The sequence below is a fragment of the Zalophus californianus genome, chromosome 11 (genome assembly GCF_009762305.2).
Source record: "Zalophus californianus isolate mZalCal1 chromosome 11, mZalCal1.pri.v2, whole genome shotgun sequence".
NCBI classification, from domain to species: domain Eukaryota; kingdom Metazoa; phylum Chordata; class Mammalia; order Carnivora; family Otariidae; genus Zalophus; species Zalophus californianus.
Window position 1 is genome coordinate 104,787,957 of NC_045605.1, and position 72,089 is coordinate 104,860,045.

Genomic DNA, 72,089 nt, shown 5'->3' on the forward strand with positions numbered 1-72,089 from the left:
CCACTTACATTGATGGATAGATCATCTAAATGGAAAATCAACAAGGAAACAGTGGCTTTGAATGATACACTGGACCAGGTGGCTTTAACAGACATATTCAGAACATTCCATCCTAACACAGCAGAATACACATTCTTTTTCAAGCATATGGAACAAGTTTCAACAAATTCAAAAAAATTGAACTCATACCATGCATCTTTTCTGATCACAATGCTCTGAAATTAGAAATAAACCACAAGAAAAATCTGAAAAGAGCACAAATACATGGAAGTTAAATAACATGCTACTAAACAATGAATGGGTGGACCAAGAAATTGAAGAATAAATAAAAAATTACATGAGAACAAAAGTGAAAACACAGTGGCCCAAAATCTTTGGGATGCAGCAAAAGTGATTCTAATAGGGAGGTTTATAGCAATACAAGCCTACCTCAAGGAGCAAGAAAAACCTCAAATTGAAAACCTAACCTTACACCTAAAGGAGCTAGAAAAAGAACAAACAAAACCCAAACCCAGCAAAAGGAAAGAGATAATAAAGATCAGAGCAGAAATAAATGACATAGAAACTAACTCCCCCCCAAAAAAACAGTAGAACAGATCAAGGAAACCAGGAGCTGATTGTTTGAAAGATCAACAAAATTGATAAACCTCTAGCCAGACTCATCAAAAAGAGAGGACCCAAATAAACAAAATCACTAATGAAAGATGAGAAATAATCAACACCACAGAAATACAAACAATTGTAACAGAATATTATAAAAACCTATATGCCAACAAATTCAACAACTTAGAAGAAATGAATAAATTCCTAGAAGCATATTATCTACCAAAACTAAAGTAGGAAGAAATAGGAAATTTGAACAGACTGATTACCAGCAATAAAATTGAATCAGTAATCAAAAAACTCCTCAAAAAACAAAAGTCCAGGACCAGATGGCTTCACAGGTGAATTCTACCAAACATTTAAAGAAGACAATACCATTCTCAAACTGTTTCAAAAAATAGAAGAGGGAAGAAAACTTCCAAATTCATTCTATGAAGCCAGTATCACCTTGATACCAAAACCAGATAAAGCACCACAAAACAAAACAAAACAAAGAGAAAGAGAGAGAAATACAAGTCAATATCTCTGGTGAATATAGGTTTGGGTTTCAAGTTCAGATGGCAGAGTAGTAGGGGGATCCTATGCTTGCCTCATCCCTCAAACACAGCCAAATAAATATCAAATCATTCTGAACACCCCAAGAAATTGATATGAAGACTGAGAGAACAAACTGCTCAGCTAGAGGGAGAAAAATGGCCACATCAGAAGGTAGGAGCTCTGGAGAGTTGATTTGGGGGAGGAAAAAATTGTGGGTGCCGGGGAGGGGAGGGAGCCCTCATCATGGAGAGATGAGCGCAAGAGGGGAGAGAGAGAGAGAGCGCGCACATGCAGGGGATTGGACAAGAAAAACTCTTCCCCAAAACCATTGACTGGGAAAAGGAGAGGGGTTGACTACCACAAGTCTTTAGAAGCAGCAAGCTCAAAATCTGAAGTTTTAGAAGTTGCTAGGGTCCTGCCTGGCAGACCCAGCCATGCTCCAGTGAGGGAGGAGAGTGGAGACACGGGAGTGACAGTGCGCTCCTGAGGATGCCTTGGGTCGCTCGGGGAGAAACAGTTCCCCTTCTTGGAGTGCATTTGGGAGAGGTGGCACTGCCTCTCAGGGGACAAAGGAGAAGGCAGGTGCCCTGGAGGGGTGCCACACCCGGGCCCCAAATTTTGGAGTTTTGGAACCCAGCCCGGCATAAACCATAAAACACAGGAGAACTGTGCTGCCCGGTGGGCAGACAGCTCAGACACAGACAGGGTGAAGGCAGGGATCTGATGGAAGCTGGGGACACAAGAGGGGAGACTGCTCTTCTGTGAGGGTTTCCTGAACAGCAGCGAATGGGAACGCCCTGCTCCTGGGATGAGAGAGCAATCCTGCCCCTCCCCTCCCCCATCAACACAGATCAGATTTCAGTGAGCAGCACAGCGCCCTCAGTGAGGCCTTAGCTGCTTACACCAAGCACCGTGTCCTGCAGGTGCATCTTTACTAGGGCAAGTCAGCCAGAGAACCATTATAGCAGGCCCCTCCCCTAGAATACCAGCACAAAACCCCTGCACACACTAAGTTTACTGATCATAGAGTGCTGCTGCAAAGCTTCAGCTTTACGGGAAATAGGATCTAGCTTTTTTTAACAAGCAGATCAAAACACACCTAGTTAACACTTGCCATGCAGTTGACAAGGTCTAAACCCTCCTCACTACAGGCAAGAAGAAACTCTGAAGAGGACTGACTCAAGGGAAGGAGCAGGCAAAACACAACAGCAGAATGCAAACTCTGAAACACTTCCTCAAGCATCAGGCCTAAGACAGTATAGGACTTCTTAATACAGCCATTACTCTCAGGAGCGGGAATATAACGGGCTTTCCTAACACACACAGTGACCTAGACAAAATGACAAGATGGAGGAATTCACCCCAAAAGAAAGAAGAGGAAGAAATTACTGCCAGGGATTTAATCTGATGAATATAGATGTAAAAATTCTTAATAAAATATTAGCAAATCAAATTCAACAATACATTAAAAAATCATAAACCACAATCAAATGGGATTTATTCCCAGAACTCAAGGTGGCTCAATATTTGCAAAACAATCAACAGGATATGCGTATCAATAAAAGAAAGAATAAAAACCATATGACCATTTCAATAGATGCAGAAAAGGCATTTGATGAAGTACAACATCCATTCATATAAAAACCCTCTGCAAAGTAGATCTGGAGGGAACATACCTCAATATAATAAAGGTCTTACATGAAAAACCTACAGCCAATATCATACGCAATGGTGAAAAATGGGAGCCTTTCTCTTAAGGTCTGGAACAAGACAAGGATGTCCACACAGGTTAATTTTTCTTCAACATAGTCCTGGAAGTACTAGCCACAGCAATTAGACAACAAAAAGAAATAAAAGGTATCCAAATTGGTCAGGAGGACGTAAAATTTTCACTATTTGTGGATGATATGATACTATATATAGAAAACCCCAAAGACACTGCCAAAAAACTACTAGAACTGATAAATGAATTCAGTAAAGTCACAGGATACAAAATCAATGTATAGAAATCTGTTGCATTTCTATGCATTCCTCTGTTGCATTCCTACTAATAATGAAACAACAGAGAGTAAAATCAAGAAAACCATTGTATTTACAAATGCACCAAAAATAAAATTGAGGAATAAACTTAATAGACCTGTACTCTGAAAACTAAAAAACACTGATGAAAGAAATTCAAGATGACACAAAAAAATGGAAAGACATTCCATGTTCATGCATTGGAAGAACAAATATTAAAATGTCCATACTACTCAAAGCAATCTACAGGCATAATGCAATCCCTATCAAAATACCAATAGTATTCTTCACAGAACTAGAACAAACAATCCTAAAATTTGTATGGAACTACAAAAGGCCCTGGTTAGCCAAAACATTCTTGAAAAAGAAAAACAAAGCTGGACATCAAGTTTAATTACAAGTAATTAAAACAGTATGGTATTGGCATTAAAACTAGACACATACATCAAAAACTAATGATGTACCATATGTTGGCTAATTGAACCTAATAAAAAAATAAATAAAAATAAATAAATAAAAAACAAACAAAACAAATCAACAACAACAACAACAACAAACAGACACATAGATCAAAGGAATAGAATAGAAAACCCAGAAATAAACCCATGATTATATGATCAGCTAATCTTTGACAAAGGAAGCAAGTACAAGCAATGGGAAAATGACAGTCTCTTCAAAAAATGGTGTTGGGAAAACTAGACAGTTATGTGCAAAAGAATGAAACCAGACCATTTTCTTACACCATACACAAAAATAAAGTAAAAATGGATTAAAGACCTAAATGTGAGACCTGAAACCGTAAAAATCCTTGAAGAGGCAGTAATTTCTCTGGCATCAGTTGTAGCAACATTTTTCTAGATATATCTCCTGGGGTAGGGGAAATAACAGCAAAAATAAACTATTGGGATGACATAAAAATAAAAAGCTTCTGCACAGCAAAGGAAAAAATCGACAAAACTAAATGGCAACCTACTGCATGGGAGAAGATATTTGCAAATGACATATTGAGTAAAGGGTTAGTATCTAAAATACATAAGGAAATGATACAACTCAACAACCAGAACACCAAATAATCCAATCAAAGAGAGGGGCAGAAGACACGAATAGACATTTCTCCAAAGAAGACATTCAGATGGCCAACAGACACATGAAAGATGCTCAACATCGCTCATCATGAGCGAAACGCAAATCAAAACTACAATGAGATAGCGCCTCACACCTGTCAGAATGGCAAAAATCAATAACACAGGAAGAAATGAGTGTGGAAAAACAGGAACCCTCTTGCACCGTTGGTGGAATGCAAGTATATACCTTACAGCATTACAGATTGGTGGACTCTACTCCTTAGAATATCATTAATGATACAGGCTTACTCCCTTACAATAGAGTCTTTTCCAATATTATAAAGCTATAATTAGATTTCTTTTTATATTGGGCAGAAAATCAATTATCTGCAACTTTCCTTTATTGGGACCCAAATTCTGACATTTTTTCCCAAAGTTTCCATTCTTGGTTTCTTATGTCTAACATTCTTCTAGATATGGCTTCTCTTCCTGCAGAAGACATAAATAGACATTTCTCCAAAGAAGACATTCAGATGACCAACAGGCATAAAAAGATGCTCAACATCACTCATCATCAGAGAAATGCAAATCAAAACTACAGTGGGATATCACCTCACACCTGTCAGAATGGCTAAAATAAAAAAGAAGAAACAACAAATGTTGGTGAGGATGTGTAGAAAAAGGAACCCTCTTGCACTCTTAGTGGAAACACAAACTGGTTCAGCCACTCTGGAATCAGTATGGAGGTTCCTCAAAAAATTAAAAATAGAGGGGCACCTGGGTGGCTCAGTTAGTTAAATGTCTGACTCTCGATTTCCATCCAGGTCATGATCTCAGGGTCATGAAATCGAGCCCCTCATTGGACTTAAGATTCTATCTCCCTCTCCCTCTTCCCCTCCCCCTTCTGAAAAAATTAAAAATAGAACTATTTTATGATTCAGAATTGCACTGTTGAGTGTTTACCCAAAAAATACAAAAACACTAAGTCAAAGGGATACATGCTTCTTTATGTTTATTCCAGCATTATTTACAATAGCCAAACTATGGAAGCAGCCCAAGTGTCCATGGATAGATGAATGGATAAAGAGGCTATGATATAAGGGTGCCTGGGTAGCTCAGTTGGTGAAGCATCTGCCTTCAGCTCAGGTCATGGTCCCAGGGTCCTGGGACCAAGCCCCATGTCGAGCTCCCTGCTCAGTGGGGAGCCTGCTTCTCCCTCTCCTCCCTGCTCTTGCTCTCTCTTAATATCTCTGTCTCTCTCTCATTCTCAAATTTAAAAAATTGTTGAAAATTGTTGAAAAAGAGGCTGTGATATATATATATGGACTATTATTTAGCCATAAAAAGAATGAAATCTTGCCATTTGCAACAACATGAATGGAACTAGAGAGTATAATGCTAAATGAATTAAGTCAGACAGAGAAAGACAAATACCATATTATTTCACTTATTTGTGAAATTTAAGAAACAAAACAAATGAGCAAAGAAAAAAAAAAGAGAGAGAGAGAGAGAAACCAAGAAACAGACTCTTAACTATAGAGAACAAACGGATGGGTACCAGAGGGTAGGTAGGTGGGGGGATGGGTGAAATAAATGAAAAACAATTATTGATTCAATGACTCCTGTAGCTATTATATCTTTGGAGTTTAATTAAAAAAAAGAAGTTAAAAAAATGTAGCTGGCTAATGTATATGGAGCATCATAGGGTAAACTCCATCATAAATCTACAACAATTAGAACAATGTAGTATCTGCAACCATAAATCAGAAAAAATCCAGAAACAGATACCAATATATATGCACTTAATACATGATACTTTTTGTTGTGTTGTTATGGGGTAGAAACTGGTGTTAATTTTGATATAAGCTCATTTAAATATTTAGGGTTGAGTTGACAGCTTGTGTTTGTCTTGATATCATAAATCACTGGCAAATAGAAAGATTATGTGCCCTTCAGAAAAACATTTATTGAAATGATAAACATGGTGATCTTTCAGTGATGGAATTTTAAGTGATTATTACTTTTTCTTTATAGTTTTCCTTTTTCATAATTTAAATAATTACCATACATCGTTTTAGATATTATAAAAATATTATCAAAATTGAAGGGTAAATAATAGGATAAGCAATTTTCAAAATGCATATATATTTAATAAAATCACTAAATTAAAAATTATATTCCAAATGACATGGATGCTTATATGGAAAGCTGTTCAAATATAATAGTAATTTAAGACAAACCCACTTTGGCTATAAGCTTTCATTTTCATGACAGCAGATTTTTTTAAAATTTAATTTTATTTATTTGAGAGAGAGAGAGAGAGAATGAGCAGGAGTAGAGGGAGAAGGAGATGCAGACTCCCTGCTGAGCAGGGAGCCGGATGTGATACTCGATCCCAGGACTCTGGAATCCTTAACTGACTGAGCCACCCAGGCGCCCCTATGACAGCAGATTTTAAAGTGCTAATTATTCTCATTGTGGGTGAGGGTTTGCTACATTCATAAAGGTGAAAGCATGCTATAATAAAAAATTAAGCATGCATTATATTACAATCAGTATTACATTAAGAGTTTTATTCAATTTTTAGTTCAGCAAACACTTGTTAAGCATGTACAACGTACAAAGGACTTGGCTTATTCCTGTGGATACAGAGATTCGATGAGACAAAAAGCATAAAACCAGAAATATCAGGCAGTCCACAAATGCAGTTGGCATGTTAGGTGATGATGTTCTACAAGTGTGTGTGATTTTAACTCGGAGGCTCAGTTCTAAGTTGGCAGGATTCCAGGGTGATTTGGTGGGTATATACTTCAAAACCTCTCCATCTGAGGTATCAAGATTCTAGCAGCTCTATACAACTCCAAAATTATAGGCTGGAGAACAAACAAGGGGCACCAGTGATTTTCATGTTTTTGTTCAGAAAGATTCCTGCCTGGGTCTCCAGAAAAGCACCCTTTGTCCAGCTTCACTTTGCAGTTCTACAAATCTTCATATTTTCCAGTAGATTTTGAGATGAGATATTGTTGAATCACAGATCTGTACCTCTGAAACAAATAATACATTATATGTTTAAAAAAAGAAGAAGAAGAAGATAGCAGGAGGGGAAGAATGAAGGGGGAGAAATCGGAGGGGGAGACGAACCATGAGAGATTATGGACTCTGAAAAACAAACTGAGGGTTCTAGAGGGGAGGAGGATAGGGTGATGGGTTAGCCTGGTGATGGGTATTAAAGAGGGCACATTCTGCATGGAGCAGTGGGTGTTATATGCAAACAATGAATCATGGAACACTACATCAAAAATTAATGATGTAATGTATGGTGATTAACATAACATAATAATAAAAAATAAAAATAAAAAAATTGAGATGAACATATGGTTTTTCTTGCTTAGTCTCATTAAGTGGTGAATTACATACATATGTATATATTTAAAGATTTTATTTATTTTTTTGACAGAGAGAGAGAGAGACAGACAGTGAGAGAGGGAACACAAGCAGAGGGAGTGGGAGAGGGAGAAACAGGCTTCCCATTGAGCAGGGAGCCAGACACAGGGCTCCATCCCAGGACCCTGGGATCATGACCTGAGCCGAAGGCAGATGCTTAATGACTGAGCCACCCAGGTGCCCCTACATTTATATATTTTTAAATGTTAAGCTAACCACTAAGATATACCTACTTGGTCAGGATGTAGTAAACTTTAAAATAAAACTATTTTATTTGATTTGCTAAGATGTTAGTAAGAATTTTGCATCCATGTTAACGAGAGTTATTGGTCTGTACTTTACTCTTCTATCTTTATCTACTTTGGATATCAGAATAGTGCTGGCTACACAGAATGTTGGGGAACATTCTCTTCTTTTCTACTCCTGAAGGAGTTTGTGTACAAGTGGAATTAACCTTCTTTAAATATTTGGTAAAAGCTTTCAGTGAGGATACCTATAGTTTTCTTTGTAGGAGGATGTTAAACTATAAACTTATTTTATGTACTAGTTATAGGACTATTCAATTTATCTATTTCTTCTTGAGTGACTTTTTTCCTTACCATGGATCTTATTTTCTTATTTCTTTGTTTGCCTGGTAATTTTTGATTGGAAGCCAAGCACTCTGACTTTATCTTTCTGGGCACTGGATATTTTTGTATTCCTAAAAATATTATTGAGCTGTATGCGAGATACTTAAATTGCTTGAAAACACTGATCTTGTTGGGTCTTGCTTTTAAATGTCTTTAGGTGACACAAGAGGAGCATTTAGCTTTTTCCTCTACTGAATCAAAGCGTTCTGAGAATGCTATTAAAACCCTATTTGAATTATGAGGTATTTTTACTCTGGATGATAGGAGCAGGCATTATTCCCATGTTGGTATGAAATCCAGGGACTATAACCTCTAATCATCTAGGGTAGATTTTTCTCCATCCTTACATATTTTTCTCACACACACAAATACTCAACTTAGTACTTGTGAGGGGCCCTCTGCTGAATACTAAGAGGAGTCTCTGTAAGTCTCAGAATCAAAATAATTTCTAGCAAATCTATAGAACAATTTTGTTCAGGAAGACCCCCCGGCATATATAGAAAAATTTATGATATGATATTGGTGAAGTTAGAAAGAGTGAGGAAAGAAAGTATAGTTCTAGAAAAAATTATTTTGAAGTCTTTGAGGAAATAATATTATAGCTTTATATTACACCAGAATAAATTCTAATTAATTTAAGAGCTAAAATTTTAAAGAAGTGGTAAAAAAATACTGTATGAAAATACAAACATCAGATCTTCAGAAGGTGAAGGATTTTCATACCATAAATGCAATTTAAGTAATCAAAGATGTAAAGATAAATTGCTCACATTAACATTTAAATATTTCTGAAGAGAAAACATTTAATTAGAAATTAATTAGGAAGAATAAACGGGAAGACAAATACCATATGATTTCACTCATATGTGGAATTTAAGAAATAAAACAAATGAGCAAAGGGACATAAAAGGGGAGAAAGAGGCAAACTGAGAAACAGACTCTTTTCTTTTTAAAGATTTTATTTATTTATTTGAGAGAGAGAAAGAGCACAAGCAGTGGGGAGTGCCAGAGAGAGAGGGAGAAGCCAGCTCCTTTTGAGTAGAGAGCCTGTCATGAGGCTCGATCCCAGGACACTGGGATCATGACCTGAGCTGAAGGCAGACGCCTAACCGACTGAGCCACCCAGGCGCCCCAGACTCTTGATTACAGAGAAAAATGTGATGGTTGTCAGAGAGGAAGGGAGTCTGGGGAGTTGGGTGAAACAGGGGATGGAACATAAGAAGGATGCTTGTTGTGATGAGCACCTCGTGATATATGGAAATGTTGAATCACTATACTGTACACCTGGAACTAATATTACATTATATGTTAACTCACTGTAAATTAAATAAAAACTTTTTAAAAACTATAAAAAATACCAGTTTTTATTTATCTGTCATGGATATTTGGGTAATTTTTACATTCCTTGAAAAATTTCTCTTAATTGTATGACTTTTAAAAACACACACATTTTGTGAAATAAAATAGTGCAACAATTAAAAGCCAACAATTAATGAGAAAGCTATTTGTAACATCTATAAGAAACTATTACTAATATTCCAATATCATGAGCTCTTTCAAGGCAACAAGTATAACAAACACTGGATTAAAGAAAGTGCACAAGGAACATCGCTGAACAATTAGAGAAATGCAAGACACCAATAAATATGAAAATATGTTCAAATATGTTCAGAGGTATGGAGTAACTGTTTTAGACTCTGAAAAGTATATTCTATTAACATATTAGTATGCCTAGGGTGCCTGGGTGGCTCAGTCAGCTAGGTGTCTAACTCTTGATTCTGGCTCAGGTCATGATCTCAGGGTGGTGAGCTTGAGCCCCGCTTGGGCTCTGCACTGGGCGTGGAACCTGCTTGAGATTCTGTCTCTCCCTCTCCCCCCTCAAAAAAATTAATTAATTAAATTAATTAATTGAATCTTAAAGAAAACATATTAGTCTGCCTAATGATAATAGCACAAAAATGGTTAAGGGAAGAAATAGAGCTACAGCAGAGTGAAGTTTCTTTATCATAATGAAATCCAGGGAGTAGAAACAAAATTGTTTCTGGTAGGTTATGACATGTACTGTAAGCTCTAGAGAGACCTCTGAGCAACCACTGATAAAATGATAGTTAAAAACCCTTACATGAATTTAATGATGTCCTAGAAATATTCACTTGAAACAAAAGGTGATTTTGAAAGAGGATCAGAGGAACAAAATAGTGAGGAGGCATAAAGAAAAAGAAAAGCAAAATAATTCATGTGATTCCAACCATATCGATAACATTTACAATGCAATCAAAGTGGATAAAAACAATACCCAGCAGCATGCTGTCTTCAGAAAATATACTTTTGATTCAAAGATACAGATTAATGGGAAGTAACAGGATATAAAAAAAGACATACCATTCAAACAACGGCTACAAGACAGCTAGTATGGCTGTACAAATTTCACAAAAATAGACTTTAGGATAACAACAAAGGCAAGATGCCTGGGTAGCTCAGTCATTAAGCATCTGCCTTCGGCTCAGGTCATGATCCCAGGGTCCTGGGATCGAGCCCCGCATCAGGCTCCCTGCTCCGCAGGAAGCCTGCTTCTCCCTCTCCCACTCCCCCTGCTTGTGTTCCTTATCTCGCTCTCTCTCTCTCTCTTTGTCACATAAATAAATAAAATATTTTTGAAAAAAGATAATAACTAAGGCAAAAGAGGGACATTTTAGGATGGTAAGCAGGTCAATTTATTATAAAGATATAATTATTAATCCACATGAACCCTAAAAGACATGAAGAACCCTAAAACACATGAAGCAAAAATCCACAGAATCGAAGGCAGAAATAGAAAATGCAACAATAATAGTTGGAAGCTTCCATAACCCACTTTATATAACAAAAAAAACACTTAGGCTGAATATCAGCAAGGGCATAGAAGATTTAATCCCATAAACCCACCAGAACTAACAAATATAGAACACTTTCCCCGACACATCACAATATTCTTCTCATCAAAATGCTTCTCACATGAAGCATTCTCCCGAATAGATTACAGATTAGCCCATTAAAGAAGCCTTGAGACATAGTAAAGGATTGAAATAACACAAAGTATGTTTTCTGACCACAATGGAATTAAATTAGAAATCCACAAAATAAATTTTGAGAGACTTACCAGTATGTGGAGACTTTAGGAATGTGCTTCTCTCTAACTGTTAGCTACAGGAGAAATCACAGGGAAAACTGGAAAATTCTTTGAAATTAATGAAAATGAGAGTGCAGCATACCAAAATTTATGAGATGCACGAAAGCAGTGTTCAGAGAAAATACATGGCAATAAATAACTATGTTAAAGAAGAAAGAAATGCAAATCAGTAACTTAAATTTCAATCTTTGAAATTAAAAAAAAAGAAAACTAAACCCAAAGCGAGCAGACAGAAAGTGATAAACATTTTTATAAGAATAAAAAAGAGAGACACAAGAGAAAAGTGATAGAGAAAAATCAGTGGTCAGGAAGTAGAGTGAGCACGAATCTGAAACGCTGTGGAGAGAGAGTTGGACCAGTTTCCTTCCAGCTTGACGCCGAGCATCAGAAGCGTCCTGCAGACACCTGGGCATGTTTTCCCATGGTGGTCAATTTGCAATAGGATTACCAGTGAACACATTTCATTTACTTTGTGTTTTGTAGTAGTTTTTTTTTTAAGATTTTATTTATTTATTTGAGAGAGAGAGAGAGCTCACAGGAACAGGGGGAGGGGCAGAGGGAGAAGCAATTTCCCTGCTGAGCAGGGAGCCTGATGCGGGACTTGATCCCAGGACTCTGGGATCATGACCCGAGCTGAAGGCAGATGCTTCACCAACTGAGCCACCCAGGCACCCCTTGTAGTAATTCTTGAAAGGATTTTTATAAAAAGAAAAGTTGGGAAATTGATGGTGACATCAGAAAACAATGGAGAGATGCTAGAAATTATGGCAAATTCTCTCTCCTAATTGTAGTGTTAGAGCTTCTTCCTGGACATGCCCACAGACAGCCCCTTAAAGAAGGTTCTGTAAACCATCCCTTTCGGAGCCACATTCTCGTTCCTTTCAAGATTCCCGAAATCCTCGTCCTTATTGTAGCACCAGTTCAAAGTACCCAATCTTATCTGGAGCATACCTCAAAGGGCAGCGTGAGGAGGACGAGGCAGGGTGCAGAGAGAAAGAGCAACAAGACTTGGGGCCCATGCCTTTATTAGGGTGTGTGGGTGGCGTGCTTTGGGGTTCCGTGAGCTAGGGCTACATTGGTCAGTGCAGACCAAAAGAGTGGGGTTTTAGTAATAAGCCCCATGGGGGGTCTTATTGAAGGGGTGCATAAGGCATACAGGTGGTGGGAAGCAGGGGAGACCGTCGATGACAAGAGCTGTTGGAAGTCATGGCAGGAACTTGCATTTGCCTGGACCCTGGGGCTGTGATCTAGACATGCACTTGCATGGGGGCCTGGCGTCAGCTCCCTCAGGCAGCTTGGCCAAACACAATGAGTGACAGGGCAGCATCCAGCCCTGCCGACAGGGGCCACTGGATCCTGGAAATCTGTTGTGGATTTCATTTTCTAACGTGACTGGCATCCACTAGGTGAGAGGCCTCTTTTTTCTCTCTCTGAGAGCCACACAATTCCACTAGTGGGCCCTGGAGCTCTAATTTTAATCTCCTGGCAAATTTTCAATGAATTTATTTTAATTAACTAACCTTTATAACCTGAATAGTGAGGCAAAGCCATTAGCCTTTGCCTCATCTAGGCCAATAACATATATATAATCATAATCTCTAAGCAATTTGGGAGGGGTTTGTCCCCTTGGGCTCTCCATTATAAGAGGGTCATATTGCACAGTCTGCCCTCAATCAGGTCACCAGTGTGTGGTAGGTGGCAAGATGATCAAAAAATCAAAATGGTAAGATAAACATTCATCTGATGAGCATGTGAGTGATGTCTTCCCTGAGGTCAAAGGTGTAGGGGTTCCCTGGAAGTTCGAACATGGAGGCTTTGGAGGAGACTTGGTAGTTAGTGTAGGGTGTTTGGAGATTTTAGGGCCAGGAATCAGGCAGCATTAGAGACTGGGATAAAATTTCTGCCCATCTGGAGAACCACTTATTGTTTAAAAGCTTGAGGAGGGGCTCAGTCAGTTAAGTGTCTGACTGGCTCAGGTCCTGATCTCAGGGTCCTGGGATTGAGCCCGGCATTGGGCTCCCTGCTTAGCGGGGAGTCTGCTTCTCCCTCTCCCTTTGCCCTCCCCCTGCTCACACACTCTCTCTTTCAAATAAATAAATAAAATCTTTAAAAAAGCAAAAAACATAAAAGCTTGAGGAGCCTGTTTCTGAGTAGGCCATTGTTGTCTATGTCTGGCCGTGGGGGACGCTTAAAGTAGGTGGAAATTCCATGAGATCCCATGTTCTAGAGCCCATGATTGAACACTTGGGAGGTGAAATGGGCACCTTGATCTGAATCTGTAATGTCTGGTGGATCGAAGGGGATGAACACGTATCTGGTGAAGAAGGAAATCACCTGATAGGAGGCAGCATGCTGGAGAGAGCTGCCCGCAGGAGTCCAGGGAAGGTATCAGTGATGGTGGGTACATACCTGATAACTCCAGCAGGAGGCAGCAGTGGCCCAATGAAACACATTTTCATCCCCAGCAGGGTCTATCACCCTGGAGGCCAAGGCTCCACCTGGGAGACTTTCAGGGTTTTGTTTGGGAACAAAGGAGGCAATTATCTACCACAACTTTGGCTAGAGCCCAGGTGAAGGCTCCATACGGGCCATGTCTGCACACCCAGTCAGTGAGCGCTGTCACTCCCCGGTGGCCTGATGTAATATAGGTCCCCTCCACTAGTGGGTATGCCATCTCAGAAGGAATAGTTGTGTTTGCGGCAATGTCTGGTACTCTGGGAGGTCGTTCATGTGGGGTCTTGAAACATGCATGTCTTTGGATAGGGATCTGCCATGTAGTTATAATATGTTTCTGGTGTCTGCTTGCATGTGTTCATGTGTGTGCATGTGTGTGTGTGTGTGTGTGTGTGTGTGCAGATACGAATGACCATAATCAGCATGTGTGAGTTGGCTATTTGTCTCCGAATGAGGCACCCCAGATAGGCTTTCCCTGAATCATGAAACTGCCCTTTTGCCATTGTCTAGGCCAGACGATGAGCCCATTGGCTACCGCCCAGAAGTCAGAAAAAAGGAGTGTTCTTGGCAGTCTCATTTTTGTGGCCTGTGTGGAGCCAGGCACATCGCTACTGATTCTGCTAGTTGGACTGAGCCAGGAAAGCCTTCCCGACTAGAGATAGGCCACTAGCAGGATGAGATGTTACAGTGTCCCAGTGGGCTGCCTTGCATACAAGAAGGTTGCTGCTCTCAGTGAAAAACTCCAATTCCTTTTCCACTGTAAATTGTTGGTTCCAGTGGACTCCCCAGACCACTAGAGGGGCTGGCAGTGGGGAGGGTGCTAGCTGCGTCTCAGTGCCAGTGGGCAAGAGGCTCAGCACGGGGGAGGCTACATCATCCTATAATTTGGAAAGGCCCTTAACATGAGGTTTAGCACTTTCCTGAAGGGCCCAGTGAGGCCTCAGGGGCCGTGCCAAGGCTCTGCTGGGTTGAATCTCTGACCCAAAGCAGGATAGCCCTTGTGCATGAAGCAGTATGAACTTTGAGCACATTAATGCCTCTTTAAAAGGGCCCTGTAGGCTGCCAAGATTTGGTGCTCACGTGGTGCATACCAGGCTGCTGTCTAGGGAGGACAGTTGGTCCAGAACCCATGGGCAATCAGATGGAGCCATGTTTAGACAGCAACTCCACCAGGTATAATCAGGTGTCTCTAGTAACTCAACTCAAAAGTCTGAGCTCAGATGGACTATTGGCAGGGCCTGCTGTAAGGTCCTCCCTGAGGGAAAGAGGCTGATTTGCTTGCAACGGTGTCAATGGGCCTACGTAAAATGGATATGTGTGGAATGTGTTGCCCCCCAAAGGGCACACCTCACACGTGTTGTGCCTGCTGAAACAGGAGGCTTGATGGTGAGGGGTTGATGTGTTCCAGACAAAGTGGCTGTGTGGCCCTCAGCTGACCACACTCTGCACGGAAACCCAGCAGCAGTGGCCAGTCCTTGGATCGTACCCAGGGCAATGGCATGTCCTCTCTGCTATAAATGTTGTGTCACCAGATGTAACTCTTCCTGCATGGCGTTTTCAGAACACCTCCGTGGTAGAATGTCATCTATATGATGTTGAAGGTGGCAGTGGGTTAGTTTGAGTGGATTTGGATCTTGTCTGCAGAAGCTATGTGTGATGGGGGTGCTATTCAGATCCCCGTGGGCAGCTGAGTAAAGGTATACTGGGTCGCCTCAAAAGTGGAAGCAAATTGAGACTGTTAGTCTTTGGTAATTTGAACCCAATAAAACACGTTGACAACAGCTAGGACAGCAGAGAGAGGCCCTGAGCCTTTGCATATCATCTGTTAACTCTACAATACAGGGCATGGGGTCTTAATGGCAGGAGCCTGTGCATTTAAGTTTGGATAGTCAATCGTTAGTCTCTATTCATTGGTGGTCAGTTTTAACAGTGTCCAGGGCTTTTAAATCGTGAGGTGGTAGGCCTAATGACCCCAGGGTCAAGCATATCTCTAATGAAGGGCCAAAGGCCTTCTGTACTTTGCTTCAGCCAATATTTTGGTGTATTTAACATTTTCACTAGACCTGACAACTGGGCGGGTTCTCATTTGGAAGCTTCCAAGAGAAAGGCCAGGAATTTGAGTTTATTCCCAGATGTGTCACTGAGTGAGGGCCTTTGTACCTCTCATAGGAAAAAGAGGGCTAGTTGGGGCACCAACACTGGCAACTCTTCTAGAAATATGATGCCAGTAGACACGTCCAGATTAATATTCACCCCCTTTACAGTTTTACCTGCCATGCCTTGTAGACTGTAGGAAGTTTCCTTGGGGAATTGAGAAGGGTTATTTGGAATTATCATGACTTGAGCTCCTATGTCTAATGGAACCACCAGAGTTGTAAATGGGTGTTTGTTCCTAGGAGGTGGGACAAGCTCCAGGGAGCCACCGAGTCCCTAGGGGTAATGCTCTGGGAGACTGCTAAGTCACAGTTGGGGGAAGTTTTGGGCTCTGTAGTGAGGTAGGTGCTTGTTTTAGGGAGAGGAGTTTGCACCAGGGCTGTCCAGATATAAGATCATTAGAAACCCCAGTTGGCAGAGCTACCAGTGTAAACCAGCTGTTTAGAATCATCTTAAGTGTTGCTTCCTAATAGGGTTAGCATGGGGCTCTGGGACCAGGAAGTGGGAAGGGTATTCTACAAGGAGCGTCGCAAGGTCTGGAACCCAAGGGCTGGCACTGGGGTTGTGGGCTGCCTGTGTGTGCACTGTTAACTCTGGGAGTCTGTGTGAGTGTTTCCTTCATGGCAGACCACATATGTATATTCCCTCCAGGACTCCTGAATAGTATAGGAGGCCCCATGAAATAAAGGAGTCCAGACTTGTAATTGCAGTGGGGGAGGGGTCCCTGTAAGAAGAATTCTCTGGATTTAGGGTCGATTAGGGGCCTTTTTAGAATTTGGTATGAAATCCAGGTCATCTGGGTTGCTATGTTCAAAAAAATGAGAAACCCTTGACCATACCAATCTTATGGAGAAGGAGTTGGGCCTCATCTAGTGTCTTCCATTGGTTTGGAGACTTTGCAGTGATAGCCACGACAAAGGGGTGGGTGGTAACTTCCTTGGGTGTTTTAGATACCAGCACCAGGTGTTCAAGCCATTCATAGCTCGGGCCATTAGATCTTGTGCCATCATGCCCTGGAAGTGGGACCCCTGGTATCCTGTAGGCCTGAGGTGGGGACTGAGGTGTGACAGCAGCAAGGTATACGGCAACAGAGGGACTGCAGACCCAGTCTGCACTTGCTTTTGCGAGGAACCACGCCTTCCCCAACCGGGGTGTTCCTACTGTACTGGTCAGAACTCGGAGTCCTGGTGTAGCCCACCCACACAGCAGTCAGGGAATAGGGGTCTTCCCCTCCTCCTTCTAAGGGCACTGCCTGGCACCTTTATACAGCAGCCCACACTTGGACGCGGGTTGCTACTCACATGTCCCGGCTGTGAACTCATGCAACAGGACCTTGAGAAAAATCATAGTTAATTTACCTAATAGTAGGCTGTGCTCAGAGTTGTGAAATACACTCAAAGTCTATTCCCTGCTGGGGGATTCACCCTCTGTGGGTATTAGCAAGCAGAAGACACATCTATCACCAAACTCTGAACTGAGTTCAGGGCATTCTTCTCTTTCCTTTAAGGATAATGCATGTTCACAGCCAGATAGTTTTATTGACACATCCTGTAGAATCTGAGGAGTCTAACAGCATTCCTTCTTTTCTCCCTCTTTCTCGTGTCTCCAGTCCAGGCTTGCAGTGTTTCTGCTAGAATAAAACTCTCTTAAAATGTGTTGGCCTCCCAAGCAATCCGCAGGAGTCTGAACCATTAGACAACCCATCCTACCCAGATCTTTCCTTGTTAACCACATCTCCCCCCTGACTTCTGCAGCAATGGGGATTGATTTTATGGGTCACACCTGAAATCACTTTAGCAAGAGGTGGCACAGCCACACTCTTGATGTTCTTTCCAGAATATTCTTTCTCATTTTTTTGCAATATGTTTACGCTAAGAATTTTCCAAATATTCAAGTTCTGGTTACTATTTGCTTACTACTTCTTCTATGTATCTCTCTCCTCTTCCATCTTACTATAAGAAGCAAGGAGAAGCCAGGTCGCACCTTCAACACTTTGCTTAGAAACCTTCTCATTAAATATTCAAGTTCATCACTTCCTAGTTCTACTTTTCACAAAACACTAGAACACAATGCAACCAACTTCATTACTATTTTATAACAAGGGTTTTTTTCTCCTCCAATTTCCAGTAACATGGTCTGTCCATCTGAAACCTCACCAGAGCATCTTTAACAGTCATGTGTCTACCAATACTCTCTTCATGATGGTGTATGCCTTCTCTAAGATCAAAAAAACTTTCTCTAAAGCTCTCTCTTTTTTTCTTCCTGATATCTCAAAAGAATTGCCTTTAACATACATATTTCTGCCAACAGTCTCTTCAGGACAATCTAGGCATTTTCTAGCATGTACTTCAAAACCCTTCCAGCTTCTACCCATTACCAAGTTTTAAGGCCACCTACTTCTATGTTTTTAGGTATTTGTTACCAAGAGGTAGAACTCCATATTACAGTACCAAAATCTGTACCAATATCCAGGACAAAGAACAGTAGGGATAGAAGCTATACATAAATCCAACAACATGGGCTCCCACTGACTAAGTCTGAATTAGCTACTTCCACTGCTGAGTGAAAAATGCTGGGTCAGTAATATGTCAATGCTAGATCAACAGCACAATGACATTTCTCCAGGAGACCAACTAGAACAGGGATGCCAAACTGGTCATATCAGATCTCTTTCAAGACCAAAGGGCAGTGATTCATCTTGACTGGAATCAACCCAGACTCTGGCTAAGTATTTCTCTTTCTTGCCTTTACAACTCAGCTAAAATAACTGTTCAAAGGCACAGAGAAGCACTTGATTCACCAACATAAACTAATTCATACACTTCATCGAGCCAAAGAAGACATGTGGTGTAAAAAAAAGGCATGGCAGTGGTTTCATGACCACCAGATCTCCGATCTCCTGGTTGAAATTCACACTCTATCACATAGAAGCTGCCAGGATCATAGAGCAATGGGATGGCTTTGTTAAATTTAAAGTGCACTGAGGAGCCAGCTAGGAGTTGATAGTATGCAAAACCTGGAAATTATTTCCAAATTGAATTACGTACTCTAAATCAATGACCACTCTATGGTTTTTCATTCCTCATAGGTAGAACAAATAGTTCTGGGAACAAAATCGTGTAAGTTGAAATACCCTGTTTACCAAACTCCTAGTACTCCACTTGGGGATTTTGTTCCCTTTGTCCCTACAAATCAGGCTATGTATATGAGCATAGAAGTCTTGATATCCAGAACAGGAACATTTTCACCAGTAAACACAGGAAGAGCATCATATATTAAATTATGCCTACCTACCCCACTGTCACATCCATTTCGTGGGCTAAGAGGTCAGAAGTCAAGGAAAGGAGTCACCAACTGGACTGGATTAATAAACCCTCAACATCAGCAGGAGGTACAGCTGATCTTTCTAGTATGCCTACATATTCTTTTCCTCCAGAGTTGTTCCACTGGGGGGCACCTCATGGTACCTCCCTGTCCAACTTTGATGGTAAAGGGACATAGGAACTTGCCAGCCCCTTGAAAGAGCATGGTGTGTAGAAAGTCTGACCTTTCAAAGATTAGGCCACTGCTCCTGGTATGACTCATAGACCAGGACTATGAGGGGTACCTAGAATATGTTATAGCAGAGAGAGAGAGAGAGAGAGAGAGAATGAATAACACTCACAGACCTGAGATGAGCTGCATTTGTAAGTTTTCCCTGAAAGGAGTTATTTTGTGGTGATTGAATTTATTACATAAATCATATGCATTGACCCAGCACATGAGATGGACTGTGTGGGTAGTTATGTTACACCATTGAGATACCCCCAACCACTGGGAGTTTTGACAGATGGTGGCTCATGGCAGGATTTAGCCCTTGGAATTGCCCTTGGTCAAAGGAAGGTATATTGTTCAATGTTACACCCCAGGGACACTGCCTCTATCCGATAATCTGTCAATGTGGGGTTTCAATGGCTTATTCTGTGCCTCAGTTACTGACATTTGTGAAGAGTCAAGCTTGCCTTAAAAAGCACAAACTTCTAGCTATAAAATAAATAAGCAATAAATAAATAAAATAAACTTCCAGCTACAAAATAAACATTTTGTAACTATAACTGGTGGCAGCTGAACAGAATCTAATCTTTGGTTCACAAATTAATGTTGTCAAAGGAATGAATAAAGTGGAAAGTAACTTTGAATAAAGAACACAATTTCATTTTAAGTTATGTGGTGTGATCTATTATGACCATCCAGAATTTTTCTGGTTTTCTTTGCACAGAATGTTATGTATTCTGGCTAATTTTCTAAAAGCAAGCATTTAAATCTTACAAACTGAAGTTATATATCAATTTCTAGTGCACTATGATTTTTCTCAGTTATCTATTAAGATGACTTTGTCTGTTTACATGGTAGAGAAACTGGATTGTTTCTGTATAGAAGACTGTGAATGCCAATACAAGCATTTGGGAATTTATGTTGCAGGAGGTATTCTTAGAGGTAATAATGAATCATCTAATAATACAAACTTATGAACTACTTGACTTTTCAAATACATACAGCACTGATGTTAATCATCTCTAAAAAGCTAGTAGAAATATTTGGTCTAAGTAGGGCCATTAGGGTCAGATTTATTTTAATGCCACTGAGCAAACAATTGCATTTACTTTAAATAAATTGCAAAATTACCAAATATACTATTTGTATTGTTGAACATAATACATTATAGTTGTCAACTCTGAATTTCACACAGGCTAGTTTTTGTTTTTTGTTTTACTATGCTTTTGGAACTCAGTCTAACAAAATTAGAGAAAAAGACTTCAGGTTTCTGCTCTGACTTATAAAGGGTATGAAAGATGCCATTTGTATCCTCACAAAAAGATGGGCATTAAGGAGGGCACATAATGGAATGAGCACTTGGTGTTATATGCAACTGATGAATCACTGAACTCTACTTCTGAGAGTAATAATACACTATATGTTAATTAATTGAATAATAAAAAAAGAATCCATAAGCTTGAAGGCTGGTTAGTGGAAACTTTCCAAACTTAAATGCAAAGTGAAAAGAGAATTTTAAAATGTAACAGAATGGGTAAATGTGAGACAGCAGCAAACAGTATAATATTCTTGTAATGGGAATGTCAGGAGAGAAGAATGAGGGAAAAGACCAGTGGAAACTTGAAAGTAACCGTGGCTGAGCATCTTCCCAAATTAAGGACAAATGCCACATCAAAATCAGTGGAAAGGCCCTAAGGAGATTGATTTTTTCAAAAAGAGACATACGCATGCAGGCAGAAATTGTATCATTGTTGCCAGAGTTTGGGTACAGGTAATCAGGATTGCATGTTAATAGTCAATAGAACTGTTCCTTTTGGGAGGTGATGAAAATGTTCTAAAATGAAGTAATCATTATGGTTTCCAAGTTTTCCCACATATTAGACTTAGCAGAAAAAATACTCCAAAGCAATTATTAAATATGTTTGAGAACGAAGGACAGGCATGAGAACAATGACTTGTCTAAGAGGATATGTCAATAGAGAGAACGTGTGACTTGGGACGTACAGTTGCTGAAGTGCTAAACCCACCAAATGTCTCAATGGTGGATTTGAAATGGCAGCAAAACAGAATTCTCAAACGTGAGCTGGAGCAACAGGGGTTATGCCACACGAAGAGCAGAAAGAAAACACACTGGAAGATTCTCCAAGACAGTGTAACGGCCTTTGAGGAACAGAATGTAGCCTTTTCAGATTGGCTTCTTTGATTTAATAATTTACATTGATGGCTCATCCATATCTTTTCCTCTCTTGATAGATCATTTTTTTTTCTTTTCTTCTTTTTTAGGGTGATATCCCCTTGTCTGGATGGACCACAGTTTATTTAATCCCTTTGCCCGCTGAAGGATACCTCGATTGTGTCCAGATTTTGGCAGTGATGAAGAAAGCTGCTACGCACATCCATGTGCAGGGTTTTAAGTGGACATAAGTTTCCATCTTATTTGGGTAAATACCAAGAAGCATGACAGTTCCTGTATTTTCTCAATTCCTCCGTAGCCCATGGTAAATTTGCCTTGTGTAGGTTTTATAATGTCGGAGGGTCATTATTTCTGTTCCTCTGTCACCCACTGCAGGATAAGACCCTTAGAGACCTTGTCTTATCCACTGCTGTATTCCTAGCACAGAAAAGGTCCTCACAAATGTTATCTGAAGGAATCAGTAAGCCTGTGAAAGTCAGCCTCTTTAGGAGCTTACCATTGGCTTAGCCTCTGCCCTCTGTCACTACCCACTCTGCCCACATTTGGAGTTAACTTATTTTTATTGTGAATTCGTGGTCTGATTTTAAGTGAAGCAGAATGTCACTTTCCACAAGGGAAGGATTGCACCATACTGCACTTGCTTTCGTTTACTCAGAGTTATTTTCATTAACTCTTTTAATCAAAATTCAGTACTATACAAGCCAAGCACTAAACCTTCAGTACTTTTCACAGGAAAATAAAAAACGGTTCCCTTTTGAGTCTCACAAGTGATACATTCTGCAGAGAACTGGGATTCATGTAGCAGGTTTATTTTATGTTATTTACAGATGTGGGGATCAAAGTCCAGTGCCACTTCAGGGCACTGCTGACGAAAAGAATTTTCACAAAGTACACCTTTAAACAGTGCTGTTTGTCAACTGCTGGAAGCATCTCAGCAAAATACTTCTCTGGGACTTTAAAGAAAACAGCTACCTACCTGATCCCCAAACAATTTGGAGAATCAGCTTCCGTGGCCCTGGTAGAGGTGAAGGGGGGGCCACTGAGGAAAAAGTGGAGTCAGGATCAATACACGCTTGGTGTGACTTAATGAATGGAGACCTTTCTCCCTTTGAATTTTTCTAAATAAAGTCATTTTGCCTTCCACTGGCAATCACTTGTTCAGCATCGATGGCCTTTCAGGACCTCCTGGATCAAGTTGGAGGCCTAGGGAGATTCCAGATCCTTCAGACGGTTTTCCTTTGTCTCTCCAGCTTCATGATGTACCCTCATATTTTGTTGGAGAACTTCACAGCAGCAGTCCCTGGTCACCGCTGCTGGGTTCACATCCTCGACAATGACACTGTCTCTGCTAACGGCACTAGGATCCTCAGCCAAGATGCCCTCCTGAGAATCTCCATCCCACTGGACTCAAACATGAGGCCAGAGAAATGTCGTCGCTTCATCCATCCCCAGTGGCAGCTCCTTCACCTGAATGGGACCTTCCCCAACACGAGTGAGTCGGACGTAGAGCCCTGTAAGGATGGCTGGGTGTACGACCAAAGCTCCTTCCCTTCCACCATTGTGACTAAGGTAAGAGGTCCTATTTACCTCTTGTGAGTACACACTCTGGGGGTTTAGAGGCAGCACAAATAATGAACATGCTTCAAGCCTTTGATCACTGTACAGGTGGTGTTCATTCTTCATTATTTCAGCAAATATTCTTTATGTCTTTATTAAATGCCACTAATCTACATATTTAATGAGTCTAAGAACTAAAAAGTAGATGTGACCTTGCAATTATATGGCTTTTATTCTTAGGAAGACCAAAGTCGAAGCAAGTAATTTATGTAATGTGTTGAAAATGTTACGCTTGCGAATTTGAAACATCGAGATATTGATCAAAACCTCCAAGCACAGATTGTACCCCTGAGCAGCCATAGGAGATCTGTGGTAAAACTCTGCCATCAGTAAATGTTTAAAGCTTTTCAGATGATTGCATTCTGTGGCCAAGGTTGAGAATCACTTCATATGAAATAAAACAAGGCATTAATATAGCCAACAGGTTTAGATGAGTCTTCCTAGAGGAAGTTGTATTTAAGCTGATACTTGAATGATCAAGGTCAGCTAATGCAAAAAAAAAAAAAAAGGAAGCTGGAGAGGAAGAAGGGGGCCCGATATAAAGAAACTTGTGTCATTCAAACTGTTTCAATTAGGTTTCCACTGAGGGCTTATAAACAACTATGTCACACTCCTTTGCTGGTTTCCTTCTCTTCCAGTGGGACCTGATATGTGAATCTCAGTCACTGAAATCAATGGCCAAATTCTTATTCATGGGTGGAATGCTGGTGGGAGGCATGATATTTGGCCATTTATCAGACAGGTGAGTGTCTCTGGATCACTGGGGTATTTTGTTGAACCAACACATCATTCTTCCATTAAGACACACGTATTGTCAATTACACTGTCCCGGGCTCCCTTGGTCCCCAGGGATCTAGAAACTCATGGGGGATCACAGTCAGTATAGCAAGCTCTGTCAGCTGTGAGTGCCATGTACAGGGCACAGAAACAGCATCTCCATCAGACATGAGGACATTTTAGGACAGGGTTTAGAGAGGAGGTGACACAGCATGTGGTTTAGGAAGATGGAGAAAAGTTACCTATGGGAACAGAGAGGATGTTTCATGACATAAGATTTGGCCTATTTGAAGACACAGATATGTAAAACGGTGTTGCAGACTTTGGCCAGGGGGCCGTGTTCAGTCCCTCCTGGATGCTGTGAACTGAATGCTTATGGATTTCCAGAGCATGATCACCATGTCCCTGTTTCCCAAGTGTGATGGGTAGGCATTCCTACTAAACCTGTTGTGTCCATGGCCATGTGTCTTGATGGTGTATAGAGAACATTTTTCCAGTGACCTTGATTTTTGCTTTTGCAAAAACAGCGCTTTGAAGGTAAGTTTTAAACCATGTAATTAATCTAATGACAACTGCTGTCACCATTTGTGATGTTAGAAATTGGAGTATCCTGTGCTTGACAGTATCACTTCTGAATTAGACAGCCAGTTGCCAGCTCCAGGCATGTCTCTTCTGAGGGATATGGAGAATTCAGGTTCCCCTTACCACCTACCAGCACAACGTCATCAGGTATGTTAGCTCAAAACTGTGAACTCTGAAGGGATGACAGTAAATGTAGCTTATAAAAGTTTTCCAAGTCAGAGTGTCCATTTCTAACAGTTCCATAACACAGAACCACCCACTTACAGAAATAAAAATAAAACCATATCTCTGTGGCTGATTCATTTTTTGAAAAGAGTGCCAAGATCATTCAGTTGGTAAAATATAGCCCTTTCCACAAATGGCGCCATGACAACTGGATATCCACATGCAAAATAATAAAGTTGGATCCTTACCTAAAGCCATAATGAATATTAACAAAAATGGGTTAATGATTTAAATACAAGAGCTAAAACCATAAAACCTTTTTTTTTTTTAAAGATTTTACTTATTTATTTGACAGAGAGAGACACAGCCAGAGAGAGAACACAAGCAGGGGGAGTGGGAGAGGGAGAAGCAGGCTTCCTGCTGAGCAGGGAGCCCGATGTGGGGCTCAATCCCAGGACCCTGGGATCATGACCTGAGCCGAAGGCAGACACTTAATGACTGAGCCACCCAGGCACCCCGAAAACCATAAAACTCTTAAAAAAGAAAATGGGGGGTAAATCTATATGATTTTGGGTTTGGCAATGAATTCTTTGATATGTCACCTGAAGCATGAGTGATGACAAAATTGATAGACTGGTCTTCATCAAAAATTGAAAACTTTTGTGTCTCAAAACACATTATCAAGAGAGTGAAATGATAACCTATGTAATGGGAGAAAATATTTGTAAATTATATATAAGCCATAAAATAGAAAAATAGACCAATGGAATGGGTTTAATATTCAGCGTATATGAAGAACTCCCACTCTCAACAACAAAATACAAAAAACCCAATTTTTAAATGAACAAAGGACTTGAATATACATTTCTTTAAAAAAGATGTACAAATGGTGCATGAGCACAAGAATAAAACGTTCAACAGCATGATATTGAAAACAATGTAAGTCAAAGCCACAGTGAAATACACTTCATACCTACTAGAATGGCTATAATACAATAAAACAAGATGGGGGGCGCCTGGGTGGCTCAGTCAGTTAACCATCTGCCTTCAGCTCAGGTCATGATCCTGGGGTCCTGGGATCAAGCCCTGTGTCAGGCTCTCTGCTCAGTGGGGAGTCTGCTTCTCACTCTCCCTCTGTGCTCTCCCTTTCTCTGTCTCAAATAAATAAATAAAATCTTAAAACAGCAACAACAACAACAAACAAACAAAAAACAAAACAAAACAAAACCAAGATGGAAAATAACATGCATTCACAAGGTTGTAGAGAAATTGGAAGTCTGCTGACAGAAAGATTTTTAAGGAGGCTTTGGTGTGGCAAATAGAGGATCAAGGATCGAATCTGTATCTTCAGCCAGAGCAAATGGATACATGCTGATACCATTTAGTGAGATGAAGGAAAACAGGAAATGAAGCACATACAGAGGAGAAAGTAAAGACTTCTGTTTTGGGTGTAATAAACTGGAAGTGCCTATTAGTCATGCAGCAAGAGATTTCAAGTAGAGGAAAACAATGCTGACTATGAATCTGCTTGAAAACCATCTGTCCCAAATATAACCCCTAGCCAAGATTACACTCAGCTAATAAATACCCAAGCCGCCATCTTCCCATGACCCTCCCATTAAAGGGGAATATATGGCCAAGCAAGGAGATCCTAAAGTTTCATTTATTTATTTGAGAGGGGGGAAGGGGCAGAGGGAGAGGGAAAGAGAGAATCTCAAGCAGATTCCCCACTGAGTAAGGAGACTGCCACGGGGCTTGACCTCAAGAACCTGAGATCATGAGCTGAGCTAAAATCAAGAGTCAGACACTTAACCAACTGAGTGAGCCAGGCACCCCTAGAAACTACTTGTGTTTTTTATACATGCATGCTAAAAAAATTAGGAGTGATGTGTCACGTGGTCTGTAACTGCCATTCAGATGGTTCAGTAGAAAGGAGTTTGTGTGTGGGGGGGTGTGTTTGGGGTGTCTGTGCATGTGTGTTCACAAAGGCAAAGAGATAAAGCAAATATAGCAAAGTGCTATCTAGTGGTGAATCTGCTTAAGATTTATAGCAATGTTCGTTATAATATTCAATTAAACTTTCATATTTGACAATTTTCAAAATAAAGAGCTAAGAATAAGTCCACTCAAGTGGGAGCCACATACATCAGAAATATATGTTTTATTTACTTTTTATTTTTTAAATTTTTTATTGTTATGTTAATCACCATAGAAATATATGTTTTAAATAAAATTGGTAAAAGTGTATATGTAATTTTGTAACCTCTTTTTATGCATATGTTTACAGTTCTACATCACGTTTTCTTTTCCAATTAAAAAAAATATTTTTTAGACAGTCTTGGGGGGAGGGGCAGAGGAAGAGGGAGAAAAAGAATCTTAAGCGGACTCCACACCCAGCATAGAGCCTGACTTGGGGCTCAGTCTCACAACTCTGAGATCATGACCTGAGCCAAAACCAAGAGTGGGACACTTAACCAACTGAGCCACCCAGGAATCCCTCAAATATTTTTTTCAAATAAATTTGAGAAACCTATACCAAAAAAGAAAACATACAAAGCTTCTCTAGTTATCTTCATCAAATACAATCATTCAAACACTACTGTGTTAGCCATGGTAGCTAGTTACAGTAAGAACCCTAGAATCAAAATTGGGATTTTAATAAAATCATGATTCTACTGTCCTCACAGTGTGGTGTGGGTCATGTGGCCCCCATCCTCTGAGCAGTGGCTCAGGGAAACAGCATCTTCCATCGTGTGACTTTTTCATCTGCACGTTTTTTGTTTCTAGCCATGTTGTCAGAGAGACTGAGCAGGACCCATGTGGACCTTGTATGGATAGGCCTGGAAGTGGCCTTGGTCACTTCTGTCTGCAGCCCATGGTCAGAACACAGACATGTGACTCTAACTTAAATATAAGGCTGGGAAGAGTCATCTTCTTCTGAATCTGGAAAAAAAAAAAAAGCAATGGTGAACATATAGCCAAAGTGAACAATTAATAATTAATGAAACAATAATCTTTATATTTTGCCAGCACAAATTTCTCTTCCTTTGATATCAACCACAGACGGTTGAATTATACTCATTTCATGAGACAGTGTCCTCATTAGTTTGGCCATGAATTCCTTTCATGTATCTATGTATCTGTTTCATTTTTTCCTTATGCCCCAATCCCATTTCCTTCTTCCCAATAGGGGTCATTATAATGCATTAACTATATTTCTTTAAATTCATATGTGTTTTTTCAAAATAAATGACATTGCTTGGTTTACATATATTTTAATTCATATATGTATGTAAATGTGTTATGATCTCATTCTTTTTCTTTTGTACACCCAATGCTATGTTTTTTGAGGTATATATACATTCCTACATGTACTTCTAGTTCATTCTTCTATGACAATGCTCTTCATCCATTTTTCAGTGATGGACAACCAGATTGTTACCAAATGCCTGCCACTCTAAATATCACTACATTTTAAAGATTTTTATTTTGTTTATTTATTTGAGAGAGATCATGAGCAGGGGGAGAGGGAAAAGCAGACTCTCTGCTAAGCAGGGAGTCTGACGTGGGGCTCAATCCCAGGACCCTGGGATCATGACCTGAGCCAAAAGCAGACACTTAACTGACAGCCACCCAGGTGCCCCTAGATATCACTACCTGATATATCTTTAATACAGCTGCTTTTCATTTTGACTAACCAGACTTTCCAATAATTTGACAATAAGTGACAATGTCATTACATTATTTCATTAATCATAGCCTTTCTTTCCATAGATTTTATTCCATTTTAAATGGAAATACAAATGTATGTAATATAAATACTCAGAATATAAAAGATTTAACACTGCATTATAATGGAAATATTCTGCAAGCATAGCAAGGATTGCAGGATTTTTGTCCAATCCCTCTGTTTGTCCACTGCTGGTCATACAGAATCAGCACAGAATCATCCACATTGTCCAGAGAAAGGTCCTCTCTCCCAGAAAACTGTGAAACAGAATTCTCCTTCCTTTTTAAAAATATCTTCTCGCTGGTACCCCCCCCACCTGGGGGGGCTGGGTCCTGGGATTGAGCCCCATGTCAGGCTCCCTGCTCAGTGGGGACTCTGCTTCTCCCTTCACCTCTGCTTGCCACTCTCTCTCTCTCGTGCTCACTCTCTCTCTCTCAGATAAATAAATACACTCTTTTATTTTTATTTTTTTAAAGATTTTATTTATTTATTTATTTGACAGAGAGAGAGACAGCGAGAGAGGGAACACGAGCAGGGGGAGTGGGTGAGGGAGAAGCAGGCTTCCTGCTGAGCAGGGAGCCCAATGCGGGGCTCCATCCCAGGACCCTGGGATCATGACCTGAGCTGAAGGCAGACGCTTCACTGACTGAGCCACCCAGGTGCCCCATAAATAAAATCTTTTAAAAAATAAAATAAAAATACCTTCTCCTTCTCTGTTTCTTTATGCTCATCTCACCTCATCCTTTCCTCTGAGAACTCACTCTAAGTTCTCTGAGTTGTTCATTTATTATTTTAGGGAAACATGTTGTTCAAGGCCTATAAAGCCAGACATAGCAAAGAGGGTCTCTAATGCAACTCATCAGCAACTTTGCTGTATTGTTCCTTGGATATTCCTTTCATGTAGTTTATCCATGACCTGCGTGGTCCCAGAGTCCCAAGTACAGATTTAGATCTTGTCTTAGTCAGCTCAGGCTACCACAATGAAACACCAGAGACCAGGTGGCTTAAACAACAGAAATTTATTTTCTCAAGTTCCGGAAGCTGGAAAGTCCAAGATCTAGGTGCAGAGAGATTTGGGTCCTGGTGAGAGCTGTCTTCCTGACTTCAAGGCAGCTGCCTTCTTGCTATAGCCTCAAATGGCAGGAAGAGGAGAGGAATCTCTCTTCTTGTAAGGGCACTAACCCCATCATAAGGACCCTATTCTCATGACCTCATTGAAACCTAATTAGCTCCCTCAAAGCGCATCTCCAAATACCATTTCACTGGGTATTAGATCTTCAATATATGAATTGGGGTGGGGGCAGGGGACACAGTCCATAGCAGCTCCCTTGTGTTCTAGACACTGCACAGACTCCAGTGTGTTAAGTGCTTGTGTTAGTACAAGGGACATGTGTGATGTGTTAAAATTTCCAGTATTGCAACCGGTCTCATATGGCTTCAATCGGTCTCAAAGATCTAGTAACAGACTGGGGAAGAAGTTTTGTTATACTCAGCCTCTATTTACAAACAGGTGGGTTGCTTCTGGGAAGATCTCCTGTTGACTAGCTGTTGATTCTTTAAAGTTTCAAGGGCAAAGTTTCACTTACTAAAACCCGTGCTAAATTTCAAAGTGTACCTTCTTTTTTGTTAATTTTCCCATCTGGATGTTCTTATTCCCCCATCTAACTGGTTCCCGTTCCTCAGGTTTGGGAGGAAGTTAATTCTCAGGTGGTGCCTCCTGCAGCTGGCCATTGCTGACACTTGCGCAGGCTTTGCTCCCACCTTCGTCATTTACTGCATGCTACGCTTCCTGGCTGGCTGCTCTACCGGGAACATCATGATAAATACTATTATGCTGTGTAAGTAAACACTTTACATCTTTGACATTTTCCAGGCCTTGACTTTGACTTTGAGATTCCTACTTTGAAGTCAAAATCCTGTTCATGTTTTCTTTCAGTCGTAGAATGGACAGTGCCCCGATGCCAAGCCATGGGAATAACAGTGGCAGCCTGTACTGCTTGTGTAGGACAGATGATCCTGGCAGGACTGGCTTTTGCCATTCCAGACTGGCACACCCTTCAGCTGGTGGTTTCTGCACCGTTATTTGTCTCCTTTCTTTTCTCAAGGTAAAAGCTTTCTTTTTTCCTTTGTCTTAGAGGATCCTGGGATGCAAGATACATGGAATCAGGTCCTAAGAATTCTGTTTGTTTCTTAGTTAACAACTTGAGCACATGCTCTCCTAATAAGTGTCCTCTGTACGCTCCACGCAGCTGAACAGGTAGGGTTACCAGAAAATATCGAGGACACTCAGTTAAGTTTGAATTTCAGGTAAACAACAATTTTTTTTGTATAATATTCCAAATATTGCATGGAGCATAGCTACACTAAAAATTTTTTGTAGTTTATATGAAATTTCTATTTATCTGAGAGTTCTGTATTTTTGCTTACTAGCCTGATAGAATACAGGGTGTCTCATTCAAGTAAAATTTCAAAAAACAACAAATACTTCTCAGCGTAAGTAGGTCCAAAATACCACATGGGAGATGGTTATACTCAACAATTACTCATATTCACTGTTTATCTAAATTCAGATTTAACTAGACACTATTTTTATTTGCCAAACCTAAAAATACTCCCCAGAATAAGAGTGAGGGGGCAATATGACTCCTGCTCTCTGTTGCCAGTAGTGAAAATGTAACGCATGGAGAGGCCATCCTCCCAGTTTTTTAGTTACGGTACAAGAGAATGTAAGTTTGTGTTTTCTGGTACAACAGAACAAGAGGTAGGTATTAGATGGGAAGGGAGAGGCATTTCAGGACAAAGAGTGTGGACACACGAGAGACTTGGCTGCACCTCTGTCTTCTTTGATCAGGTGGCTGGTAGAGTCTGCTCGGTGGCTGGTTATCACCAACAAATTCGAGGAGGGCTTAAAGGCACTGAGAAAAGCTGCACACAGGAATGGAAGGAAGAATGTTGGAGAAGCCCTCACCATAGAGGTGAACAGGAATGGGAGTGTGTTATGGGATGTAGGGAACCGGTGACCTGACATAGGCACTGGTTGGTGTCCATAAAGTAAATAAAGGGTGGGGACACGGGTCTGGCTTCAGGTCTTCTTACCTCATTGTCCTGGTCTCAATGGCCATCCACATTGTCTGAGTTAATATAAAGAGAGAATATCCTGTTGCTGGGAACTGAACACAGATACTTTTACTCAACAGGAGCAGATAGCTCTTAGTGTTTACGATCGTAAAGATTGTGTATTTGTTAGAGAAAGTAACCCAAATGAAGCCATTTCTTTACATTCATATTCTGATGGCCTTTTTTGAGGATAGTAAGACCAGCAGAAGGGAGGCTTAGTGACCATGCAGACTAGAGCATGTTAAGTTGGTCATACACTCTTTCATTAACGGTATTTACCGCGTGCTTCCCTGGGCCCCTTCTGTTCTCTCCAGGAGATATGGCATTGGCCACGATAGTCCAGATCTCTGCTTTGTGGAGTTTACATTCTACCTATTACAAGTTCCAAGAACATGGATGAGTGGAAATGCCTCAGAGAAGTCTTTTTTTCCCCCACCCTGGGTCTGGAAGGCAGATATTGCTGTGGATCATTAAGTAAACCATTCATCATGTCATGAACATATACATTATTTATCAAAAAATTATAATGTGCTAGTCATGATGCTTGATCCTGAATAGCAGTAAGGGTCAGAATTCCATGTTTCAAGGAACTTTAGTATTAATAAGAGAAAAATCAAGACATATTAAAATTAACAAACATAACATAACATATTATGAAATCTAGCTTCTTAAATTTTTAACTGTATGATACAGTATTGTTAACTATAAGTACAATGATTTCTAAAACTTTTTCATCTTGCATGATTAAAACTTGATACCCGTTGAACAGCAATCTCCCATATTCCTTTTCCCTGGTCCCTGGTAACCACCATTCTATTTATTGTTTTATTATTTTAATATTTTATATATTTCATATAAGTGGAATTGTGAGGTATTTGTCCTTCTGTGACTGCCTTATTTCATTTAACAAAATGTCCTTGAGATTCATCTGTTATAGCATCTAGCAGGATTTCCTCTGTTTATGGATGAATCATATTCTGCGTATGTATATGCCACATTTTCTTTACCCATTCATCCACTGATGGACATTTAGTTTGTTTCCACGGTTTGGCTATTGTGAATAGTGCTGCAGTGAACATATGTGTGCAAATATCTCAAGATCCTGTTTAAATTCTTTGGAGCTTAACTTTAACTTTTCTGTTTGCAATGAAAAGGGGATGGAAAGATTCTCATAGAGACAAGGAAACATCATCTTCCCCTGTTTAATTGGAAAAGGAGAGGATTAGGGTCTAGACAGCCAAAGAGAAGCAACAAAACATCTCTGGAAATATGTTCAATGGCACATCTGAAGGATTTTTCTTAAGACAACTTTATGCAAGTGATGAATCACAAAATTCTACCCCTGAAACTAATAATACAATATATGTTAACTAACTTGAATTTAAATAAAATCTAAAAAAACCCAACTTTATTGAGGTATGATTAACAAAGAGCTGTACATATTTAATATATAAAAGTTGATGAATCTGATAAGTACACATCCACACATCAGTACCACAACCCATGCAATAAACATATCCATCATCTCCTAAAACTTTCTCCTGCCCTTTTTATTCATTATTTTTGTGATAACACTCAATAGAAGACCTACTAATAGCAAATTTTCAATATATAGTACAATATTGTAACTATAGACACTATGCTATACAGTGGATCCCTAGAACTGATTGACATCACATCAGTGAAACTTCATACTTTTGACAACTATGTCCCCATTTCCCACACACCCCAGCATCTGGCAAATACCATTCTGTTCTCTGTTTCTTTGTTTCAGATCTTATATCTTAGTCTTTAACACTTTGTGAGTTGATTTTTGTGTACATCGTAAGAGGTTTCCAGTTTCATTCTTTTACACGTCAATATCTAGTTTTCCACAGCACCGATCATGGAAGGCACTATCCTGTCCCCATTAATATGAATTCTTGGCACCACTGTCCAAGATCAAGTGACTGTGTTTGCTGAGTTTATTGTTATTCTGCTCCATTGGGCTGTATGTCTGTTTTTATACTAGTACCGTACTGTGGCTTTGTGTAATATATTTTGACATCAAAACATGTGATGCCTCCAGCTTTGTTTCTGTTCAAAAATTCTTTGATTGTTTAGGGCCTTCTGTGTTTCCATATGAATTTTAAGATTACTTTTTCTTTCTTTTTTTAATTCAATTAACCAATATGTAGTACATCATTAATTTCAGATGTAGTAGTCAATAATTTATCAGTGCTTGCTTTTTCTTTCTTTTTTTGAGGAATAGTTGACACACAACATTACATTAGTTTCAGGTATACAACACAGTGAATCAACAACTCTATACGTTATGCTATGCTCTCAAGTGTAGCTACCATCCCCATACAATGCTAGTACACCACCATTGACTATATTCCTCATGCTGTACTTTTCTAATTCATGACTTATTCATTCCATAACTGGAAGCCTATACCTCCCACTCCACTTCATACATTTTTCCTATCCCCCACCTCCCATCCCTCTGACAACCATCAGTTTATTTTCTGTATTTATTGGATCTATTTCTCCTTTTTGTTTTGCTTTTTAGATTACACATGTAAGTGAAAATGTACGGTATTTGTTTTTGTCTGACTTATTTCACTTAGCACAATATCCTCTAGGTCCATCCAGATTGTCACAAATGGCAAAATCTCATTCTATTTTTATGGCTGAGTAATATTCCATTATAAATATATGTCATATACATACATATATATTATACACATACCACATCTTCTTTATCCATTCATCTATCAGTGGACATTATGTTGCTTCTATATCATGGCTATTGTAAATAATGCTACAATAAACATAGGGGTGCATACATCTTTTTGAATTAGTGTTTTTGTTTTCTTTGGGTAAATATCTAGTAGTGGAATTAGTGGATCATATGGTATTTCTATTTTTAATTTTTTAAAGATTTTATTTATTTTAGAGAGAGAGCATGAGCACAAGTGGGGGGTGGGAGCAGAGGGAGAGGGAGGGAATCCTCAAGCAGACTCCCTGCTGAACATGGAGCCAAATGTGAGGTTTAATCCCAGGACCCTGAAATCATGACTTGAACTGAAATCAAGAGTCAGATGCTCAGGTGACTGAGCCACCCAGATGCCCCTCTATTTTTAATTTGTGAGGAAACTCCATGGTGTTTTCTGAACCAATTTACATTTCCACCAACAGTGTTATATCCTCTTATTGAACTTCTCCCTTTATCATTAGGTAATACCCTCTCTGTCTCTTGTTACAGTCTTAGTTTAAAGTCTGTTTTGTCTGATGTAAGTATTGCTACACCAGCTTTTTTTTTGCTTCCATTTGCATGGAATATCTTTTTCTATCCTTTCACTTTCAGTCTGTATGTTTCTTTAGGTCTGAAGTGAGTCTCTTGTAAGCAGCATATGGATAGGTCTTGTTATTTTTAATTCATTCTGTTACCCTATGTCTTTTGATTGGAGCATTTAGATCATTTACATTTAAAGTAATTATTGATATATATGTACTTATTACCATTTTGTTAATTGTTTTCTCGTTGTTTTGTAGTCCTTCTCTGTTCCTTTCCTCTTCTTTTGTTCTCTTTCCTTGTAATAGATGGCTTTCTTTAATGTTGTGCTTGGCCTTCTTTCTCTTTATTTTTTGTGTTATCTATTACAGGTTTATATGAGGTTCATATATAGCATCCTAAATATATAGTAGTCTATATCAAGTTGATGATTGCTTGAATTTGAATGCATTCTAAAAGAACTTCCTTTTTATTTCCCCTCTCCAGATTTTATGTATATATTGCACTATTTTACATCTAATTACTGTGTGAGCCCCCATAACTAATTCTTTACATATAATTATTTTATTACTTTTATCTTTTAATCTTCATACTAGCTTTGTAAGTGATTGCTCTACTACATTTACTGTATGTTTGCTTTTACTCATGAAATATTTTTTCTTCCAGAATTTTCTCATCTCTATGGCCTTTTCTTTTCCACCTAAAGAAGTCCCTTTAAGGGATGCCTGGGTGGCTCAGTTGGTTAAGCGTCTGCCTTCGGCTCAGGTCATGATCTGAGGGTCCTGGGATCGAGTCCCGCATCGGGCTCCTTGCTAAGCAGGGAGCCTGCTTCTCCCTCTGCTGCTCTTCCTGCTTGTACTCTCTCTTGCTATGTCAAATAAATAAATAAAATCTTAAAAGAAAAAAGTCCCTTTAACATTTCTCACACGGCCAGTTTAATGGTGATGAGCTTTTTTTTAAAAGACTGATTGATTGATTAATTGATTGATTTTAGAGAGAGAGTGCATGCACATGTGTGGGGAGGGGGCAGAAGGAGAGGGAGAGGGAATCTTAAGCAGACTCTGCGCTAAGCACAGAGCTTCACACAGGGCTCAATCTTACGACCCTGAGATCACGACCTGAGCTGAAACCAAGAGTCAGACTCTTAACTGACTGTGCCACCCAAGTACCCCTAGTGCGGATGAACTTTTAAAACTTTTGTCTGGGAAACTATCTTTTTTTCCCTTCTGAATGGTAATCTTGCTGAGTAGAGTATTCTTGGTTGTAGGGGTTGTTTTTCCTTTCAACACTTTGACTCTATCATGTCCCTCCTCTCTGGCCTGCAAAGTTTCTGCTGAAAAATCAGCTCTAGTCTTATGGGGTTTCCCTGGTATGTAACTAGTAGCTTCTCTCTTGCTGCTTTTATTTATTTATTTTTAAATGTATTTTATTTTATTTTGTTATGCTAGTCACCATACATTACATCATTAGTTTTTGATGTCGTGTTCCATGATTCATTGTTGGCATATAACACCCAGTGCTCCATGCAATACGTGCCCTCCTTAATACCCATCACCGGGCTAACCCATCCCTTCACCCCCCTCCCCTCTAAAACCCTTAGTTTGTTTCTCGGAGTCCATAGTCTCTCATGGTTCGTTTTCCCCTCTGATTCCCCCCCTTCATTTTTCCCTTCCTTCTCCTAATGTCCTCCATGGTATTCCTTATGTTCCACAAATAAGTGAAAACCACGATAATTGACTTTCTCTGCTTATTTCACTTAGCATAATCTTCTCTTGCTGCTTTTAAAATTCCCTCTTTATCAAGAAAAATTAGCAGGAGGGGAAGAATGAAGTGGAGTAAGTCGGAGGGGGAGACAAACCATGAGAGACGATGGACTCTGAAAAACAAACTGAGGGTTCTAGAGGGGAGGTGGGGTGGGGGGATGGGTTAGCCTGGTGAAGGGTATTAAAGAGGGCACGTTCTGCATGGAGCACTGGGTGTTATGCACAAACAATGAATCATGGAACACTACATCAAAAACTAATGATGTAATGTATGGTGACCAACATAACAATAAAAAATAAAAATAAATAAAATTCTCTCTTTATCTCTAATCTTTGGCATTTTAATTGTTATGTGTCATGGTGTGGAACTACTTGGGTTCATCTTATTTGAGGCTCTCTGGATTCCTAAACTTGGATATGTGTTTCTTTCCCCAGGATAGGGAATTTCTCAGCTCTTATTTCTTCAAATAAATTTTCTGCCCCTTCCTCTTTCTTCTTCTTCTTCTGGGGTCCCTATAATGTGAATGTTCGTTCGCTTGATGTTATTCAAGAGAGCCATAACCTATCCTCATTTTTAAAAATTCTTTTTTATTTTTGCTGTTCAGCGTGAGTGTTTTCCATTACCCTGTCTTCCAGATCACTGAGATGTTCTTCTGCATCCTCTAATCTATTGTTTATTCCCTCTAGTGTCTTTTTAATTTCAGTTCTTGTATTCTTTAACTCTGATTGGTTCTTTTTTTATATTTTCTATCTCTTTGTCGAAGTTCTCACTGAATTCATCCACTCTTCTCTCCAGTCTGATGGTCATCTTTATGACCATTACTTTGAACTTATGAGGTAGATTGGTTATCTCCACTTCATTTAGCTCCTTTTCTGAGGTTTTGTCTTGTTTTTTCATTTGGAGCATGTTCCTCTGTCTTCTCATTTTTATTGGCTTTTTGTGTTTGTTTTTATGAACTAGGTGGAACAGCTACTTCTCCTAAACTTGAAGGAATCGTCCTATGTATGCTTATCCCCTGTGTAGACTGTGTGTGCCTGGTGACTTGTGCTGGCTGGCTAGATCTGTGGCTGGTGTGGGCTAGGGGTCCTAGGGCACTCTGGGCTGGGGCTATCATGGTGGGATGCCTAGAGTTGAAGTGGGCATGGGCCAGGGTGGTCCCAGGGCTCTCCATGCAGAGGGTTCCCTGGCAGGACAGCTGAAGCTGAAGTGAGTGCAAACCTAGGGTTCCTGGGGCTCTCCGTGCAGAAGGCACCCTAACAGGACAGCTGAGTCTTAAGTGGGCACAAGCTGGAGTGTTCTCAGTTCTCTCTGCACAGAGAGGATCTTGGCAGGACAGGTGAAGCTGAAGTGGGTGCAAGCTAGGGCGTCTCAGGGCACTCTGTGCAGGGGACACTATGGCAGGGTGGTTGGAGCTGAGGTGGGTGCAGTCCAGGTGAGGAGGTGTCCCAGGGCACTCCACATAGGAGATGCCCTGGCAAGTCATCTGGGACAAAGGTGGGTTCAGGTTGTGAGGTCCTGGGGTGCTCTACACTAGGGATTCCCTGGCAAGTCATCTGGAAACAAAGTGGTGCTGGCCTGAAGTGTTCCAAGGTGCTTTGCACCTGTGTCATATAGGTGAGACAGCTGGAGCTATCGTGAGCATTGGCCAGGGATATCACGGTGTGCACCACACTGGGCTACCTTGGTGGGATAACTGGGGCTAGTGTGGGCTCACTGAGGCAATAGACTGGCTATGGTGCCCGGACCCTGCTCCCATCTGCACTATCAAGGTGGTAAGGAAATGTAAACCCTGCTGCTTGTCAACTCCTCTGACCTGGTGAGAGTTCCAGCAGCTCCCCTGCCATTTGGTAGAGTTGTAGGGCTTAACCTTTTATATTTCACATGCTCTTTTTTTATGTTTTTTAAAATTAATTTTATTTTATTATGTTAAGTTAGTCACCATACATTACATCATTATTTTTGATGTAGTGTTCCATGATTCATTATTTGCACATAACACCCAGTTCTCCATGCAATATGTGCCCTCCTTAATACCTATCACCGGGCTAACCCATTCCCCCACTCCTATCCCTTCTAAAACCCTCAGTTTGTTTCTCAGAGTCCATAGTCTCTCATGGTTCTCCCCCTCTGATTCCCCCCTTTATTTTCCCCCTCCTACTACCTTCTTCTTCTTCTTCTTCTTCTTCTTCTTCTTCTTCTTCTTCTTCTTCTTCTTCTTCTTCTTCTTTTCTTCTTCTTCTTCTTCCTTCTTCTTCTTCTTCTTCTCCTTCTTCTTCTTCTTCTTCTTCTTCTTCTTCTTCTTCTTCTTCTTCTTCTTCTTCTTCTTCTTCTTCTTCTTCTTCTTCTTCTTCTTCTTCTTCTTCTTAATATATAATGCATTATTTGTTTCAGAGGTACAGGTCTGTGACTCATCAGTCTTACACAATTCACAGCACTCACCATAGCACATACCCTCCCCAATATCCATCACCCAGCCACCACTCCAGCAACCATCAGTTTGTTTCCTGAGATTAAGAGACTCTTATGGTTTGTCTCCCTCTCTGGTTTCATCTTGTTTCATTTTTTCCTCCCTTCCCCTATGATCCTCTGTCTTGTTTCTCAAATTCCTCATATCAGTGAGATCATATGATATTTGTCTTTCCCTGATTGACTTATTTTGCTTAGCATAATACCCTCTAGTTCCATCCACGTCATTGCAAATGGCAAGATTTTGTTGTTGTTTTTTTGATGGCTGCATAATATTCTGTTGTATATATATCTACCACATCTTCTTTATCCATTCATCTGTTGATGAACATCTTGGCTCTTTCCATAGTTTGGCTATTATGGACATTGCTACTATAAACATTGGGGTGCATGTACCCCTTCAGATCACTACATTTGTATCTTTGGGGTAAATACCCAGTAGTGCAATTGCTGGGTCATAGGGTAGCTCTATTTTCAACTTTTTGAGGAACTTCCATACTGTTTTCCAGAGTGGCTGTATTAGCTTGCATTTCCACCAACAGTATAGGAGGGTCCCCCTTTCTATGCATCTTCCCCAACATCTGTCATTTCCTGACTTGTTAATTTTAGCCATTCTGACTGGTGTGAAGTGGTATCTCATTGTTGTTTTGTTTTGTATTTCCCTGATGCTGAGTGATGTTGAGCACTTTTTCATGTGCCTGTTGGCCATTTGGATGTCTTCTTTACAGAAATGTCTGTTCATGTCTTCTGCCCATTTCTTGATTGGATAATTTGTTCTTTGGGTGTTGAGTTTGGTAAGTTCTTTATAGATTTTGGATACTAGCCCTTTATCTGATATGTCATTTGCAAATATCTTCTCCCATTCTGTTGGTTGCCTTTTGGTTTTGTCGACTATTTCCTTTGCTGTGCAAAAGCTTTTTAACTTGATGAAGTCCCAATAGTTCATTTTTGCCCTTGCTTCCCTTGCATTTGGCGATGTTTCTAGGAAGAAGTTGCTGCGGCTGAGGTTGAAGAGGTTGCTGCCTGTGTTCTACTCTAGGATTTTGATGGATTCCTGTCTCACATTTAGGTCTTTCATCCATTTTGACTCTATTTTTGTGTGTGGTGCAAGGAAATCGTCCAGTTTCATTCTTCTGCATGTGGTTGCCCAATTTTCCTAAACCATTTGTTGAAGAGACTGTCTTTTTTCCAGTGGATGTTCTTTCCTGCTTTGTCGAAGATGAGTTGACCATAGAGTTGAGGGTCCATTTCTGGGCTCTCGATTCTGTTCCACTGATCTGTGTTTGTTTTTGTGTCAGTACCATACTGTCTTGATGATTACAACTTTGTAATAGAGTTTGAAGTCCGGAATTGTGATGCCACCGGCATTGGTTTTCTTTTTCAACATTCCTCTGGCTATTCGGGGCCTTTTCTGGTTCCATACAAATTTTAGGATTATTTGTTCCAGTTCTGTGAAAAAAGTTGTTGGTATTTTGATAGGGATTGCTTGCATTAAATGTGTAGATTGCTCTAGGTAGCATAGACATTTTCACAATATTTGTTCTTCCAATCCATGAACATGGAACGTTTTTCCATTTCTTTGTGTCTTCTTCAATTTCTTTCATGAGTATTCTCTAGTTTTCTGAGTACAGATTCTTTGCTTCTTTGGTTAGATTTATTCCTAGGTATTTTTTGGTTTTGGGTGCAATTGTAAATGGGATTGACTCCTTAATTTCTCTTTCTTCTGTCTTGTTGTTGATGTATAGAAATGCCACTGATTTCTGTGCATTGATTTTATATCCTGCCACTTGACTGAATTTCTGTATGAGTTCTAGCAGTTGTGGGGTGGAGTCTTTTGGGTTTTCCACATAAAGTATCATATCATCTGCAAAGAGTGAGAGTTTGACTTCTTTGCTGATTTGGATGCTTTTTATTTCTTTTTGTTGTCTGATTGCTGTGGCTAGGACTTCTAATACTCTGTTGAATAGCAGTGGTGATAGTGGACATCCCTGCCATGTTCCTGACCTTAGGGGAAAAGCTCTCAGTTTTTCCCATTGAGAATGATACTCACTGTGGGTTTTTCATAGATGGCTTTTAGGATATTGAGGTATGTACCCTCTATCCCTACACTGTGAAGAGTTTTAATCAAGAAAGGATGTTGTACTTTGTCAAATGCTTCTTCTGCAACTATTGAGAGGATCATATGGTTCTTGTTCTTTTTTTTATTAATGTATTATATCACATTGATTGATTTGCAGATGTTGAACCAACCTTGCAGCCCAGGGATAAATCCTACTTGGTCGTGGTGAATAATCCTTTTAATGCACTGTTGGATCTTATTGGCTAGTATTTTGGTGAGAATTTTTGCACCCACATTCATCGGGGATATTGGTCTGTAATTCTCCTTTTTGGTGGGGTCTCATGTCTGGTTTTGGGATCAAGATAATGCTGGCCTCATAAAATGAGCTTGGAAGTTTTCCTTCCACTTTTATTTTTTGGAACAGTTTCAGAAGAATAAGTATTAATTCTTCTTTAAATGTTTGGTAGAATTCCTCTGGGAAGCCATCTGGCCCTGGGCTCTTTTTTTTGGGGGGGGGAGATTTTTGATGACTGCTTCAATTTCCTTACTGGTTCTGGGTCTTTTCAGGTTTTCTATTTCTTCCTGGTTCAGTTTTGGTAGTTTATAGGTCTCTAGGAATGCATCCATTCATTCCAGATTGTCTAATTTGCTGGCACTTATTTGCTCATAATATGTTCTTATAATTGTATTTCTTTGGTGTTGGTTGTGATCTCTCCTCTTTCATTCATGATTTCATTTATTTGGGTCGTTTCTCTTTTCTTTTTGATAAGTCTGGCCAGGGGTTTATTAATCTTATTAATTCTTTCAAAGAACCAGCTCCTAGTTTCGTTGATCTGTTCTACTATTCTTTTGGTGTCTATTTCGTTGATTTCTGCTCTGATCTTTATTATTTCTCTTCTCCTGCTGGGTTTAGGCTTCATTTGCTGTTCTTTCTCCAGCTCCTTTAAGTGTAAGATTAAGTTGTGTATTTAAGAACTTTCTTGTTTCTTGAGAAAGGCTTGTATTGCTATACTTTCCTCTTAGGACCACTTTTGCTGCATCCCAAGGATTTTGAACAGTTGTGTTTTCATTTTTATTTGTTTCCGTGAATTTTTAAAATTCTTCTTTAATTTCCTGGTTGACCCATTCATTCTTTAGTAGGATGCTCTTTAGCCTCCATGTATTTGAGTTCTTTCCGACTTTCCTCTTGTGATTGAGTTCTAGTTTCAAAGCATTGTGGTCTGAACATATGTAGGGAATGATCCCAATCTTTTGGTATCAGTTGAGACCTGATTTGTGACCTAGGATGTGATCTATTCTGGAGAATGTTCCATGGGCACTAGAGAAGAATGTGTATTCTGTTGCTTTGGGATGGAATGTTTTGAATATATCTGAAGTCCGTCTGGCCCAGTGTGTCATTTAAAGCCTTTATTTCCTTGTTGATCTTTTGCTTAGATGATCTGTCCATTTCAGTGAGGGGGGTGTTAAAGTCCCCTACTATTATTGTATTATTGTTGATGTGTTTCTTTGATTTTGTTATTAATTGGCTTACATTATTGGCTGCTTTCATGTTAGGGGCATAGATATTTAAAATTGTTAGATCTTGTTGGATAGACCCTTTAAGTAGGATATAGTGTCCTTCCTCATCTCTTATTATAGTCTTTGGTTTAAAATCTAATTAGTCTGATATAAGGATTGCCACCCCAGCTTTCTTTTGGTGTCCATTAGCATGGTAAATGATTTTCCACCCCCTCACTTTAAATCTGGAGGTGTCTTTGGGTCTAAAATGAGTCTGTTGCAGGCAGCATATGAATGGGCCGTTTTTTTATCCAATTTGATACCCTGTGTCTTTTGATTCGGGCTCTCTCTTTGCTTAGAGGACTCCTTTCAATATTTCTTGTAGGTTTCATGTTAGCAAATTCTTTTAGTTAGCTTTTTAGCTCTCCTTTTATTTTCAATGACAGCCTAGCTGGATATAGTATTTTTGGCTGCATATTTTTCTCGTTTAGTGCTCTGAATATATCATGCCAGTCCTTTCTGGTCTGCTAGGTCTCTGTGGATAGGTCAGCTGTCAATCTATTGTTTCTACCATTGTAGGTTACAGACCTCTTGTCCCGAGCTGCTGTCAGGATTTTCTCTTTGTCTCTGAGACTCGTAAGTTTTACTATTAGATGTCAGGGTGTTGACCTATTTTTATTGATTTTGAGGAGGGTTCTCTGTGCCTCCTTGATTTTGATGCCTGTCTCCTTCCACAAATTAGGGAAGTTCTCTGCTATAATTTGCTCCAATATACGTTCTGCCCCTCTCTTTCTTCTTCTTCTGGGATCCCAATTATTCTAATATTGTTTCATCTTATGATATCACTTATCTCTCGAATTCTGCCCTCGTGATCCAGTAGTTGTTTATCTCTCTTTTTCTCAGTTTCTTTATTCTCCATCATTTGGTCTTCAATATCACTAATTCTCTCTTCTGCCTCATTTATCCTAGCAGTTAAGCCTCCATTTTTGATTGCACCTCATTAATAGTCTTTTTGATTTTGACTTGGTTAGATTTTAGTTCTTTTATTTCTCTGGAAAGGGATTCTCTAGTATCTTCCATACTTTTTTTCAAGTCCAGCTGGTATCTTTATAATTTATAATCGTCATTCTGAACTCTAGTTCTGACATCTTACTAATGTCCATATTGATTAGGTCTCTGGCAGTCGGTACTGCCTCCTTTTTTTTGAGGTGAGTTTTTCCATCTTGTCATTTTGTCCAGAGGAGAATAGATGAATGAGAGAACAAAATGCTAACAGGGTAACAATGACCCCTGAAAAACATACACTAAACAATCAGAAGAGACCTGAAACTGGGGGGAAAAGAAAAGGGAAAGCAAAAAAAAAAAAAAAAGAATATGATCAGGCTGGTGAATAGATCAGAGCCACACACTAGATTCTGGGTGTATTTTGGTCTGTTAGAAGAAACTGCCTCCCAAAATTTTAAAGAAAGAAAAACTTATATATGTACAAAAATAAGGGTAAATATGATGAAGGGATGGAATGTGACTGTAAACATGAAAATTATAAAAGATTTTATAAAAGGAATTGATAAGAAGTTGGTTGAAAAAAGAAAGAAGAAAAATTTTTAAAAAAGGGAGAGAATGTGATCAGGCAGGAGACTAGAACAAAGCTATACACTAGAGATTTAGGGTATATTTTGGTCTGTTAGAAGAAACAGTGTCCCTCAATTTTAAAGAGAGAAAAACTTATACACACACACACACAAACACACAAACACACACACACACACACACAATAACGTTAACTTCTATGAAGGGATAGAATGTGATAGAATGCTGGTTGAAAAAGGAAAATTCACAAAAAATAGAAAAAGAAAAAATAAAGAAAATTTAAAAAATTAACTTTGAAAGACTAAAGAATCATGGGGGAAAAAAGCCATGAATTCTATGTGCTGTATTCCCCTAGAGCTGCAGTTTTGCTGTTCTCATTGATTGGTAAACTTGGTCTTGGCTGTATGTCCTTGCTGACCTTCTGGGGGAGGGGCCTGTTGCAGTGATTTGCAAATGTCTTTGCTGGAGGCAGAATTGCCCCGCCGTTGCTGGGGCCAGGCTAGGTAATCTGCTCAGGTTTGCTCTCCTTAGCTTTTGTTCCCTGCAAGATTTCCATATAGCTTTGGAGGATGAGAGTGAGAATGGCAGCCTCCCAATCTCTGGTCCAGGAGAATCCAAGAACTCGGAGCCCCACTCCTCAGTGCACCCCCAGAGAAAAGCAGTCATTCACTCCTGTCTCCCTGGTCTCTGGCCACACTCCGTGCTCACCCAGCCTGTGACCGAGCATTTCTATCTCTGGCACCCGATCCCGTGTGGAGTCTCCGAACCCAGCAGATTCCTGTGGTGCACTCCTGCGCTGCTCCTCCCGGGGGAGGAAGGGGAGTCTCCCCGGACCTGCCGTTTGTTGGGTCCCTGCTGGAAGAGCAGTGGTCCGACTGTGCCTTGGATCATGGTTTATGGCAACCCTGAGCTGATAACCCAATCCTTGGCTCCATCTCTGCAGCCGGCTTCCCCCTCCGATACCTGGGAGCTCTGCCGCACTCAGGCACCCCCGGTCTTTCTGTGACCCTGAGGGTCCCAAGGCCACACTGTCCCAGCAAGGGTTCCACCCCCCGCTTAGCCACTGGAGCAACGTCCCTCAGTGGAGCTGACTTCTAAAAGTTCCAATTTTGTGCTCCGCTGCTCTATCACTTGCCAGAAGCGGCAGACTGAGGCCCCCTCCCCCGCCATCTATCTTCCCGAATATCGCCTCGGATTCACTTCTCCCCACGTCCTGCCCTCCAGAAAGTGGTCCCTTTTCTGTTCAGAGAGTTGCTGCTATTCTTTTCTTTGATCTCCTGTTGAGTTTGTAGGTGTTCAAAATGGTTTGATAACTATCTAGCTGAATTCCTGGGACCAGAAGAAATTTAGGTCCCCTAGTCCTCTGCCATCTTGTTCCTCCTCTCTCACATGCTCTTTTAAACTGGCTTTTTTTTCTGTGCCCCAGGGCAGACAAGTCTGCTCATAGTCCCACTGCAGTTTGCAGTGTCTGAGGTGGGGGTTCCCTTTGTTATCATGTCTCCATCTCTCTTGCCATTCTCTGTGTGGTCTTTCTATTCTTTCTTGCGCAGTCAGCCTTCCTTCTTCTTCAGGATGAATTGTTCTATAAAGAGTTGTAGATCAGTGTGTTCTATGGGGAGGTCAGTTCAGGGTCTTCCTATGTTGCCACCCTGGACTGGAACTCAGGATTTTTTCTTCTTCTTTTTGTTCTTTTAAAAACATTTATTTGATACTTCATTCTGCAAAGGATTTGATGCTGTTTTCAGCATTCAAATATGTGAATCACTTGTGAGGAAAATAGAAATTAAAATTAAAAAGCCATCAAGACTGCATAAAGAATAAGACTAATGCATAGACAAAAAATATATATATTCTCCAATGTATTTTGAATCCATCCAACCATTTCTCAACTCCACTGCTACCGTTGTAGTCCACATCTTTCTTCCCTCTGGCCTAGCTTCTCTACCACCTCCACTGTTGCTCCATTCTCATCCCTTGCTCAGAAAGCAGCCAGAGTGGGGCACCTGGGTGGCTCATTCTGTTAAGCATCCAACTCTTGGTTTTGGCTCAAGTCATGACTTCAGGGTGAGATCGAGCCCTGCTCAATCCCCATCAGGCTCTGTGCTCAGTGGGAAGTCTGCTGGAGATTCTCTCCCTCTGCCCCTCCCCCCACTTGTGCATGTTCTCTCTCTCAAATAAATTAAATAAATCTTTAGGGGAAAAAAAGAAAGAAAACAGCCAGAGGATACTTTAGAAACATAAGCCTGATCCTGTACACCACCCTTGCTCCTGCTTAACAGCCTCGATAGGTTCCCTCTTGCATTTAGGATAAAAGTCAATGTCCTTAAATATGACCCACTAAGCCTTTTGTGATCTGGTGCTGACAACCTCTAGTAGCCATTGTTGATTTTGAGCTGCCCATTATCTATTTGTACTTCCTAATTGCAACCTAGTTTTCTTTTAGGGAATCACCTCTTTCCCCTTGGATACAGTCTGGTGGAACCATCAGTCAGGTGCCCTGTCTTTTCCTAGGCATGCGGCAAGCTCTTTTTTTTTTTTTTTTGCAAGCATATCTTTTTTTTATTTTATTTTATTATGTTATGTTAGTCACCATACAATACATCATTAGTTTTTGATGTGGTGATCCACGATCCATTGTTTTCGTATAACACCCAGTGCTCCATGCAGTATGTGCCCTCCTTAATACCCATCACCGGGCTAACCAATCCCCCCTCTCCCCTCTCCTCTAAAACCCTGTTTGTTTCTCAGAGTCCATAGTTTCTCATGGTTCATCTCTCCCTCCAGTTCCCCCCCACCATTTTTCCCTTCCTTCTCCTAGTGTCCTCCATGCTATTCCTTATGTTCTACAAATAAGTGAAACCATATGATAATTGACTTTCTCTGCTTGACTTATTTCACTTAGCATAATCTCCTCCAGTCCCATCCATGTTGATGTAAAAGTTGGGTATTCATCCTTTCTGATGGCTGAGTAATATTCCATCGTATATACGGACCGCATCTTCTTTATCCATTCGTCTGTTGAAGGGCATTTAGGCTCTTTCCACAGTTTGGCTATTGCAGACATTGCTGCTATGAACATTGGGGTGCATATGGCCCTTCTTTTCACTACATTTGTGTCTTTGGGGTAAATACCCAGTAGTGCAATTGCTGGGTCATAGAGTAGCTCTATTTTTAAATTTTTGAGGAACCTCCACACTGTTTTCCAAAGTGGCTGTACCAACTTGCATTCCCACCAACAGTGTAAGAGGGTTCCCCTTTCTCCACAACCTCTCCAACATTTGTTGTTTCTTTCCCTGTCCATTTTTGCTATTCTAACTGGTGTAAGGTGATACCTCAATCTGGTTTTGATTTGAATTTCCCTGATGGCTAATGATGATGAACATTTTTTCATGTGTTTGTTAGCCATTTGTATGTCTTCTTCAGAGAAGTGTCTTTTCATATCTTCTGCCCACTTTTTGACTTGATTATTTGGTTTTTGGGTGTTGAGTTTGAGAAGTTCTTTATAGATCTTGGATACCAGCCCTTTATCTGTAGTGTCATTTGCAAATATCTTCTCCCATTCTGTGGGTTGCCTCTTTGTTTTGTTGACTGTTTCCTTTGCTGTGCAGAAACTTTTTATCTTGATGAAGTCCCAAAAGTTCATTTTTGCTTTTGTTTCACTAGCTTTTGGAGATGTATCTTGAAAGAAGTTGCTGTGGCTGATGTCAAAGAGGTTACTGCCTATGTTCTCCTCTAGGATTTTGATGGATTCCTGTCTCACATTGAGGTCTTTCATCCACTTTGAGTTTATCTTTGTGAATGGTGTTAGAGAATGGTCAAGTTTCATTCTTCTGCATGTGGCTGTCGACTGTTCCCAGCACCATTTATTGAAGAGACTGTCTTTTTTCCATTTTTGCAAGCATATCTTAAGAACAAGGCCAATAGATGCCCCTAGCATGTGAGTTGAGGGACAGAGGTGAAAGTTGGATAAAGTTGATTTATCCAAGAGGCAAGTACCCAGACCTGACCATTCCTACTACAAGACTCTTCTTGGACTTCCTGCTCCCTAGTGCTTTGGAGATTCCTGAATCCTGCCTATTTGAAATCCTTTCCATCAATTCAGGATTGTTTTTTCTATTTCTGTAAAGAATGCCTTTAAGATTTTGATAGGGATTGTATTAATTTATAGATCACTTTAGGTACTATGGGTATTTTAACAGTATTAATTCTTTCAATCCATGAATATGGGATGTATTTTCATTTTTTCATGTGTTTACTTTAATTTTTTTCTTCAGTGCTTATGATTTTTAGTATACAAGTCTTTCATTCCTTGGCTAAGTTTATTCCTAAGGATTTTATTACTGTTGAATTTATTGTAAACAGGATTTTTTTTATTATGTTATGTTAATCACCATACATTACATCATTAGTTTTTGATGTAGTGTTCCATGATTCATTGTTTGTGTATAATACCCAGTGCTCCATGCAGTACATGCCCTCTTTAATATCCATCACCAGGCTAACCCATCCCCCGACCCTCTTCCCTCTAGAACCCTCAGGTTGTTTCTCAGAGTCCATCATCTCTCATGGTTCGTCTCCCCCTCCGATTTCCGCCCCTTCATCTTTCCCTTCCTGCTATCTTCTTCTTCTTCTTCTTCTTCTTCTTCTTCTTCTTCTTCTTCTTCTTCTTCTTTAGCCAGTCTAGCTAAAAGTTTGTCAATTTTGTTCATCCTTTAAAAAAACCTAACTCTTCTATCAGTTCCCCCCCCCCAATTCCTTAGAGCCTTGTATGGTGTTTGTGCATTGTTTTTCAATTAGCCAACATTAGTTTTTGGTGTAGTGTTCAATGATTCATCAGTTGCATATAACACCCAGTGCTCCTCACAACACGTGCCCTCCTTAATACCCATCACCGAGGGTGTTTGTGCATTTGAAGAAATAGTCGCCTCTTCCAGTCTTTACAGTCAGCTTTTGGCAGGAAATGCCCTTCACCAGTCACCATGGCTGGAGATTCTGGGTAGGCCAGTTAGCAGGGTTCATCAGTGGACTTGCTGTCTGGGTCCATGGATGTGTAGACCATTTGCCAGGGTCTGCAGGTGGGTCCACTTCCAGGTGCATGAACAGATGGGCCAGGTTGTGGGCTTGATAAAGCCTCTTTGAAGTAAAGCAAGGGTGGAATGTGAATGGCAAGAGGAAGACATAGCCTGTATTGCAGATGTGCAGGAACTGAATGCTACTTGAACATAGTTACATTTGAAATAGGCCTTGCAGGTTAAGGTAGAACTAGCCAGGTTTAAATCAAGCAGGGATATGATTAAATTTGCAATTGAGAGCAGTCCAAATGATGGCAGAGGGGCCATGCCAGTGGTGTGCTGGTAAATGTTTAACACCTAACATTATAAGAAGTGAAAAAAGCCATAGATCTCAAATTTGTGGTGATTATCAATTTTTGTAGTATGAATACCACCACCATTGTCAATAAAAGCCACCAACATCATGGCAACTGCTTTACAAACTATCTAAAAATTTAACAAAGGGCTTTTGTGAATTTGTACATGCTAATTCCAGGACACCAACTGGCTGTTCCATGTTTTTACCCCAACATGGTGTTATGACTGGCACAAATCGTTTTTGTTTTGTTTTGTTTTTCTACTAGCAAAGGACAATCAGAGGAAAAGATGCATTAAAAAAAAAAAAAAAACAAAGTTCCAGCAGGCTCCCATTTGAATATAGGCCTCCTCTTCCATGAATAAGAATTTTACCAGGTAGGAGGAGCTCCTTGAGTTCCCATAAATGACCTGGCATTACCTTCCTAAATTCTTCTGGAAATGCAACTCACATCTCTGCTCACCAAAAATGAATGGCCAGTGTGAAATAACCTCATCATCTCCCAAACTTTTACTCTGATATTGGATGTGATTTGAGGCCAGTCTCACAGGCATGGCAGCCCTCATCTGGCCCAAGTTTAAGGTATTCTTGGAACCCATTCTTAGAATACTGCCTATGACAATGGCCTGTGGTCATGGGTTTCTGGTGTTAGTTGCAGGAAGGAGATGCTATCTTGACTTTTCTCTTCCAAAAGCTTAAGTCCAGGATTTTGCTGCTTGAGCTAGTTCTGCAACTGAAAAGGATATTCTTGATCTGGTAGTTCCTCACTTAGGTGACCTTACATTTCTCTAAAGTCCCTTCCTCATGGAATTTTTCCAATGGACTTCATGATATTGTTTCACTTGTAGAGGTGGGATGAGAATTAAGTCAATATTATTGGAATAATTAATAAGTAAGTATCCGAGGTGTGCTGGATATAATTCCATCTATGTATTTGCAACCTCATGTATGGCTAGAAAGTCTTTATGAAAAAGGTGCTATTATTTTTCGCTCTCTATCTCCCTCTCCCTCTCCTCCTCCTCCTTTTCCTTCTTCTTCTTCTTCTTCTTCTTCTTCTTCTTCTTCTTCTTCTTCTTCTTCTTCTTCTTCTTCTTCTCTTCTTCTTCTTCTTCTTCTTCTTCTTCTTCTTCTTCTATGACAGGAAAGTTGGGGTTTAGAAATACTTAATCACCTTCTGCAAGGTATACACCTAGCATGTTGCAGGACCATCAAGTAACCCCAGATTATAACCAACTTGGGTATAAATTATTCTACATCAAGTTCCTGCCATGGTTTCAACCTCAGATTTAATTCTAGGCATCTCCTTCATGGAGGCACAATATGCCAGGATTCCCCTCAAAGAGACTGAATGAAGAACCAAAATAAAGGCTCTCAGGATGTGTCATTTTTCCTGAGATAGTTTCTTTGCAAAGAATGGCTGGCTGGGAACCAAGCTTATCTTCTAGGTCTTTCATGTCCATCTAGCATAAATGGAGCTTTGGACCTTAATCCAAGTAACTCACATTTGATTCTTTTGCCGATCTGAATATCTAACATACACACCCTTTCGGATGCCCTGCAGCCCACTCAGATCTTGTGTTTAAAAAGTCCTGTTGCTACATAATTTTCCTAAGGCTCCTTTAACTCCCTAATTCACCTTTCACATGTCAATGCATTTTTGCTGTGTCGATTTCCTACTAAATATAACAAGTGGTCTAGCTTGTCCTCTGTGGGGGACCTCCCAAAGCTCACATTGTGTGACAACTGAACAGTTTCTTGTTGTGGTTGTTGTTGAAGGTTTTGAGATCCACCATGCAGGAGGAGCTGGAGACAGCACAGAAAAAACCTTCCATGCCTGACTTGTTCCACACACCCACCCTGCGCAGAAGGATCTGTTTATTGTCCTTTGTGAGGTAGGCTTCACACCATGCATGAAGAATATTAAAGTAGTGGAGACATGAATCTAATCCTATCAAAGGATACAACATGTTGTAGGGACAGATTTGGAGATAAAACATGAGGAAGCCAGAAAGATAATTGCGTTTTTTAGTTACAGAAGGCCTGACTCAGAACTAATTGTGCAATGAGTTTTATTTATGTCACCTTACCACGCTCAGCACCTGGAAATGGAGGCTGTGAACTTCAATCACAGTAGAGATTTTAGCTTTAAGTTTCTTCACTTGTTTGTTTCCACTTTGATTGAGATAAAATTACAAACATTTGGGGTGCCTGGCTGGCTCCGTCAGAAGAGCATGTGACTCTTGATCTTAGGGTTGTGAGTTTGAGGCCGACCTTGGGTGTAGAGATCACTTAAATAAATTAAAAAAAAATGTAAGTGTACCAATGTATACAGCTCAGTGAATATTTACATATGTAAATATGCAACCATAACCCAAATCAGGATATAGGAAAAACTCTAAAACCCTAGAGGACCTCATTATGTATTCTTTTTTAAAAAATATTTTATTTATTTATTTGAGAGAGAGCGAGAGAACACAAACAGGGTGAGGGGCAGAAGGAGAAGCAGACTCCCTGCTGAGTATGGAGCCTGATGTGGGGCTCAATCCTGGGACTCCAGGATCATGACCTGAGCCGAAGGCAGATGCTTAACTGACTGAGCCATCCAGGTGCCCCCCTGATTATGTATTCTTAAGAACAATACCCCCACCCACCAAAAAAAATAACCATTATGACCTCCATCATTATGCAATATTTTATGACAGTTTTTAAATCATCACCATGTAGAATATTCCACAAAACAGACCATGCCTTTTGTACTTGAACACCAACCACCGGCTGCCTGTCTGATAATATTTATGATTGTTGTTTGTAGAACCTAGGGTCTAAATGTAATGACATCTTTCTTTCTTCTTTTGTTCACCACAGATTTGCAATCTACATGCCCTTTTTTGGCCTGATTCTCCACCTCCAGCACATTGGGAACAATGTTTTCCTGTTCCAGGTTCTCTTTAGCATGTTCAAACTCTTCGCCAATTACATTGCACTTTTGGCACTGAATCATGTGGGCCGTCGAGTAAGCCAGATGATTTTCATGTCTGTACTTGGAATCTCCATTCTGACCAACACATTTCTGCCTGAAGGTGAGAAAAGAGCACAGGTTGAAGAAAGGAAATATCTCAGAGACTCGGGGACTGGGCTCACACAAGGGAAGGGAGAATATGGTTCTAATGATTCCCCAAAACTGATCTGAAGATTTAGGACAGATTCTATGATTAAGTAGCTGGGAAAGAGTCAAAGCCCAGTAAAAGTTGGTTCAGACATATGGCTATCCTCATCACATCTGAGAAGTATCTGGTGCCATATCTTTCTGAAAGTTTCTCTAGGAGAGCAATTGCTCACTTGCCCTTTTGGCTTTGACCAATCACACTTGTAACTGTAAATGACAATATTTTGTCCAATATATATTAATTGTATCTCATATGAGAACACAATACCCTCATTTCCTCTCTCTGGTTTCTTTCTTATTACTACAGTTTCAGTGACAATTTACTCCCTGATGTCTACATATATCCACTTGTGTGTCTTGTATTAGGTCACCATAATTGCAATTGCGGTTTAGGGAAGACTTTTTGATTTCAAGAAAATAAAAATATCGTGTCTTCAAGCAGAGAAGTATGCAACAGGAACAAGGAGTGAAGCAGTTAAAGTCTCTCTTAGAATCAATTTTACTAAATTAAATGATCCTATGTAATGAATAGGAGAACTGACGTGGTCCTGGGCTTCGCCTAACTCTTAGCATAGTGTGTATATTACAGGATCCCAGATTGGTAGCTCTGCCATCATCTTGGATGTCAGCAATGATGCATGTTGCTTCTTTACCACGGAGCATATTCCAATGTTGTAACACTCTCGTGAGATTTTTTTTTTAATTGAGTAGAAAACGGACTCTGAGATTTCCTTTCAGAGGTTTCCAAAGTCCAACAATTGTTCCCCTAATACAGGTCTTTATTCTTCAATCTTCAAATATTACTGTAGATCAAGCTACTTATCCATAGACAATGGTTTTATTACTCTCTGCCACAGTACTAGCCCCAAGTCAATTTCATGTATGCATCCAGTTTTAAACTTCTCAAGGACATCGATGAGTTTTACATCCCTCAGTAATTGTTCATATGGAGTCTTACTTTATACATGAAAGTCAGAGGAGACACTGGGCAAAATAAATGAAAGCAAACTCGCATTCCCCTCTCCGTCTTTGGCAAATTTCTGATGTGTAAATGAGAGGTAATAAAATGACTCAGGTTTTTTATTCTGTTTAAGCTGTAACAGTAAGCTCAGCCACTAGTCACTACATATTCTCTGCCTCTCTGCACTTTCTCTACAATGTATTTAACACATGCAAACATCTCCAGCTGTGTCTTCTTCACTTGTAATTTGGTGGATGGTGATTCTCACTGGTCTTCCTCTCCAGAAATGCAGACCCTCCGTGTTACTTTGTCAACTTTGGGAGTAGGAGCTGCTTCTGCTGCAGTCATGTGTTCTTCTGCCCATGGAAATGAACTAATGCCCACCATAATCAGGTACAAATCGCATGGGAGCTCTAGCAGGGTCAAAATAGGGCTTTCCCAGCTAATTAACATTCATAGTGGGAAGAACACTGATGAGTTATCAAAAGCATCAATTATGATAGTATTAATAATAACAAAAATTACAGCCAAAATTTATTAAAATCTGACTTTGGCAAAGCACTGTGTTCTTTTTTAACATATCACCTCACATAATTTATAGAACCACTCAATGGTAGATGCTATGGATAAGAGTATTTTTTAAATAATGAAAGTATGTCTTAATGCACTTGTGCACTTGAAAAAAATTGCCAGCAAATAAGAGAGCATATTTGAAATGTAAACGTATATTGTCAACCTTCATGTATCTAAACACTGTTGTGATATCTTACATAATTGAAGCAAAATAATAAATCACAAATTACCTGTGTGGATTTATACCAAATTATTTTTGTACTGTTTGTACCCCAAGGGCAACAGCCTCAGGAATCCTGGGAATTGCTGCTAATATTGGAGCGGCCCTGGCTCCCCTCTTGATGATCCTAACCGTGTATTCTCCCCACCTGCCCTGGATCATGTATGGAGTCTTCCCCATCCTCTCTGGTCTTGTTGTTCTCCTCCTTCCTGAAACCAGGAATCAGCCTCTGCCTGACTCCATCCAGGATGTGGAAAAGGAGTGAGTAAACCCTCTGGCTGCCCCTTAAGGGAGCTGTGTGCTCTAGGTCTGTGATGAGGAAGGCAAGACACCATTCAGGATCACTGTCCCCTGGGAAAGATTTATGAATTTTTTAAAAAATGTTTTATTTATTCATTTGAGAGACAGAGAGAGAGAGCACAAGCAGGAAGAGAGGCAGAGGGAGAGAGAAAAGCAGACTCCCTGCCGAGCCGGGAGCCTGATGTGGGGCTCGATCCCAGGACTCCAAAATCATGACCCGAGCTGAAGGCAGACACTTAATGACTGAGCCACGCAGGCACCTCTATGAATTTTTTTTAAGTGAGTTATATGCCCAATGTGGGGCTTGAACTCATGACCCTAAGACCAAGTGACCTGCCCTACTAACTGAGCCAGTCAACTGCCCCTCCCAGGAAAAGATTTAGACCTAGACACATGCCATGTGGTCAGCGCCTTTGGTTTAGCTACAGCCTCATCTCTCCTCACACTGACCTCAGACTCCCTGCCACTCTCCAGGTCACACAGACCAGCTCTGCCCAGCCTGCATTAGTAAGTTAGTGGTGCAGGGACCAAAATTAGGTGCCTAAGGGTGACAAACACACCCTGAAGGTATTTCACAGGCACACACAGATCCAGACACCAGACTCTCATCCGTCAGACCCTGGCAGCCCCCAGCTGGGGGAGTGCAGTAGCTCCCCAGAGCATCTGAGGACTGCCCTGGTCACTGAAGAATCTGAACGGGATCAGGGAGAGAACAGGAGCCCCTCCCCCAGATGACCGTGCATCTCAGGGGAACAGTCCTGTTGGGTTGCCCGTGAGATCCAGACTGGCTGGCTTCCACGGGGAATTCAACTGTTGAGAAAAGAGGGAAAGGGGGAGTAAATATAGGTTTGTTTGTTTGTTTTACACAGAACAAGAAATTTTATTATCTTGAATGCTGGTGCATTCAAACAAATAACAAGCTTAATCAGAAGAGGAGGCAGAGGGAAACTTCACATACAGAGGTGGATTTCTGGGCAGGTTTAGAACCTTTAAAAGTTGAAGGCATAATTGTTCAGGCTTTTTTCAGATGGAAGGCTTCCCTTTTACTTGACATTTTCACTTTAACAGTTGTTATGTTATGAAGTTCAACCAAAGTCTTTCACCTGTAAGGTTAAATGGAAAACAGAGAGTGAGTAAAACAATTTTTCTAGTATTTGAGAGTGTTAGAAAGAGTTTGTTTTCTTTGTTCTTTCATATACATGGTAATGTCTAACTTTGAAATTTTCTTACAGATGTCTTAATTTTTGAGTTTTAAAAAATGGTAAGACCATGAATTTTCTTGATTTATAGATCATAGTAGCTTCATAAATGACCAAGACACATGTACAAACAAAATTTCAGATGCTCTCAAAAACATATTTTGAGATATAGCATGTGTGATACCTATTTCTTTTTGGGTTTGCTTATCCTTTTGGTATACTGAAGAATACCCAATTTAAAATATAGGTATTTTTTGGGCATGGAGCCTACCAAAAAAAAAAAAAAAGGAAAGAAGGAAGAAAGAAAGAAAGAAAGAAAGAAAAAGGGGGGGCTGGGTGGTTTAGTCAGTTAAATATCTGACTCTCCATCTCAGCTCAGGTCTTGATCTCAGGGTCATGAGTTTAAGCCCTGCATTGGGCTCCATGCTGAGCATGGAGTCTACTCAAAAAGAAAAAAAAAATGGGCATTTTTAAAAGATCAAGAATTGGAAAGGATTTTTAAACTTTTGTATACTGCCTTTGCCTCTTCCAAATCCCTTTGGCATCGAGATCTCTTGGCCTCCAAAGGTGAGAGTGGGAGTTGAAACTATGGAAGCTGCCTTCCCAGAATTTACTCAGAATTCTTGGGGCAGGGGTCAAGAATCTGTTTGCTCTAAAGAATGCAGGACATACATGTTGATTTGACGTCTTCTCATTTGTGTGCTTGTTTGTTGGTCTCATTGTATTTTTACCAGGAGAGAAGCTCCAAGAAAAGCAAAGAAGGAAGATACTTTCATGAAAGTGACACAGTTTTAAGGAGTTCCAGGAACTCAATGCTAATCAAAGAGCAAGATAGAGGAAGGAAAATCAGGATCATCCCCAGATATTGGAAAAATCTGTAAAATAAATAAAATAAAGATATAATGGAATCATGGATCCTATTTACAATTGAAGTACTAAGTAACTATGAAATATCTACAATTAATCATAATGAGAAGTTTGAGAAAAGTCATAATACTTAAAAATATTTTTTTATTGGGGCACCTGGGTGGCTCAGTCAGTTAAGCGACTGCCTTCAGCTCAGGTCATGATCCCAGGGTCCTGGGATCAAGCTCCGCATCGGGCTCCCTGCTCAGCGGGGAGCCTGCTTCTCCCTCTCCCACTCCCCCTGCTTGTGTTCCCTCTCTCGTTGTCTCTCTCTGTCAATTAAATAAATAAATTAAAAAAATATTTTTTTATTCCTGAAGTCTCGTTGATATACAATGTTATATTAGTTTCAGTTACACCACGTAGTGATTTGACAATTCTATACATTAAAAGTCATAACATTTTAAAAGGAATCATAGTAAAATATTTGTAAAATTGTAGATCTCTAGCATGTTTCTGGATACAAAAGTAGAATAGTATTTAAAAACTTTGATTCTGCCCCAGTTAACTGGTAGAGTAATTGATGGAGTAATTACAATGGAAAACTCCATTCTTTTGGGACAACTCAAAAAAGAGTTCCAAATGCATCTACAAATTAGTGATAGACAAAATTATTCAAAAAAATGAGGCTCGTGGAGGGAGGGTGGGACAGGTTTTTGGGGCAGCATATGCTGGAATGAGAGGTAATAGGTCTAAAACACGAATAGCAGGTGCATTTACAAATCCAAAGAAGTCCAGAATGATATGGTAGCATGTTTGACACTTAAAGTTTAATAATTAGGGCATCATAAATCACTGGTAGAAATGAATGATTACATAATAAGTACCATTAACTGACTTTATAAATAAATGCCTAATAATTTAACTTAATTCTTTAAACCAAAAAAATACTCCATGTGATTAAAAAGATATATAGAACAATTAAACCATGTTATTCAATACAAAACCTGGCTACAAAATCTTGGGATTACAAAAGTGTTCCACATAGTAAAGCAAATGCCAGTTATGTAAGTAGAGGTAGATTGGACTAAATACTTATTTAAAACCTCTCTTGGACCAGCTCTAGAGAGATAGGAGAAATAGACGAAATCTAGAATAATATTCATAAAAATGATAAAAGCTGTTAATCTTTAGTGGTGTACCGTTATGAGATTTTTATTTTCTTTTTTTATAAGTCTCTGTGTTCTAAGTTTAAAAAGGATAATGCAACATTTTAAAATATTATAAGGATTCATCAAAAATAAGCTGCGGGGGGCACCTGGGTGACTCAGTCGGTTAAGTGTCTGACTCTTGATTTCAGCTCAGGTCATGATCTCAGGGTTGTGAGATGGAGCTCTGCATTGGGCTCCAAGCTAAGTGTGGAGTCTGCTTAAGATTCTCCCTCTCCTTCTGCCTCCCCTAAAAAAAATTGCAAAAGACAAATTAAAATTTTCAAAATGGCTCTATATTAATATGTGTATCTAATAAATACTCATGAAAAGAATACATAATTCAATATTAAATAGTCAAAAGGCAGGAACATATAATTTTCAAAAGAAAAAAGTCTTATAATAATGCAAAACTGTACAAAACCACTGGAATTTAAAGACATTCAAACTAAAATAAAATACCAACTTTTATTTCCAAAAGACCAAAGATTTGTAAATAGAAATTTGTTAATTGATGGCAGGATTATAAAATAACACATGCCATAGAACTGCTTAAAACACTGGATGGTGTCATTATAAAGAGCGCTAAAAATCTCTAATTAATTCAGCAATCATTTATTCAGCATATAATAGTTACCAAGCAGTATGCTGGGAACCTTGGATACAAAGAGGAAATGAGGGACGCCTCGGTGTCTCAGTTGGTTAAGCATCAGACTCTTGGTTTCGGCTCTGTTGGTGATCTTAGGGTCATGAGATTGAACCCAGCGTTGGGCTCCATGATGGGCATGGAACCTGCTTAAGATTCCCTTTCTCCCTCTGCCTCTCCCCCCTCAAAAAAAAAAGACATGATCATGATATCAAAAATATAAAAAAGGAAGAGTAAAAGGAAGGAAACTTGATAAGTGAATGAAGATAAATTGCTATCAGCAGAAAAAGGATTATTTTATGAGATGTTTTATATAGACCTCGTGGTAACCACAAAGCAAAAATCTAGAGCAGAGACACAGAACATAAATAGAAGGGGAGACTGAGCAAATTACCATGGAAAACCACCAACTTACTAAAGTAGACAAAAACAAGAAAAAGAAACAAGGGAGAAACCAAAATAACCAGAAAGCAAAAGATGAAATGGCAATAGTAAATTCTTAACTATTGATAATTACCCTAGATGAAATGGATTGAACTCACAAATCAAAAGGCACAGAGTGGCTGAATGGATTAAAAAATAATACCCTAATATATACTGCCTGCAGGAGAGTGAAAGTGTGGAAGATGATATTCCGAGCAAGTGGAAGTGAGAAGACAGGTGTAGCCACACTTACATCAGACAAAATAGACTTCAAGCCATAAAGGTAAAAAAAGACCAAAAATATTATTATATGATATCAAAGGGATCAATACATCAAGAAGATATAATAATCATAAATATATATGCTTCAACACCTAAGCATAGAAATATATTAAGCAATTAATAACGGATCTTAAGCAAGAAACAGACAACAATACAATAACTATAGAAGATTTCAATAACCCACTATCAGCAATGGATAGATCAGCCAGACAGAAGATCTACAAGAAAATATTGGAATTGAACCACACTCTACAACAAATGGACTTAGTAGACTAGAACATTCCACCCAACAGCAGAAGAATACATCCCTTTCATCCAACATTCAAAGATGTGCAGTCTCATACTTTTCTCATTTCTTTAAAATGTTGAATATCTAAATGTTTAGATATAAACAAAGCAATTAAAAATTTCATGGTTTAAATCTCTCAAACAAGCCAGACCCCACCTTCACTCCATTGTTGGGACAAGACCCATGCTGGTGCCCTTGTAGAAACAAGTTTTAAAACACACTGGTGAGGGTGACTCAGGGTGTGGGTATGGGCTTCTGGGACTCAGACAACTACCTTAGTGATCACGGTTTTGTGCCAGTTAAACACTAGTCTGAGCCTAGACAAATCTACTCAGCATTGGTTCCTTGAATCCTTTCTCTTTGCATATCTAGTGCAATAGTCCAAATTCCTTTATTCCTCGAGTGACCAGTAATCCTATTTGCCTAATTATTTGCCTAATAATAACACCTTCTTTTGATGTCAAAAGTATCCCACTGAGAATGAAAACTTTATGGTCACTCTACATATTCTTGACTGGAGAGAGGCTACATATCAGAGTTTGGAGAAAGGAAATCATTGGCAATGCATTCAAGCCTTTTGATGATGATTAAAAATTTTATTATGAACCCTAATCTGAGGCTCTGACCTTGAGTCATATACAATGTCATCCAGATTATTATCTGCCAAACCTCCTTTAAGATCATAGAAACAATAAATAATTGGGTAAAGAGAAGGAAATAATGAGCCATACTCACTGTCACAGACTAGAAACTATTTACTGGAGACTCTGCATAATATCTGTAATAAAAAGCCCTCCCTTATTCCTACACAATTTTAAAAGGACTCTCAAGATGTCAGTCTTCCCAACTTGATCTATAGATCCAATGCATCAAAATCAAAATCTATCCAAATTATTTTGTAAATATCAAATAATCCTAAAGTTTATATGGAGAGGCAAAAGAGATTCCTCAAAAAATTAAAAATAAAACTACCATATGATCCAAAAATCTACTTCTGGGTATATATCTGAAGGAAAAAAACCACTATGTTGAAGAGGTATCTGTACCCTCATGTTTATTGCAGCATTATTTACAATAGTCAAAACATGGAAACAACCTAAGGGTCTATTGACGGATGAATGGTTAAACAAGTTGAATGGAATACCATTCAGCCAGAAAAAGAAGGAAACCCTGCCATTTGTAACAACATAAATGGACGTTGAGAGCATTATGTTGAGTGAAATAAGTCAGACAGGGAAAGACAAATACTGTATGATCTCACATAATGTGGGCACAAAACAAAACAAAACAAAAAAAGACACCCATAGAAAAAGAAATCAAATATGTGGTTACCAGATGAGGAGCAGTGAGAGGGATTGGATGGAGGTGGTCAAATGGAACAATTTTCAGTTATAAGATAAATAAGTACTGGGGAATAAATACGTATGACAGGATGACTATAGTTAACATTGCTATATGATATATTTGAAAGTTGCTAAGAAAATAGATCCTAAAAGTTCTCATCACAAGAAAAAAATTTTTTTTCTTTTTGTATCTGTATGAAATGATTGCTGTTAAATAAATTTATTGTGGTAATCATTTCACAATATTTGTAATTCAAGTCTTTAGCTATATACCTTAAACTTATACAGTGCTGTATGTCTATTATATCTCAATAAAACTAGGAAAAAATATGTACCAATCATCACAGTACTTAAATATCTCAAGCAAATACTAACAGATATAAAGGGAGAAGTAGACAACAATACAATAATAGTAGGGGATTTAAATACACCCATTTTCTTTTTTTAAAGATTTTATTTATTTATTTGACAGAGAGAGACACAGCGAGAGAGGGAACACAAGCAGGGGGAGTGGGAGAGGGAGAAGCAGGCTTCCCGCTGAGCAGGGAGCCTGATGCAGGGATCAATTCCAGGACCCTGTGATCATGACCTGAGCCGAAGGCAGATGCTTAATGACTGAGCCACCCAGGCACCACTTATATACCCCATTTTCAACAATGGATTGATCATCCAGATAGAAAATCAATAAAGAAATTATAAACTTAGAGTATACTTTATACTAAATGCACCTAAGTGTTCTATAGACATATGGAGAACACCCCACCAACAGCAGCAGAAAACACATTCTTCTCAAGCACAGATGGAATGCTCTCCAGCATAGATCACATGTTAGGACACAAAACAAGTGTTTCCACCAGCTCGCCTTCCTCATTTCCTGCTCACTGCAGTTCTTGGCTAGACTTTCTATCATGACCGTCTTTGCAAATAGTGTTATGCTCAGTAAGTCAACACTTTTGGCCTTGTACACTTTCCAAGCCTTGACTCTGACTTTGACATCCCACCTTTGTTTGAACTTCAAATCCTGTTTGTGTTTTATTTCAGTTGTAGAATGGACAGTGCCCCAGTTCCAAGCCCTGGGAATGATTCTGGTAATCTGTATCAGTATTTTCAGACATTTAATCTTACGAGGTCTGGCTTTTGCCATTCAAGGCTGGTGTACTTTCCAACTGGTTGTTCCTGTGTCATTATTTGTCATCTTTCTGTCTTTAAGGAATAAGCTCTCTCTTAGTCTTAGAGGATTCTGGAATGAAAAGTGCATGGGATCAGGGTATGTGGATTCTGTTTGGTTCTTGGTCAAACCTTGAGCATGTGCTTTACTAATCTGTGTGATTTGAGAAGCTGAACAGGCAGAGTTGCCAGGTAGTATCTTTGGACACTAAATTAAATTTGAATTTCAGACAAACAATGATTTTTTTATAATAACTATATCTCAAATGTTTCATGGCACATAGTACTCTGAAAAATTTTCTTTGCTTGTGTGACATTTCTACTTGTTTGAGGTTCTGTATTTTTATGTGCTACCTGGATAAAATACATGATGTCCCGTCAAAAATTCAAATTTCTGATATATAACAAATAATATTTTAGTATAAGTATGCCCAAAGTATTGCATAGAACATAGTTTAACTAAAATTATTCACTGTTCATTTGAATACAATTTAACTAGGCACACTGTACTTATTTTTGCTAAAATTGGCACCTCCCCTGAATAAAAGGGGAGCCAATATAACTCCAAGTCTGTATTCCAAGCAGTGAAAATGCACTGCATGGAGGGATCATCCTCATATTTTCCTACTTATGGTACAAGAAGTAGATTAAATATTTTCCGGTATAACTGAACAGTGGTGGTTATTAGATGGGAGAGGAAAGGCATCTATCTGCTGGGGAAGAAAACTTCCTTCTACACTTTTAGTTTCCGTGGATGGCATGAGAATTAAACTGACATAAGACAGATTAGCAGGAGAAATACATACAAATTTATGCAATATTTTTACAGGTACACAGGAGTCTTCAGAAGGAAAATGGGAAAAACAAGAAAGAAAAAAGGGAAGAAGAGAAAAGGACAAAAGGAAAGAAAAAACAAAGGAAAATGAAGATTCAAAAAAGCCAATAGCCCTAAAGGCTTATATACCTTTTGACTACACACTCACACACACAAACACACAGTAAATTGTGGCAATGAGACAAAATAAAGGGGCTGGACCTGGGGGCAGTAATTTGTGAGACAGTGATAGAAACTATATGGGAAAACTAAGGGGAAAAGTTATTTTATTACGAGTTATTTCATTAAGTTTGTACAGGTCCTTTTTGGCATCAACTCCCAGTCTCTACTGATAAGAATCTCTTCTCTTCCTGGCACAGAAAGGACATCTTTGTCATGGGAAATTTCATGACCTACTTTCAGGTAGAAAGACAGAGGTTGGAGCTCTTCCTGCATCTGCTGTTTCTCATGTGCCTTCAGCTCAAAATAATCAGAAGGCCAGAGCAGTATATTTGGGGTGGTATGTTCTGAGCATCTCCACATCTCAAGGCAAAGAATACGTGAAAAATGGGCACATGAGAATTGGCTGCACCTCTGTCTTCTTTGATCAGGTGGGTGACAGAGTCTGCTTGGTGGCTGATTATCACCAACCAACCTGAGGGGGCTTAAAGAAACTTAGAAAAGCTGCACACAGGAATGGAAGAAAGAATGCCATGGCATGAGGAGGGAGGGAGCTGGATAGGGATATGGGAAAGACATAACCTGACATCTATATTAGTTAGTATCTATAAGGGGAATGGAAGGTAAGATCACAGGCCTTCTGAGCTCACTTTCCTGGTTCTCAAAGGGTATCAACATTGTTTGGGTTAACATTAGAAGGGAATACGCTGTTGCTAAAAATATTGAACACATATTTTGCTCAATGGAGGCAGGAGACACTGAGTATTAACAATTCTAAAGAGTACATATTGGTCGGGCGCCTGGGTCGCTCAGTCGGTTAAGCTGAGCTTTCAGCTCAGGTCGTGATCCTGGGGTCCTGGGATCGGCCCCACATCCGACTCCCTGCTTAGCAGAAAGCCTGCTTCTCCCTCTCCCTCTGCCTGCCACTCTGCCTACTTGTGCTCTCTATCTCTCTGTCAAATAAAAAAATAAAATCTTAAAAAAAAAGAGTACATATTGGTCTCACTCTGTGTAAGGAAAAGTAATAAAAAGTAATCCATGCCTGGGAGCCTGGGTGGCTCAGTTGGTTAAGCAACTGCCTTCGGCTCAGGTCATGATCCTGGAGTCCCCGGATCGAGTCCCACATCGGGCTCCCTGCACAGCAGGGAGTCTGCTTCTCCCTCTGACCCTCTTCCCTCTCGTGCTCTCTGGCTCTCATTCTCTCTCTCTCAAATAAATAAATAAAATCTTAAAAAAAAAAGTAATCCATGCCTTTCCAACTAATGTTATGGCGGCCATTTTTCAGAACAGTAAAGCCAGTAGAAGGAAGGATTAGTGACTGCATAGAAGAGAGCATAAGGAGGTTTCCTATTTGTTCATTCATCCACACACTTTCATTTATGGTATATGTAGTGAGTGTCTACCTGTGGCAGGTTTTGTTCTATCTCTGGAAATATGTAATATTCCATTATTCATATATACCACATCTTCTTTATCCATTCATGTATCAATGAACACTTGGGCTGCTTCCATATCTTGCCTGTTGTAAATAATGCTTCAATGAGCATAGGAGCGCATATATTTTTTCAAATTAGTGTTTTTGCTTTCTTTGGATAAATACCCAGTAGTGGAATTACTGGATCATATAGTATTTCTATTTTTAATTTTTTGAGGAAACTACACACTGTCCCCCACAGTGGTTACACCAGTTTACATTCCCACCGAGATTACATGGGGTTCTGTTTTCTCTACATCCTCGTCAACACTTGTTATTTTTTATCTTTTTGATACTAGCCATTCTGAATGGTGTGAGCTGATATCTCACTGTGATTTTGATTTGCATTTCCCTGGTGATGAGTGGTGTTGAGCATCTTGTCATGTGTCTGTTGGCCATCTGGATGTCTTTTTTGGAGAAATGTCTGTTCATGTCTTCTGTCCATTTTTAATTGAATTATTTGGGGGCTTTTTTGATGTTAAGTTGTGTGAGTTCTTTATATATTTTTCCAACACCATTTATTGAAAAGACTGTCTTTTCCCCACTGTATATTCTTGCTTCATCTGTCATAGATTAATTCACCAGACAAGTATGGGTTTATTTCTAGCTCTCTATTCTGTTCTTTTGATCTATGTGTCTATTTTTTGTGCTATACTGTTTTGATTACTACATCTTTGTAATATATCTTAAAATTTGAGATTGTGTTACCTCCAGTTTTGTTCTTCTTTCTCAAGATTGCTTTGGCTATTCGAGGCCTTTTGTGGTTCCATACAGATTTTAGGATTATTCTAGTTCTGTGAAAAATGGTTGGTATTTTTATAAGGATTACATTGAATCTGTAGATTGCTTTGGGTAGTATGGACATTTTAACAATATTAATTCTTCCAATCCATGAGCATGATACATCTTTCCATTTGTTTGTGTCTTCCTCAATTTCTTTCATCAGTGTCCTATAGATTTCAGAGTATAGGTTTTTCACTTCCTTTGTTAAATTTCTTCCAAGGTATTTTATTCTTTTTGTGCAATTGTAAATGGATTGTTTTTTAAATGTCTCTTTCTGCTACCTCATTATTAGTATAGAGAAATGCAACAGATGTTAGCTGTGGATTTGTTTGCTGAGAGTTTTTATCATGAATGAATGTTGAATTTTGTCAAATGCTTTTTCTGCATCTGAGATGATCACATAGTTTTTATCCTTCACTTTGTTAAAGTGATGTATCATGCTGATTGATTTGGGGATATGAAACCATTCTTGCATCCCTTCTTATTCATCTTTTTAGTGATGAGGAAGTTGAGGCTTAGAGATGTCCTGTTACTTTCCTCAAGGTATATACCTAGCATGTTGCAGAGCCGTCGTACAAGGCCAGGTTATAAAATCTGGGTGTAAATCATACTACACCAAGCTCTCCCCTGATCTCATTCTCAGATTTAATTCTAGCCATCTCATTCGTGGAGCACAGCATGCCAAGATTTCTCTGAAAGAGGTAAACCCAAGAACCAAAATATAGACTCTCAGGAAATTATCCTCCTTCCTGAAATAAACTTTTTTTTTTTTTAACTAAGAGCAGCGGACTGAGGACCAAGCTCGATTGCCAGAACTGTCATGCCCATCTGATATAAATGAAGTATTGGACTATAATCCTAGTTACTCTTCATTTAGTTCCCATCCTAATCTAAATCTCTAGCCAATACACCCCTTCTGAGGCCCTGCAGCCCAATCAAGTCTTGCGTTAAAATGTCATTGTCACTACATAATTACCCTCAGTCCCCTCTAACCCTCCAATTCACCTTTCATAGCACTTTTACATTATCAATGCATCTTTAATGGCTGTATTTTCCTGTATACAGAAAAATAAGCCATCTATCTTGTCCTCCATTATGGACCTCACGATGCCTACATTTTGTGAAAACTGAGTGATTTCTTGCTGTTGTTGTTGAAGGTTGTGAGATGAAAGAGGAGCTGGAGGCAACACAGATAAAACCTTCTGTGTGTGACTCGGTCCACATATCCAACCTGCCTAAAAGGATCTGTGCCCTGTCCTTTGTGAGGTAGGCTTCGCACAGTACATGAGGAATGTTAAAATATTGGAGATATTTTTCTGTTTGTTATTTCAGAGGATACAACACGCTCTAGAGACAGATTTGAAATAAAATCTGAGGAAGCCACAAAGATAATTGCTGTTGGGAGGTAGCAAACAAGTTATGAAAAGACCAACACAAAACAAATTGTACAATGAGGAGTTTTATCATATGGCCCTACAAGGCTCATCCCTGGAGATGATGATGAGATCTTCAATCATGGACAGAACTTGCTTTAAGTTCCTTCACTTATTTGTTTTCATTTCAACTGAGGTAAAATTATAAACAGTAAAGTGTGGCTCAATTAATATTTCCATATGTGAATATATAACCATCACCCAGATAAAGTTTAGGAAAAAACTCTAAAACTCTAGAATGTCCCACTATGTAACCTCCACAACAAAACTCCCCACCCCCCCAATAAACTTAACAACAATTATAGCCTCCATGATCATACCATTATTTTATGATAACTTTTAAATCATTACCTTGAGAAGAAACTGTTTAAAATGTACCCAGAGATTATGTTTTAATCAGGTATGGCAAGGCATGCACACTTGGAAATGATTATCATGAAGGAAGCTTACGCTCACAGATCCCTAGAAAGAGAAGGCATGACATGACAGACAGGGCCATGTGGAGAGCACCAGGGTCATTCAGGAGGCAGAGAGGAGAAAGCATGGTCTAGCACCTTTATTGCAGTTTTGGTGGGAACAGGAGAGGGTAGGTCCCCCAGTAAGGTTAGGATTGGACGGTTTGAATAATTCTGGTGGGCTCTGGGCCATAGTGGTGGCCCCTAGTTGTCCAGAACCTGGCCCTGGGGTGGTTTAGGGGAGAGGGAATATTGGTGTGATGTGTGAGCTTGATAAAGGAGATGGTTGGAGCATGGCCTCTGGGTTGGTGGTTTGTGTATCAAAGATGGACTTACAGGGGAGTCATTTGCTCTCACTATGAATTAGCTACCCCTGGGGGAGGCAGTCTCTCCAGGATCAAGGCCCAAAATGCCAGAGTTTCCAAAATACAGAAAATAAGATATAGTCAACACAAATATTCTACAAATCAGACCATGCCTTTGTATTTTAACACCAACCCTGGCTTCCTAGCTCAAATAATCATTTTTAGGACAGAGAATCTAAACCTTATGACATCTGTCTTTCCTCTTTTGTTCACCACAGACTCACAACTCTCATACTCGCTTACGGCCTGACTCTCCACCTCTAGCATGTGGGGGGAAATTATTTTCCTGTTCCAGATTCTCTTTGGCTTTGCCAACCTTCCAGGCAACTGTACTGGATTTTTGGCAATGAATCGCCTGGGCCAAGTGAGCCAGAGATTTTTATGTTCCTGCTGGGAATCTCCATTCTAGCCATCACATATGTGCCCCGAGGCGAGAAAAGAGATTGTATGGATCACTGATCTGAAGCCAGAAGGAAAGGGAAGATGGTGTTCCAAGGATTTCCTGAAACCGGTCTGGGGGTGAGCACAGTTTCTGCCATTATGTTGCTGGGAAGAGAACCAGAGGTGAGCAAAGGTCAGCTCAGATATATGATTGCCTTCATCACGTCCTGGAGGCATCTGGAAACTGGTGCCACCTCTTGCTGGCAGGTTCTCTAGGACATCAGTTGATCACTTGAATTTTGGCTGGTTAACACTTTATATAGTAAGCGTGGAGGATCTGGATCTTGTCATTGTATTCCACATGAGAACATAATACTGTCACTTCCTCTGTCTGGCCTCTTTTTTTATTACTATAGCTTCAGCCAACATTTACTCTCTGGTACGTACGTAACCACTCACATGTCTTCTATCAGATCACCATAACTGCAGCTCTGGTTTAGGAATGTCATCCTGACAGTAAGAAAATAAAAATTCTTTGTCTTCAAGGAGAGGAGTAAACAGTAGGAACAAGGCATTAAGTCGTTAAGAGGCTCCCTTAGATCTCTTTTACTAAACGGAATGATTATATGTAATGAATGGGGCAACCAAGGTGGTCCCCAGGCTCCACCTAACTCCCAGCACAGTTGTGTATTTTATAAGATCCCAGATCAGTGGCTCCACATCTCATATGGAATGTCAGCAATGGTGCAAGTTTGCTGTCTTATAAAAGAACCCACTCCAATGTTATAACACTCTTTTTTATTTTTTTAGAGAGTGAGAGACAGCGGCGGGGCCAGGGGTGGGGGGGAGACAGAAGGAGAGTGAGAGAGAGAATCTTAGCCAGGCTCCACGCCCAGCACAGAGCCCATTGTGGGACTCGATCTCAAGACCCTGAGATCGTGACCTGAGCCAAAATCAAGAGAGTCAGATGCTCAAACAACTGAGCCACCCAAGCTCCCAGGAGTTGCTATTTTATTATTCTCTTCTGCAATACTAGTCCCATGTCAACATTGTGTAAGCTCCTAGGTTTTAAACTCTGGAAGACACGAAGGAGTCTTTCACCCTCAGTCACTGCTCACACGGCAGTCCTACATTCTACACGAAGGACAGAGGAGACACTGGACAAAATAAATGAAAGCAGCTCCTGCTGGACTCAGCTTCCCCTCCCTCCTTTTCTGGCGAATCTCAGATACACAGGAAGAGTGGATGAAATAACTCAGACCGTTTTACTCACTGCAAGGCAGATTATGTAGGTCAGTCACACTTCTCAGCAGACTAGCCACCACACATGCTCTACCTCTGTGCACTTTCTCAACAGTGTATTTTAAAAGCACAAAAGCATCTCCAAAAAAGGCCTTTTTTGCTTGTAATTTGATGGATTCTGATTTTCAGCTCAGATGTTTTGGGTCTCACTGGTCTTCTCTCCAGAAATGCAGACTCTGCGAGGGGTTTTGGAAGCTTTGGGTAGGAGGAGTTTATCCTGCCACTGTCACCACTGTTTCCACTCATGGAAGTGAACTCATGCCCGCCATAATCAGGTATAAATCTCATGATGCTCTTTCAGGATCAAAACAGACATTGCCCAGTGAATGACACTTACTGGAGAGAAGAGAACCAAGACAACTTGGTTGTCAAAAACATCAATTATAATTGTAATGATAATAACAAAAATTATGCCTAAATTTTATTGAAAGCTGAGTTTTTGCCAGGCACTGGATTAAATCATTTAATGTAACATCTCATGTGATCTCCTGGATCACACAAAGGGTAGATGTTATGGTTAACAGTATTTTCTTAATGATCAAATTGTGTCTTAATGCACAATTAAATGAAAAAACTTGTCAGCAAATAAGAGAGATTTTCAAAGCAAGAGGATGTCATCAGACTCCCATGTGTCTAAACACACTGATGTGCCCTCTCCCATAACCAAAGCAAAATAATAAACCACAAATTATATGTGTGGATATTCACTATATATTTTGTATTATTGTTTGTACCCCAAGAACAACAGCCACAGGAATCCTGGGAATTGCTGCTAATATTGGAGCAGCCCTGGCTCCCCTCTCAAGAGGGGATCCTAACAGTGTATTCTGGATACAGAATACACCTGCCCGGGATTGTGTATGGAGACTTCCCCATCCTCGCTGGTCTTGTTGTCCAACTCCTTGCTGAAACCAGGATTCAGCCTCTGCTCAACTCCATCCAGGATGTGGAAAAGGAGTGAGTAAACCCTCTGGCTGCCCCTTAGGAGAGCTGTGTGCTCTAGATCTGTGATGAGGAAGACAAAACATGAGTTGAGCCCACTGCCCCCAGTCTCAGACCCAGACTATTCCATGTGGCTGATGCCTTTGGTTTAGTTACAGCTTCATCCCTCCTTACACTGTCCTCGGACTCCCCCACAGCTCCCTAGGTCACACAGACGACCTCTTCCCAGCCTGCACCATAGTTTTAGTGGTGAAGAGGCCAAAATTGGGTGCCTTGGGGTGACAAACACACCTTGAAGGTATTTCACGAACACACAGATCCAAACACCGGGCTCTCATCCCTCCAACCCCAGCAGCCTCCAGCCCCAGGCGTGCAGTCAGTTCTCTGCGACTGCTGATTCCTGTGGGCCTGTATTAATCTGATTCTGATTTTCCAGGAAACAGACCCAGTAGGATATGTACATATACAGAGAGAGACATTTATTTTAAGGAATTGGCTCATGAGATTGTGGAGGCTGGCACATTTGAAATCTGTGAACGGACAGCAGCATGGAGACCCAGGGAGGATTTTAAGGAAGAGACGAGTTTCTCGGGCTGAAGGCAATCTGGAGGCCAAGTTCCTTCTTCCTCTGGGGGGGACCCGTCTCTTTCCTTTAAGGCCTTCAACGGACTGGATGAGCTCCCCACCCCCACCTCCACCTCCCCCACACAGGTTATGGAAGGTAATGTGCTTTACCCAAAATCTACTGATTTATTTATTAATAATATCTAAAAACTACCTTCACAGAAACATCCAGATTGGTGTTTGATCAAACATCTGAACACCACAGCCTAGCCAGGTTGACATATAAAATCAAACACCACGAGGTCTGAGGACTGCCCTGGTCACTGAAGAATCTGAGTGGAATCAGGGAGAGGACAGGAACCCCTCCCACAGATGACCATGCATCTCAAAGGAAGAGTCCAGTTGGGCTGCCCATGAGATCCAGACTGGCTGGTTTCCGCTGGGAATGCAACTGTTGAGAAAAGAGGGTAAAGAGTAGTAAATGTAGACTCTTTTTTTTCCGTTTTGTGGTTTTTTTTTTTATTTGTTATTGTTATGTTAATCACCATACATTACATCATTAGTTCTTGATGTAGTGTTCCATGATTCATTGTTTGTGCATAACACCCAGTGCTCCACGCAGAACGTGCCCTCTTTAATACCCATCACCAGGCTAACCCATCTCCCCACCCCCCTCCCCTCTAGAACCCTCAGTTTGTCTTTCAGAGTCCATCATCTCCCATGTTTCATCTCCCCCTCCGACTTACTCCTCTTCATTCTTCCCCTCCTGCTATCTTCTTTTTCTTTTTTCTTAACATATCTTGCATTATTTGTTTCAGAAGTACAGATCTGTGATTCAACAGCCTTGCACAATTCACAGCGCTCACCATAGCACATACCCTCCCCAATGTCTATCACCCAGCCACCCCGTCCCTCCCAACCCCCACCACTCAGCAACCCTCAGTTTGTTTCCTGAGATTAAGAA

At 40.0% G+C, this 72,089-nt stretch overlaps 1 protein-coding gene across 1 annotated transcript; it reads left to right on the forward strand.

Moving 5' to 3' along the window:
• The first annotated feature begins 22,968 nt into the window (after positions 1–22,968).
• On the forward strand, positions 22,969–57,293 carry LOC113914800 (solute carrier family 22 member 9-like). Its single transcript, XM_027580358.1, has 10 exons — positions 22,969–23,370; positions 24,057–24,160; positions 30,356–30,510; positions 30,609–30,777; positions 31,524–31,647; positions 51,586–51,701; positions 52,675–52,889; positions 54,221–54,329; positions 54,787–54,990; positions 56,963–57,293. The coding sequence occupies exons 1-10, from the start codon at positions 22,969–22,971 to the stop codon at positions 57,021–57,023; spliced, it is 1,659 nt and encodes a 552-aa protein (XP_027436159.1). The 3' UTR covers positions 57,024–57,293.
• The last annotated feature ends 14,796 nt before the right edge of the window (positions 57,294–72,089 follow it).

What these genes read in the sequence shown, in the direction of transcription:
- LOC113914800 (XM_027580358.1), top strand. Translation starts at nt 22,969, where the DNA reads ATGGCCTTTCAGGACCTCCTGGATCAAGTTGGAGGCCTAGGGAGATTC. An exon ending in GATAAATACTATTATGCTGT is followed by an intron (nt 30,511 to 30,608) that starts GTAAGTAAACAC and finishes GTTTTCTTTCAG; the next exon opens with TCGTAGAATGGACAGTGCCC. An exon ending in GAGAAGCCCTCACCATAGAG is followed by an intron (nt 31,648 to 51,585) that starts GTGAACAGGAAT and finishes TTGTTGTTGAAG; the next exon opens with GTTTTGAGATCCACCATGCA.